Source organism: Cupressus sempervirens, chromosome 8, assembly GCF_028749045.1.
Source record: "Cupressus sempervirens isolate cs-2001-9-10 chromosome 8, ASM2874904v1, whole genome shotgun sequence".
In the NCBI taxonomy this organism is placed as follows: Eukaryota; Viridiplantae; Streptophyta; class Pinopsida; order Cupressales; family Cupressaceae; genus Cupressus; species Cupressus sempervirens.
This window is the reverse complement of record NC_143125.1, coordinates 826453215-826525303: the sequence shown is the minus strand read 5'-3', so window position 1 is coordinate 826525303 and position 72089 is coordinate 826453215. Positions and strand designations below refer to the sequence as shown.

Here is a 72089-nt window from a genome sequence, read left to right as displayed (position 1 = left end):
TCAAATGAAAATGCAACTAACATAAAGCACAATGACTCTCACTAGTCACTAAGAGGGAGTATATGTTTAACGACACCTTGCATCCAAGGACCGCTAAGCACACAACTAAACTTCACATGCAATTTATCTTGATAATCACACATTTGTAAATGGATAATTTAATATGCAATACTTTTGCAAACTAAATCCATGTTTTTCCTACTTATCATGCTTGGTTACTCAATACATCACATGAATCTAGAATAAGAAAAATAATTCTTGCACCACATGTGCATCACATGCTATTTGCACAATAAATGACATATTCTCATTGCTATCATAAGCCAAGTCTTGATTTGGTGGGCACTCATAGCCTAGTGCAAAAGTCAATCATCATTTGACTATCTCAATAGATAATATAAATTCACACCCTTCTTGCACCACACATGCAAAGAAATAAATACGTAAAGTATAATTCAACAATATGCATATTATACCATCAAGTACACAAATTACCAATCATTCCATAAACTTTCTATTTTGACAATCTTTAAAAGAAAGCAATGTCACCCCAAAATCTTGACATACATAAGAAGCATCTTATCTGTCTATGCCAAAGTAATCATAAATGGAAGACACACTATGCAACCCATGTCTTGAACTCATGCAAAATAAATTAAGCTAGTTGACTTACAGTTGTGTGTCTAGCATGGTGAAATCAAGGCCCAAGTGTGGAACTAAGAGCTCTGATGCCATATGTAAAGACTATCCCTGCAAAACCAATGCCACATCAACAATCTCCATAAAATGCAAAAAATTCAACAAGAGTCAAAGTCATTTGAATATTGACCAGTCGACATTAGTTGATTAAATATCATTAAATTTAATAAAAATGATACATATACATATATGCTCAAATCTAAAAGAAACCATAATTCAATTACCAAAATACCAAGATGTACTAATTATGTCGTCCATTTTGATAGAAGCTTGAGAACTTATCTAAGAACGCAAGGACAAGATTATTGTTAAGCTTCCCTAGAATCTTTCTTGACATGAAAGATACCCAACCCAGCAATGAGGATGACTAACCAAGTAAAACCAAGAGAAGCAATGGAATTATATTGTACATTATTTATGTCATATTCAAAACAATTCCACCCATCCTGAAAGGTAACATAATGCACTCATGCAACAAAAAATCAAATGAGCACATTCATAGTTTTTCAATATGCATTATCTACACATAGGCATTTGCATAAGTTATTCCAGTAGAATATCCATTCCTTGAGAGGAGTTATCATTATACAAAATTTGTAACATGTGATAATATTTGAGCTGTACAACAATTCCTAAGTATTATCTCACCATTAATCTCTGGCTTCTCATAAAATTCTTGCTAATTTATCAGATGGAAGCATACTTTCAATTCCTAAATCACTATGAGCTTTCATCCATTTGAAATATTATTATACCAAAGTAAAAACATAAGTGGCATTCAAGAATTAACCAAATAGTTAATCTTTAAATTATGTGATCAACACAATCAGATACAATACACCGAAGATTATTTCTAATGAACAAAGTGTGCTATTAGTAAGACACTCTGCACCATACCCACAATTGAAATAAATATGGAATTTATAAAAACTCTTAGTGAGCTACAATAATTTCAATGAAATGAGACAAAGTTCAAAAGTCTTAGATGCTAAAGGCAACATATGTAAATTTAAAAGCATGTTTCAATACAAAATCCAAAGATTTCATTGTTTCACTAACTTAGAGATAATTGTCGTCTTTAGATGTATTTGGTTATAAATAACATTCATGCAGTAATTTCATGTAGAATATCACATGTTTCATTTATAAAATGTTAAATATTGAGCATGATTCAACCCATCGATATACAGACAAATACGTCCCTATGAAGCATATAGAGTTTGTTGTATTATTAAATATTTACACTTAGTGCCATTTTCTCCCATTGATTTCTCAACTAAGTAACTCATTATCAAATTTTCCAAGTTATAAAATAATATATTTCTCCATTTTATAAAATAATTGTATTCCTTTTCTATTATAAGAGACATAAATGAATTAAAGAAGTGTCTAAAGACTACTTGTCTGGTAGGGAAAATAATTCACTAATTAGCATTGAGTCAATAACAACCGTATCATAGAAAGAACGCAACTTAGAAGATAGATACCTTGGTAAAATAAGTTGAAGACCTATCACCAACAATCATTCAATTCCACTGCATTTTGCAATTCTACTTGGGTGCCTTTGAACAGGTCTGCATCATTCTACATGATATTACTTTTGGTGATTACCAAAATATGAACTATAGCTTGGATTTCTAGTTTTTGTGCTGAAGAGTTATCCTGATGTCCACATGGTGTCATAGTTTTGCAAAGATAAAGTATCAATCTTCTCAAGAATACGGTATCAATTTCTTTCAATAAAATCTAATTGGGATGAAGAGAAATTCATTACTCTAATAAAAAAAATCCTTTCAAACTTAGAAAATGGATAAGTGTTTTTTGGTAAGGCAATTGTGCAAGAAGTAAGTTTAGTGGTGAGAGGTTATGCATTTCCTATACATGCTTCGACATTTCAATGGTTATTCTAGTTCTTTTCCTTTATCTAATTGTTTGTGGAGCATCATCTCTACTCCCATCCTAGCTTGTACTAGCACTCAGGTCATGGGCGAGGAAAAAAAATGACTCTTATTAGTTCATTTTAAATTCATTCCATGAAATGTTATGACTTATTAAAACAAACTATAATTGGTTACCCAGGTAGCCACTTAGGGCTCTGACCTCCATTGCAAGCCACTTCCCAATGTACACATAGATTACCTAACCTAGGTTCATAAAAGTACAAATCATAGAATCACAGTTTTCACCTCAACCCTTTACAAGCGATTGGAAAGCACCTATAGATAAAACATACTAATCACCTTAGTCCTTTACAAGCAACTTGAAAGGACCTAAAGATCAAATCTCAATATCACCTTAGTCTTATACAAGCAACTAGAAAGCACCAAAGGATAAAACATAATAATTACCTCAATCCTATACAAGCAACTAGAAAGCATCCAAAGATAACTAATTGAAGACTTAAAGGTAACACCATTCAGTAAGTTCTATACAAGCAACTAGAAAGCATTAACAAATAATAGATCAAACTCATCATAGAAGAAATGTGACTACATCATAATGGTCAGGTAGAAAATATCACATATATAACATCATCGCAAAACAAATCTCCAAGCCTCTGGTAAACATCCTGATTTGGTTAAATGACCAAGTCAAAACCTGAAACCCACATGAAGTACACCATAAATCTCATTAGAATTTAACAAATCTTTTCATAGTTCATTTGATTTTCAAAACACAAAGGTTTGATATACAATCAGGGTTTTCAGTTTTCATTTTCATTGTACCAAGATAACTAAAGTTTTTGAATTATAGAAATCATTATTCTCAATTAAAAAGAATTACCTTAAAAAAAATACTTGAAATCCATTTATCTATCTATTTATAAATATTTGTTTTGAAATAAAACAAGTAAATAATACCTTATAAAATAGTAACATGTATTTAAATATTATTATTATTCAATAATAATGTAATTATTTACTTTAATATTTATCAAATTATTAATAAATAAAAAATATATATATTATATTATTATTATTAATAAATATTAAATAAAATAAAATACTTAATACACTATTAAAATTAATATTAATTATATTAATTATTTAAAACTAATTAAAAACTTTAAAAAGTCGTCGCATGCGATATAATACATCGCAACCCCTAATTAAGGGGAGGCCACAAGGCTTGGCTGCTTTGGCAGCCCACTACCTTAGTAGCGTATGTTGCCTCAATAACACTTGCTACCTTGGCAGCAACTATTGCTTTGGCAACGTTCTGCCATTGCAACCAAGGGGGAGTTCACATCCCCCTTCTGAATTTTTTTATTATTATTTTAATTTATGTTTTATAAACAAAACAAAAAACACCACGCCCCCCCCCCCCCCCCCCGATAATATGTAGTTTCACGATTTTTGTTATGATATGTGATAAAAATTATCACAGTAAATTTATTTACAGTGGTAATTTTTATTAGCATTTTTAAAAATAAATTCATGTGAAAGATTTGATAGAACAATTACAAATAACCAATCGATTTTTACAACTCAAAGCTTGATTTCTTTTCCAAACCCTACCCGATTAAAATACAATTCTATAGAATTAACAAAACAAGGGTTTCTATATTTTCAATTCATATACAAATGATTTCGAAATGAAGAACAATGGAATTTGTAACAATCTAGTTTCAACCCAATTTAATTTTTAAAAGACCATTTCATTCAGACATGGAGAAGACGAATATTTTCAATGAAAAATTTGTTGTGTAAAACCCACAAGATCCTACCTAGATCTGATGCTAAACAACAGATGCTCAGAGCTCACAAGTGAATCTTATTTCTTTCGAAAACCCTTTTCTTAGAAATCGGTTCCTCCAAATCTTGGTGTTGAGAAATGAACTCTAATTTCCTAATAAAGAGTTTTCCCCAAACTAGGGCTTTGATTTTGCAATCACACTAAACCATTTTTTTCTTTTACTAATTTATTATATTTTAATTTTTGCGTGCAACATTTTTGCAATTTAGTTAAAATATATTTATTTAAACAATTTCTTTCCTCTTTCATTAAATCATAGGATGTTTTTAATAAAATATTTATTAATCTAAATAATAATAATATTTAGAGTTTATTATAAAAATGAAACTCCCAAATATATTATTACTAAATTAAATATATATGATTACGCCAAAATTAGAACTTTAACTATATCTATTAATTTAATTCTTTTATTTAATCAATTTCTTAATTAATTAAATATAATTAAATAATTATTATTCTTTATAAAAAAATAATTAAATCATTAAATTATCTTTTAATTTGATTTAATTATAACTAAAAATCACAACAGACCCACAAGACTAAATACTACAACTCAACTAAAGACAAATAACACAATCAAACTCCAAGGTCAAAATCATGAATTCAAGTCACTTGACGAATTCAAATGGGTAAATAACTCAAATACTTGTCCTACTTTTTGGGACAATTGGCTTAGGTTAGGGTTTGGACTCAAGAATTATCTCCTCACTTTGACCATTGAGATACTGTGATAGGGCACATTCATCCTGACAATTCAGGGAAGTTGATGCTCGGTACCTACAATTTGTATAAAATTCACACATGTACATACACATATAATCTAAAATAAATAGGCAATGGTGGGGAGTGGTGCATTGTGTAGATCCTGACTAGCAGGTGACTATGACTCCCTCCCTCAACCACATTAGAAATGTCAATCATAAAGTAAACCATATAAGTACACCATACACATGCAAGTGTGGGGTAAGTATCCATAGAACTACATATAAATCATTCATCTAACTAATCATCATGAGATAACTGAAATTACTAAATGAACATACATATGTCATCATCAAACTAATCATGAACATGTGAGATAACGAAGTTATTCATTAAATAATCAACTAAGTATGAAAAAACATCTAATCAATCAGACAATGAAGTACTGATAATCATAAAAATGGCCTAAAAGAATCTGGCAATATAATCTAAATAGTAAACTAGGGGTAGGAATTATGGAAGAAGACGTTAACAAGTCTTTAGAGGAGGGAATTGTAGTGATTGGAGCTTCATTTAGAAGGCTTCTTTGTATGTCTTCATTTTTCCTTATCAATGACTTCTTTCATTACATCTGAAGACTTGTCCCTTAGCTTGGCCTTTTTTTTTACTCTTAAATCAAGCACACATAGACTTTTGGATGTAAATTCTTTATTTGGGTTCAACTCTAGATTATTCTTGACAAATTCTTTAATGTCATATGAGAGTCTCATGGTGCCAATGTATAAATTAATTTTCACTAAAGATCTCTCCATACCTTGAGCATCTATGAAAGACTTGCAATTAAAGTAACTTTGACCAATGGAAAAAAATGATATCATTCTTCCTCTTATCTCTGCATTGTTTGTGAACAACTGCTAATTTCTTGCATACTTCAATGAGTATAGGTTTGTATTTAGGATTCATTGGTAACTTAAAAAGATATCCATAGAACCCACTAGCCTACAAATATGTGAACCTTTGGAATTGAATAAAATAGCCTCTAAATTATTTAATCAAGATAGTAGCCTTTGATAAAATTCTAATCTTATTGTTCCCTTGGAGTTTTGTCTTAGTAAACATAGTGATTGCATCATACACTCAATAAATGTTTGTAGCTCACTTCTAGTTGTAGCTAAGGGTAGAAGTTGTATATTTAAGTAGTATGAACAACTGAAGTGGTTATTCTAATCTAGAAAAGTCTAGACCACTCGCAAGTCCTTTCTAATTATGCAGAAGCCAGAAAGCACACTGAAACTACACTATGAACCCAGAACCCTAGAGACTATAGGATCAATAGATGTGGTTGTTGTGATGAGCGAAAAGTAATCATGGTGGCCAACTACAGAGATTCTAGGGTCATTTTCTCCATCGCTAACAACTTTATTATTATGATAATAATGCTACCTATTTTGGAAATTGAGGACAACCTCATCCGAAACCAACAACTCTCTTAATATCCAATAGTATTTATTACAAGCCCCCATAAGCAATAAAAAAATGATAATAATAACACCAAACAATACACTTTCTCAAAAGAAGATCCTAATCCTGCTTCGCTATTTCTTCATCTTCTCCTTCTCCCTGCCTTTTTTATTATCAAAGGGACAGTTGTGCACTCTATGTCCAAAAATATTATTTCCTATCACACAATCACACTATGCTTATCTAGTATTGAAAGAAGAATATGTGCCAAAGCACCATCAATGACACCATAAGAACACTATAACCCATGTCACATTTGAGCAGCATGATCTTTCTCAGATGACTTCCTATTAGCACTAAGTATATTCTATTCAATATATTTAAAATATTTGGAAGAATATATAATTGTTTGATTCCTTCAATGAGAGATATGCAGGATTTTAAATGATTTCTCTGCACCAATAAGATTTCTAGAAAATCATAGAAGAGAAATGATAAAAATAATGTCAACCAGTCATAATAATGCATCAGAAAATCCAGATGAGGCCAATTATGGTCATCTCCCTAAAAATCTAAAGTTTAAATGTTTTGTTTCAAGCTCTCCTACCTCAATACATAATTAAGACAAGTAAAATCCTTTCCTATTAGTAGAAAACAATGGAGCACATGCAGTAATACATACCCAATTCACTTTAAAGCTCTACCATCTAAATAAAATGATCTATAGAAATCTATTTATTCAAAAGATGCATTGTGAAATTCAGCAATATAACACAATTAATATCTTCAACATGAAAAATGGACATGCAACTCAAAAAATACCTCAAACCATCCAATACTCTTTATCATTTGACATTTAGATAGTGTAAAGTGCTCTTAATAATAATAATTATGTAAACATTTTATGTAAACCTAATAAACTATAGAGGAAGCTTCTAAAACTTTGATAGAATAGATTGATAAACTTGATGAACAACCTTATGTTGCTAATTTTCCATTAAATAATAAGTTCTTCAAAAAAAGGCACTATAAGGTCCAAAGATATACCAAAGTTTGCATCTTCAACTTGAGAAAATGACACAGGACCCAAAATATATCTAAAACAAAATTTACATCAACGCCCATGTATCCTAATGCCTCACTAGTAGATGTATCTTCAAAACGTATGTAAAAATCTAATTTGGTCATTTCTAGGCACATATGTAGTCTTGTAACACCCCTCTTATCTTAACAAGTGTTAGTAGGTTTTGAAGATAGTATAAGTACATGTGGACTAGGTTGGGAGATAAAGTTACTTCTAGTACTCCTTGATTTCACAACTTTACAAATTCATGCATAGGTAAAACTATAAGATAACATCTCACATTATTGACACAAAAGAATGGTACCTATCTACTCGAAAATCAGTAATCAACTAGGTTCTTATGCTATAATATGTTTATACACATCACACACATCATTTCTTACTTATTATGTTAGATATTTCTTTGCATTAGACACTTGATCATTTTCTATATAATGTCTTTAGGAGATTGGGTATATGGTTGAATTGTATCATACTCTACATATTATTCTAAATTTATTATTTGTACTTTCAATACCTTGTTTATAATATTCTAATTATTAGTAGTTCTTAACCTGACCCATAATGCCTTATATATGTGTGTTTGTGTGTGTTTACTCTTCTTGGTGTATCTTATGGATGAGGGGAGGTAGTCACAATTGCTTCTTCGGGAAATCTACATGATGTTGCACTCCTCCTTCCTTTCTTGTGTGTGTGTCTGTGTGTGTGTGTTGGAACTTGTTGGTTGGTGGTGCAGGTATAAGGCATCACCCCACCTGGCTACACAAGTCTAAATGTGCCTCAAAATCCTCAAACCAATTGTTTTTCAAAAGGATATGGAACCATGATCCATATATGCATCCTTATATCCTTAGAAATCTAATAGGAAGTTAGTCACCTAGTCTGGGGGTTATAATTTTATCATTTGTTTTAATGGTTTGATTGGTAGATTCTAGTGATTCTAGTGTTTATAATTATGTGTTCATGATTTGGATAGTTGTATTTTCATATAAAATATCTATAATATTTGTTTGGTATATTTATATAAGCATATTGTGTGCACACATAGATACCTATATAAATATACATTATTACATAGTTAATGTATTTAAGTATTTGTATATATTATAAATTGTTTGTAATTGATTTAATTATACACTTAGATATAAAGAGAAATCTATTAGAATATTAAATTAAAGAAATTAAAAGGAATAAAATTAAATTTAAAAAACAACTATTTTGAAGAGGAGTTATAACATTCATTTAAGAGATAAAGGTAATATGTGTTACCCATCTGGAAGAATATGAGATCAAAACATAAATACAAAGGCAAGAATAAAAGATGTGTTATGAAGTATGAGAGAGGGTATTTTCATCATTTTTGGACCATCTATTCATTATATACCTCTAAAATAGCCTTAATTTACCCCTAATATGCCTAAAACACTTGAAAAATGGTAGTTAATTACATAAACTAAGGCAATTTTGAATTTTAGTGTAATGACCCGTACCAATAGGCCACTAAACCAAACCCTAAATTTAATACACTGCTGTAAGTATATTGCTAAATAAAAGAAATAATAGTGCCCATGTATTCATTCAATGAAAACCAAATGTTTTTACAAATGATATGGCAATTTTCAGCACCAAAACATTATGACATGGCACATTACAGACAACCCTAACTAGCTATATACAATTGAGAACTTATTACAACTACAAACTAAAATGAAGAACCTGGATTGATCAATTGGTGGAGACTAAATGCTGAAGATGATATGATGAAAGTGCAACTCCAACTGAAACTCCAAACCAGCAATTAAGCACAAGTGAAAGGACTGAAATATCCTTCCCATAGTTGCAATAATTCAAGTGATCTTTCACACTCTCAAAATTGCGTACCAATTGAGAGTTTTCATTCTCAATGGCCAAATGTGACTACTTGCAGAAACCCTAGGCTCCACAACGCACATAAACAAAAATCAATAATAAATCTTGATGATAGGCAATGAGCCCCCAATGCCTATTTATTCTTTTTTCCTCGATAGATCGGCCTCCTTTTTTATTTTTTTTCCACTTCTTCCAGCAACCTCTAGAAGATTTTTTTATTTAATATATAAAGCTACCTTGTAATATATATATTTTTTAATTGATAAATTTATAATTAACTCCTCCAAAAAGATGGGACATTACATTTAGAATTATTTTTATTTAAAAGGGTGGTGTCTTTTACCCTAAAGTGGTATGAAAGCTATTCAAGAACATATATATGTGGTGTAAAATCTAAATGTGAAGAGGGAGGATGGCTAAAAGGTAGAAGAGAGATTGGTTGCACTTTATAAATATTTTTATGGAGAAAAATTAATGTTATGTGAGGGAGAGTTTATGAGTATACTTCATTAAGGATTTGTAAGTTTATTTCATTTTAGAAAGAGAGTTATATGTCAAAGTTTGAAGGAATAGGAGAGGGGATTATTTTTGTCGAATTGATTACTCTTAAACCATAGAGGTTTGTGTAACGGGGGTGGGTTTGAATAATGCATCTCAAGTTGATTTATTTTACTCTATTTTTCTTCTTGCTCATGCTTCCGTTGAATCTCTATAGGACTTGAGGTATGGATCAAAATTATTAATTGTATTATTTATCTACTTAAATATAGATCTGATAAGGAGGATATATTTTCCATAGCAAGTCAAATTATGATATTGCTATAAGGATTTAATTGTGTAGTTTTTGACTCAAACTCATTGACCCATATTTCATGAGTAGTGATTCACATGAGTCCATCTCTTAGGAGAATAAATGGAACACTTAAGCACTCACTGGATCTAGGTGATGCTCACCTCTGTGAGAGATGGATTCTTGTGAATTGCTACTCATGAAATACGAGTCAATAAGTTTGACTCAAAAACCACACAGTTAAATCCTAATAGCAATATCCTAAATATAGATCTATTTATATGTTTAATTAATATACTATAATTGCATATTTAATTCATAGAGTTGTTTAGATGTTTTGAGTTTATATTTGTGAAACATGCTATGTATTTTCCTATGGTATTTAGCTACTAGTTTTTGAAGATGTATTATTTTATGTTAGAGGGTTGTTGGTAACTCAAGTCATGAAATGTTGTATTGTGATGCCTTTCATGTGTTATTATTCATGATTTATTGTGCATGCTACATATTTCTATTATATGATTTGGAATTATATATGCTTGATTTGTGAGGGTTTTAACTAGTTAACCTCCTACTTGATTTTTCATGCTCCCAATTGTTGTTTAAGGCACCAGAGGCATGTCAAATTATTTTGTGATGTATAATATTTATATTTAGCATTGAAAATCTCAGTAAAGATGTATTCTTATTGACATAGTGCAAGGTAGGAGTATCCCCAAAGGAGATATCCTAGCCCCCAAAAAATAACCACACAATGGAAACAATACAATAATGCAAGATCTAATACCAATCCACAATACTTCATTCATAAAACAATTGTTTACATGCAATGTGCCTAGCCGTAAGGCCTTCTGACTTATGGCCAAATACAATAGCAATTACAAAAATAGTTTTGAAAGATAGCTCAAGATCCAATCCAAACCCTAGCTAGTCCAGATTTGTAACACAACAATACTTTGAAAGAAACCTCGCACCGAGATCTAAACTTGTACTCACAAGCACACCAAGCAATCTCCATGTTTCTTTAATTGCAACCATTAGCTCTACTCAAACTCACAACTCTAGATTCCTTCCTTGAATATCTGCTCCTCCAGTTTAGTCTCACTAATTGAATAATCCAAGGTCTTAGTGAACTGCCTCACATTCAGTGATCTGTCCACACACCTAGGAAAACTCCCTCTTCTACATGCCAAATAACAATGATTCAAGAAACCACTAGACACCCCTACTTATACCCAATTAAGCCATAGGTTAGCCTTGTAAGTTACAAATTAAATAAAACCCTTGCATTAAATGTATATTTAAGCCACAAGACGATTTACAACAAAAATTAAATACGAATGGTTAACCCTCATCTTTGGCGCAGTTAACACATGATACAACCACACAAAAATAACCAAATACTTAGGAAAGCCCCAAGTTTACAACACTAATTAAATGCACATAAAAGAGATAACCAGGACCACACATAGGTCCTCACAAACCCCCAGATCAATCCCCATCACAATCAACCAAGAAAATCCTAAAGAAATCTAGTTGACACCATCACATTATTGAGTGTCATCAAACTCTCAAGCATTGCCAAGAAACCAACACATGTCGAGCAACACCACTGCCAAGTTCTTCAACAATCAAGCCCCTTTATTGATCAAGCTACTCAACCAAGCATAATCGAGCCATGTAGTATAAGTCAAGATCCCAGTGTATGTTGATTTCCCATAAGCATTGTCGAGTACCTTCAATGACCGAGTGTCACAAGCTATGTCAAGCACCTTTGATGACTGCGAACCACCAGGATCACCGAGTCCATTCAACTACCAAGTCTATTTGGTCAAGCCTCCAACCAAGAAACACCATAGAGATGGATGAGCATCTCCAGTGACTGAGTGCCTTTCGTGACTATGCTCCTTTAGCGATCGAGCTCTTCGATCAACACCACAACTAATGACAATCTAGCATCCATCATTCTTCCCCCAAGTAACACTCCAAGTACTTCCCAAAGTAACTATCGAGCACCCCTCCAAGAACTCCAAAGTAGTCACCAAGAAAACCCATTATGCTCCTACATCACTTATTGTCTTTGTGCCTTTTTTATTGTTTATGCATTGTGATGCTTATATAATGTGCTAAGGTTTTTTTTAAAACTAGGGGTATGGGACCCTAAGAATATTATGCCTTAAATTTTCTATAATTTTGGTTTTGGATTTTTAGTAGGGTACAATCCCTAGGTGAATGGCTCACCATAGGTGCTAGGACCCAAAAGTGGTCACTAGTGGGTCCTATGTAGTAGAGACCAGAGCCCTAAGTAGGGTGGCTCTAAATGTGAGTTTTTAACCAAGTGGATATAAATGGGTTATTAAGAGTTTGGGTTAACACATTAAGTAAGATAAGTGATATTGGGTCGTACTTTTCCTGTTGGAGTACTTACTAGGACTATATGTCATCCTGTATAAGGCCTTGATGTGACAAGGTGACAATAGTTCAGGAGGTTGATCCCAACATTTAAGGGAAAGTATGATAAGGTTGTATATGCCATGTTGGAGTGCTGTGACCATATGTCATTTTGTACAAGGCCTAGATACGATAAGATGATATTGGTTTAGGAGGTTGATCCCAAAATTTGAGGGCTATGCAATGACACTCACCTAGATGCAGTTGAACCCCTAACTCTTCTTTTGTCTCTAGTTGTCCATTTGCCTTGTGATTTCATTTTGGGTATTATGCTTTGTGTGACCTTATGATATCTTTGTACCTTGATTTTTGTGGTATAAGCCATGGATTACCTTAGAACCTATGTGGATCATGGTTTTATCTCCTAGCTTGAGGGAATGACCATTTATGGATCCATGTGGTTGGGAGGTAAAATATTTTTGAGATCGAGTTTAAATAGATGACTTTAAATGGATTCTTATTGAGAAAGTGTTGAAGATTGACTTGAATTCTATTTGTTGCATTCCCTTGGAAGAAACCTATTGAACATTGTAATGTAAAATATTTAAGAAAGAACAAGTCATATTTTTATGTATCATGAAATGAAAAAACATGTAATGAGGGTAAAACCTCTAAGAGAAATAAAGAGATATGTGAACATATTATATTATTTCAAAATATGAATGAAGTTATGACGATGACATAACATTTTATATTTTCTGTTGAGATAATGGGTGTTGCACACATTACATAATATTGTTATATTTTATTATTTTATTTTATCATGTAATGGTCCACCTAGATGGACGTGCAACATGTAAAGATTCCCATGGAATATTCTTGATGAGTTGTATTGTAACATTGTGATAATATTTCATGTAATTATTTAATATTAGGGAAAATAATTAAATGCTCAATATTAAATGTGGGGTCAGTGGGTTAGGTAGCACATAGTTTTAGCACATGGTTTATGTAATACCACTTAGTGGTTTTGTGGGACTTGCTACTATATAAGCAGCCACAAGGGTAGTTGTTGTAGAGTAAGAGTGAGAAAGGCAAGAGTCGAGCAGGACAAGGCTTGATAGGTTAGCCAAGGGAGTATTTGTGAAGGTTGAAAGCATGGCATGGGATGTGTGGATTCATACTTGTTGACATAGTTTGTTCGGTTGTGGCTATGGCCATGAAGGCTTTCATGGTTGTATTACAATGGTGTTTTTGTTGAATAATACATGGTGATGGATGCTTTTGGAGGTTGGGTTTTTTCCCTCAATGAGGGTTTCCCAGGGTATATCTTGTGTCACATTTTGTGGGTATGTTGTCTATTCTCTTGCATGTGGATTTTAATTCCATGTTTATTTCAGATCTATTATGGGTTATGTGGAAACGGTTATATTCCTTCTTGCCAAGTTTCCCTTACATTTTCTATTTAGATGAATGTACATGATAAAATAAAGAACCATGTACTCTTCATAATGTTATTAGTGGATATAAGGAAATTTGGTTTACATGTATGGTTGATTATTTAAATCTATTTCATGTGTCTTTCTTGCATGTTAAGTAAATACATTTGATTGTAAGGACAAGGACATTAGTTCCTAATTTTGAAAGGGATATTAGGATGGATAATGCACTAAGTCATAAGTAGATGTAACACTAAGAGATGAATTAACTTAAGAAGTAATGATGAGATTTTAGAAAGATAATTAAGTAGTATTGGTTAAGGTTGGCATTAGTGAACCCATTAGAACTTTACATCTATGGTTAAGTGAACTTGGCTAGCAAAAGATGTTAAAAAAATAAATTATTCACCAAACTTCATATCAATTTGTCTTATCCTTTCGATTTCTCTAAAGGGGAATTACAAGTCTCTTTTGACAATTACATTTTCATCTAATAATGCTTTCTTAGCCATTAGGCTAATCTACACACTACTAAAAAAACTCTGATGGGAACAAAAATTGAGCAATTTGCAGGTAATAACTTTTGAAAGATGTAATTGTTCATTATTGTCAAAGCAACACAAGAGAACATTTACTATGCTACAAATGGTGTTGCCTCTACTGTCTTTCAGAACCTTGTCATATGCATGAATGAAAAATGTTAATCCACAAAGGATACACATGACTCCTCCATCAATTGCCACACGTGATAGAAACATACACATTTTTTTAAACCATTTAATTTGTTGATTATTCCTTGAATTCCACAAAGTTGTTCATAACTTTTGCTTCCATTTTAATTAACATATACAAAGATATATTAATCGTATGTTATTTATATTTTTTATGTAAAGTTTTGTATAGAATATGCTATCCATATTTTTTCATATAGATTTTGGTACATAGATATGCTACTTTACTTTAGAAATTTAGACAATAAAAAATTGACTTAACAAATAACTAAAAAGTATTTGTTATTTAAGAATCAAATTCTTAAAAAGATCAAATAAAATGAACACACAAAATTAGTCACATATTATATTTATTGGTCAAAAATATTAAATTAAGAGTTATATTATTAAACTCAATTTCAAATATTACTTGGTGTCTTATTAATGAAATTTGAATCAAGGGCTTTTTAAAATCTAAATTATAAAATTTTAAGATATTGTTATTTGTTAAATGTTTATGGACAGTATAGACGAGAAATATTTTTAAATAAATGTGACAGTAACTTTGTTAATATTATTCCACATGTGATTTGTAATCAATAGACAATTTAGTTCTAGTTGACTCCAAAACTACACAGTTGAATCCTTATAGTAATATCACAATTTGACAAGCTTAATGAGCTTCTTAATGAATGGTTCATAAGGGACAACACTTGGTGAAGGTTTTGCAAATGTGGTTGCAAGAATAGTCGGTTTAACCATGGAGGAAACTTCATAGTTAAGCATGTTTGAGCCGGAGTAATACTTGGATGGGTGACCTCCTAGGAAGTCTCGTTACTTCACCTCTATGAGCATCACCTAGATCCAATGCATGTTAAGTATTCCATTCATTGTCAAGAGATATGGGTTTGTGTAAACTACTACTCATGAAATATGGGTCAATGAGTTTGACTCATAAATTACACAGTTTAATCCTAATAGCAATATCACAATTTGGCTTGTTGTGGAAAATATCTCCTACTTATTGATTGATGAGCTTAAGGGGCTTAATAATGAAGGGTTCATAAGGCACAAGACTTGATGGAGATTTTGCAAATAGGTTTTCAAGCAGAGTAGGTTTAACCATGGAGTAGCTAAGCATGCTTCAAATGGAATAGTATTGGGAAGGATGACCTCCTAGGAAGTCTCAATGTTTCACCTCTATGAGCATCACCTAGATCCAATGCATGTTAACTGTTTCATTCATTGTCATGAGAGATGGGTTTGTGTAAACCAATTCTCATGAAATATGAGTCAACAGGTTTGACTCAAAAACTACACAATTCAATCCTGATAGCAATATTACAATTTTACTTATTTAGGAAATATCTCCTACTAATTGATTGATGAGCTTAAGGGGATTTCTAATGAGTGGTTCATAAGGAAGGTTTGTAATAGGGTTGAAAGCTAAGTAGTTTTAACCATGGAGGAAATTTTTTAGTTAAGAGCACTCAAGATGCAGTAGTAGTGGGATGGGTGACCTCCTAGGAAGTGTCGGTGCTTCACCTCTATGAGCATCACTTGGATCTAATGCATGTTAAGTGTTCAATTCGCTGTCATGAGAGATGGGTCTATGTAAACCACTACTCATGAAATATGGGTCAATGACCTTGACTCAAAAACTACACAGTTGAATCCTAATAACAATATCACAATTTGACTAGCTGTGGAAAATATCTCCTACTTATTGATTGATGAACTTAATGGGCTTCCTAATAAATGTTTCATAAGGCACAACACTTCATGAAGGTTTTGCAAATGGGGTTGCAAACAAAGTGAGTTTAACCATGGAGGAAACTCTATAGTTAAGCATGCTCGAGCTCGAGTAGTACTCGGATGGGTGACCTAGAAATTCTCAATGCTTCATCTCTATGAGCATCACCTAGAATAATGCATGTTAAGTGTTCCATTCACTGTCGTGAGAGATGAGTTTGTGTAAACCACTACTCCTAATATGTGGGTCAATGAGTTTGACTCAAAAACTAAACAGTTGAATCTTGATAGCAATATCACAATTTGACTTGCTGTGAAAAATATCTCCTACTTATTGATTGATGAGCTTAAGGGACTTCCTAATTAATGATTAATAAGGAAAAACACTTGGTGAAGGTTTTGCAAATGGGGTTGCAAGTCGAGTGGGCTTAACCATGGAGGAAACTCCATAGTTAGTGCTCTCGAGCTAGAGTAGTACTAGGATGGGTGACCTCTCGTGAAGTCTTAATGCTTCATCTCTATAAGCATCACCTACATCCAATGCACATTAAGTGTTCCATTCATTGTCATGAGTGATGGGTTTATGACAACAACTACTCATGAAATATGGGTCAATGAGACTTACTGTGGAAAATATCTCCTACTTATTGATTGATGAACTCAAGGGTTTTTTAATGAATGACTCAAATGGAAAAACACTTAGTGAAGGTTTTGCAAATGGGGTTGCAAACAAAGTGGGCTTAACTAGGGATGAAACTTTGTAGTTAAGCATGCTTGTTTTGGAGTAGTACTGGGATGAGTGACCTCTCGGGAAGTCCCAGTGCTTCACCCCTAGGAGCATCACCTTGATCCAATGTGTGTTAAGTGTTCCATTCATTATCATGAGAGATGGGTTTGTATAAACCACTACTCATGAAATATGGGTCAACGGGTTTGGCTCAAAAGCTACATAGTTGATTTTTGATAGTATTATCATAATTTGATTTGTTGTGGAAAATATGTCCTACTTATCAATTGATGAGCTTAAGGGGTTTCTTAATAAATGATTCATAAGGCACAACACTTGGTGAAGGTTTTGCAAATGGGTTGCAAGTAGAGTGAGTTTAATCATGGAGGAAACTCATAGTTAAGTGCACTCGAACTAAACTATTACTAGGATGGGTGACCTCCTGGGAAGTCCCAATAGTAAACCACTACTCATGAAATATGGGTCAATGAGTTTGACTCAAAAACTACACAATTGAATCCTGATAGCAATATCATAATTTGACTTACTGTGGAAAATATCTCCTACTTATCAATTGATGAGTTTAAGAGGCTTAAGAGTGAATGGTTCATTAAGGTACAATACTTGGTGACGGTTTTGTAAATAGGATTGCAATCAGAGTGAGTTTAATTATGGAGGAATCTCCATAGGTAAGAACACTCGAGTTGGAGTAGTAGCGGGATGAGTGATCTAACCGAAAGTCCTGATACTTCACCTCTATGAACATCACCTAAATCCAATATGTTAAGTGTTCCATTTTGACTCAAAAACTATAAGTTAAACTATGATAACAATATCACAATTTCACTTGATTGTTTAATCTGTATAATTATTTTACTTTATTATCCAATAGGCTTTCCTTTGGAGTTGCCTCCAGCTGAAAATTGTCTCACACCACAAAATAGTTTAAAGAAAATAATTTATTGATATTGATTACAAATGGTGACGGCTCAAGATAAACTGACACCCATTTCAGAATTTAATTTGAATGATAATGCCGGCAGACCTTAGGAAGCGTATGGATGTCTTGCGGAGAGCTTCAAAAGTCGAGATTGTAGAAGATTATGTCGTCGGATAACCATTGCACCTGAATACTACCGCCAGAAAATGGTTTTAGACTATTGTTTCAGACTTTTGTTAAGTATTTTTTTGATCTCACTTTACCATCATGAGCAATAATCGTGCATCCCACTCAACTGTGTGGAGCACTAAGCCAAACACCAACCCACTCAGTCATCCGAAGAACTCAACCATATATAATATTCATTGTTGTAATTTGTATTAGTCTATAAAGAAGCCGCTATGTTCATGGTATGTAATGAGAAACAATGCCGAGGGGTTTGCATTCTGAGCAAGAAATATGAAATATCATAACAAGTAGCCATGGAATTTTGCAAAGCAGCATAAATGTCTGTTTTCCTAGGGCTAATATGTAACGCCCTTTTCAAAAGCTGGCATGCTTGGGCATCATCTTCGAGGCCATGCGAGCTCGACCTTTTTGGAAGAGGGCTTTCATATGGTCGGGTTTGATATGAAGACACTAGTTGGAGTCCAACAATGCCTGTTCCAATTCGTCTGTCTGGAGGTGCATTTCTGCTCGGTTGGAATAAGTGAGCAAAGTCATTTCTACTATAAGATTAAAATAGATTTGTTATTATTAGTTTCTGCCTATGGCATTAATACTAATGCATTCATACAGGTGCTTTTAGTTTCATTAATCTGACCAATAAGATCAGAATATTTTTGCACAAGCCTAATCTATTTTAATGTTCCTTTAAAAAAAACTATTTTCCAAATATATAAAATACTGTTTATTTGACATTCCATTGAATAATTTTTCCAAAAGAAAATAGGATGAAAACAAAAGGGCTGATAATTATTAATAATAGCTATGAACCAATAAATACCCTTGACATAGTATGTCTCTGCCAGTTAAATCTTTGCATTTGTCTTTAGTCGTTGGGAATTAATTAACATTCATTAATGCTTGGAGTCGGTTGGCATTTATCTATGTATGACATACTAAATTTAAAACATCATGGTTCTGAAATTCCTACCGTGCGTCATGAAATTCTTTTCTAGCCAAGAAATCTACTGAAAATCCTCCGAGAGCATGCCCAGATTCGATCCAGAGACCAATTTTTCATCAATCAAACAACAGAATGGACAATTAAAATGGTACTGCCTAGCAAATGCATCTGTTAGCATTCTGTTGTAGCATCCCTTCGATTATTTTCAAATAGCAAGCAGAAGTAGAAATAATGCTCGTCTGTCCGGAAACCAACTGTTTGTTACTGCCTTCGGCTGCCGTGGACAGAAATCTTCGTCATTCAACGGCAATGCGTCGGTGCGTTCTGCTTCTTCCATTTGCAGTCAAGAGCCGGTAGATATGAAGACGGTGAATACTATTGCCGGAGAAGGCATTGCAGGGATTTTGTATAAGTGGGTTAATTATGGCAAGGGATGGAGGACTCGGTGGTTCATGCTTCAGGACAGTGTTTTGTCATATTATAAAATACACGGACCGCATAAGATTGTCGTCAATTGACAGACTGAGAAGGGCATCAGAGTGACAGGTGATGAGTCGTTGAATTTCATGAAGAAGCCCAAGAACGTGCATGGAACCCGGATCGAAAATAGAGACTGCAGACAACCTTTTGGCAAAGTGCATCTCAAGGTATGCTTAAGATTGTGATGTTTTAATATGCAATTTTGAAGTTGGATTTAGGCCAGTTAAGTGATTTCCTGTGAGGTATTTCAATTTGATTTGCTCAATGAGTGATTGGTATTTGTTCTGTCCTTGTCGGTCCTGAGATCCAAACCCTAAGCTCTCGGCTTAGAAGATTGAAAATTGTAGCTGTGATTGTGGTTTGGAAGAATGTAATATTAATACTCGAAAATGTAAACTATAATTGTGCTTTGGGTTCATGAAAATCTGCATATTATTCTTTACATAAAAATAATTTTTGTCGAGGTTCATTAGAGTTAGGGTTTCCTCTCCCAAGTGGTTCGAAAATGTTTGCAGCCATAGTTCAGGGGGCATTGCAGCCGAAGTACGTAGCATGCCCCCTTATAGAGACCCAGAGCCAGATCTTTGTCATTCCCAGTAGCTATTGCAGCGGGAAGAGAGGTGGAGAAATAGGATGCCACAGTGGCAGAGCAGGAGTAGGAGTACCTTGCTACAGCCTGACTCTGATTGTTCTCGTTGTTCTCATTTTTATTCATCGCTAAACATGATTATTCAAAGATTTGTGTGCCTTATTTGAGTACAGTTTTTTTCTTATGATTAATATGCGTAGATATTGAGACCAAATGATGGGTCTTTATGGCCAACCATGATGCGGACTTAATGCTTTCAACTTGCAGATCATAGATTCAATGCTGTTTGATGGTCTCAGTATACGCTGAAAAATTGCTGTTTCTTTTTTCTCCTTTTTCTTGTTGTTTTCAAGGTTATATAATTACAATATAGAATAGATTAGATTTGTAGATTATGTCTCCTTTGTTAGAAATTCCCATCCCCTTTTGGAAGTATATCTGAAGTCTCTGTGCCGTGCAATAACTGGTTAAGGGCTCGGCCTCTAAATTATTATACTATAAAGCTTGTAGTTGGCTTTACTTATTGTCTTACTACTATTTCAATAGTGAATGTATGAATTGGTATTGTCCATTTAATTTTTAGTTTTCTCTTTGTAGGCAATCATCTCTGAATTTGTTGATCTCCATATTTTCCATAAACATTATTTTTGACAGAAAGAATATCTTTAAAATAAAAAGATATATGCCTCAAATTTATATAGATCTTTGCTAATTTTTCTTTGATATGCATGTTATTGGTCTGCTAATTTCAGGGGCCTGACTTCCAGTTTTTGTTATAATTGGAGCAAAGGCTAAAATAACTTGTTAAGGAATGTCTCTGCTAGCATCAAATCAAATTTGAGAGAGTGCTGAATACAAATCAGGGAGTTAAGAATTTCTTATGCTCTTGGAAAAAGTAGATGTATTGATTTATAACTGGAAACAACAAATCCATGTCCACACATGAGTGATTACCTCTAATATAAATCCCTTTAGTAAGGTGAAGAAATCCAACACCCCAACAAAACAAGTAAAAAGTTTGGACAATATCCAACTAATAAGTTAAACCTTAGGTACTAATCTACTTGCACATGGTTTATTGTAGGTGATTACAGTTCGTAAAAGGATTAGAAATTTGTGTTATATAACAAGGCATTACACCTAATTAATACGTCGAGCAATAGTACAACAGCACAATTCTAACAAAATTATAGGATCAAATCAATTCTTTAAATCAAATCATCTAGAGAGTGCAGAATTCCCTCCTAATTTTAGTGAATAAATTTACAAGAGAATGTTCTAAAAAAATTGCCCTTGGCATATAAGAACATAATCTTCTATTTGTTACACTTGCAATGACAACACACATCATTTTCACAATTTTATTACTACAGTTTCTACATCATCAAGTCCTTACTGCTTATAACCAAGTCTTCATTCTTCAGAAAATTAATATTGAAACTAAAGAACCTAACGAGTCTATTTGATGAGAGATTTCCAGGGTTCCGTTGTTGCTATTTCTGTGGAATTTGTTTCATTTGCTTTGGAATTTTAGTATTCTAGATGCAATTTTTAAGGTAGTAGTCTTCCACCATAATTTTTTTAGGTAGGCAACTAGGATTCAAATTTGTATTTCAACATTAGATTTTATCTTCTTGTAACAACAATTAACTTCCACTATTTTGCATGATATATTTTTCCTCATGAAGTTGTTTTCATTACTATTCCTCATTAGCTAGTTCATTGGCTTTATAACTCCCACTTAAATGTTGACTTGTCATGTTGGATTCCTTCATCATTTTTTTGTTGGTTATAGTTATACTTTTCAGTTATCTATATTTGTTTTGTATTGAGTTCTGTTCGTATCATAACATAACTGATAGGTTGGACATTTGTAAATTTAAACATAAAATGTAAATCATTGGTTGTAATGTAATGGCTAAGAAAGAAAGAATACTACTTGATGTAATGAGAAAATGCAATTTCTGTAGTAGTTGGTATGAAGCTGCATTTAATTTAAAAACATTTGGTTATTTAGAAAAGAAAATCTGATATTAACAAATTTAGAAACTAGCTAGAGGCATACAAGCTTAGAGGGCTTAATGGTCTCTCTTTGTCTCTTTCTTTCTTTCTCAGTCTAGGGTGAATGATTGTTGTTAAAGCTGATCAAAAGTGTTAGATGAAATCACTTAAAAGATTGATAGTAATTTTTTGATACTTAAATTACTAGAGCATCAATGTTAATGTTGACAGTAATTATAGCATGCTATTATTCTAATTGAACTTAGTATTGTCTTTGTCATAATGGTAACATGGTAAATGATAATAATATTTTCTTTGTGACCTTATTTTGTTTCGAAGCATATGCATCATTTTCAACACAACCTGCATATAATGATTGGTATATGTCATGTCCCCAATTTTCTGGTGATAGTTCGATTTAATTAATTTAATTAATCTGGTTGTCCAAGGACGACTAATTAATTATTTTAATTAAATACATAATATTAAAAGATAACCTTGTATTTAATAAAGTGACTTGGAAAATATTTAATAAAGTCACTTGAGGGATAAGATCGAAAGGGTTCTAGAAGTCTCTAGAGAAGGTGGAGAAAAAAAGAATAAATAGGCACCCCGGGGCTCCATTCGAATCAGGCAGTTGATTATCTCTCTTTGATTTTCAGATTGTGATTCAATCACCGGTGCATTGTGGAACCTAGGGTTTCTACGATTGTCACAGTTGGCCATTGAGAACGATAACTCTCAATTGGTACGCAATTTTGAGGGTGTGAAATATCATCCGAATTATTGCAATCCTGGAAATGGTACCACAGCCATTTCATTGAAGCAAAGTTGTGGCCTAAGGCCAGATTTCCGCAGAAGTTTTTAACAGAGGGAAAGAATTAATCAGAGATAGAGTGAGGGTTTCCTGACGGCCAACCACGCTCGCAAAGACCAGTTTATTTTGAGCCAACATTGTCATCCGATTGCGTGGGTCTTGATTCGTCACATTCCGCAGTAGGATCGCACAGGCGTCAGTTCTAAGGAGTGCATATCACATGCATTTGTTCAAGATCGCTGAAGGTGGATAGTCAGCGCGACCGGCAGAAGCATCAGCGCCAATTCATTGGGAGTTAGAAAACAATCTCGAACTCACCACCGCAGGAGTTAGAAAACAATCTCGAACTCATTCCGCCAACAGCAGCAGTCAAAGAACAGATTAATTGTGAATCTGTTTGGGTCACGCGATCGCATTGGGCGGAGGTGCATTTGGTCCTTCACACCAATCCGCGGGTTTGGCATTCCCCTTGGGCATTACTGCAAAACACGACTTAGGAGAAATAATCTCAAACCGAACTAGCTTGGAAATTCCCCACTTTCAAATCGCTATCGAATCACTAGGAGTATCGAGGACGCGGAATGTTAACCTGACAGTCGTTCAAGTGATTGTGATCAGTGATTAATCTTGCAAAGGGCCGACAAAAGGATTTAATGGACAAATCGTAATTGGTGCACTTGTTTTCCTATCGGCTTCACCTCACCTTGCAACCGACGGTCCCATCTTCCGACAGTGTGGGCAAGAAGCGATTTAATGATCATGGTCAGGTTACAAGCACAATACAAGAAATAAGGTAGCCGCGGCAGAGGAAGAAATGGTCCATTAACTAGCGGGACATGACCTCGTATTCTGATCTTTCTTTGGAAGATTATATAGAGGAGAGACGGCACCACATCATGTCCATTGGGTGATGACTCTAAATCAAATCCTATTATCCGATTACCAGGTTCTTCATTGCTCAGTTGTAATTCTTTTCAGACTTTGTTATTCTTCAATTTGTTTGTAATAAAAAAAACAAGGGTGCTATATCTCTTGCAATTTCGTCATTGCATAAGGATTAGCCTTGTCTCATGTATTTGATGAGTAACTACTCTCTAGTATTGTTACTTTAGTGTCTTATTTAGTGAGGTTCACTCAATGGTATCTAAGTTTGACTGCAAACTGCTTGACAAAATGTCGGAATCCTGAAGTAATAAGTTTATTGGGTGTTGAAAAAGAAATAATAGCCTGTTGGGGTTATCTCAGTGGTATCAGAGCCGAAGTATTAAGAGTTTTTTTGGTGCTGGAAAAAGCAATAACCTGTCAGGGTTATCTCAGTGGTATCAGAGCGGTTTTCTTGCCATCCTGTGGGGTGAGAACCGAATTACATGGGTGATCAGCGCTTTACTTCAAACAAGATGGACAGGTACAGCACAAAGTCTCCGAGGACACAATCTCGGACAAGTAATAGACAGAGTATTCAGAGTCGGAATTGTGGAAAGGAGGACTATTCAGGTATTCAGGATGAGCTCAGAAAGATCAAACATAACATGTCTGAACTGTTGGTTAAACACCACTATATGCTTGACAGGCTGTCCGTCCCAGCTAAGGTGAATAAATCAACTGGATTTCGTTTTGACAAATCTTCTCACAAAGCGTTGACTGATACAATGAGAGATGCTACTAGGAACCTTAATGAGGAGTTCGAGAAACAAGTGTGCAACCGGTCAGAGGCTTCAGTTCGGTCACAGGAAGAAGTGGTGAAGAATATTACGCTGATAGATAATAATTGTCAACTTGACACTCAAGTTGAGACAGTTGTATACAGGTTTCCCAAGGGTGATGTCTCATGTACTCAGGGTAGTTTGGTTCCGACAAGCAATGATTACAGTGAAGTGAGTTCAGATGATGATGAAGATGTCATTGTGCCTGGTGATGAGATACTTGGTGAAAATGAGCAGACATCGAGCATTTATGATTTTGCTGACAGAGAGTACCAGGCTCAGTTAGATGCTTCGTCACATGAGGATGAGAATGGCAGTACTTCACATGATTTGTCCAGCCAGCTGAAGGTAAGCAAAGATAGTATTGTGGCTTCTTTATCTCATCATGACAGGATGCGGGAGATGTTAGAAGAACACATCCAGATGATTCAGTTACAAGGAAGACATAAGGGAGTTCAGGCGAATTCTCCTTGTTGTGACTTACATGCAATTGGTGAAGGAATGGGAACGACGAAGTTGAGTTATTTACATCTTCTATCAGATCGTGACCATCTTCTAAGCCTTGCCAAAGACTATTAAGATGCCTTGAGGAGGAAGGAGGAGGAAGTTGTCAAGCTTTCTTGCGAGCTTGAGGACACTCGAGCAACTTTGGCATTACAGGACTGGGAGAGACATGGGAATGAGCACGACATGGAGCTGAGCTTAAGTTCATCTTGCACTCAGCTTTCTACATTTGACAGATCATATATGGTAGCTGATAATGCTACGAGTTCATCTTGCATTCACATCCAGGATACAAGGACAATGGCAGACAGGTATGTGACGTTAGTTGGTATTGGTCACATTACTCAGGTAAGGAGTTTGCTTGAGTTACCAGCTGTTCCTTGTTCACGGATATGGACTCAAGAATGTTTCAGGGGCATTTGGGGTTCAGTTAACTGGAGATCTTTAACACTTAATAGTAGCAATGTTTGTTTGAATGCTATCATGAATTTGATTAGCAGAATATACGGTGTTGTCTTCCCTTGTGCCAGCAGAACATCCGATGTTGGTATTAGTTTTTATGCACCGTTGTTGGGTTTGGTTCATATTTCCATTCGACCATCCTTGCTGAAAGGTGTTGAAGGTTTTTCATATTTGGAAGCATGTACAGATGAGTCCCAGGATCGTTTTGACCTTGATGACATTCGGGAGAATGAAGTGAACAGTTTTGAAGATTCAGCTTCCTTGACAGTTTCTTTAGGTACAGAAGAGCTTGATAGCAGGACTACAGATTTTGACACTCTGGATGTTGATATGAGTTTTAAAGTTGATTCAAAAAATATGGATGATAATAATCCAGAGACCAGTATTTTTGAAGACATTCCTCCAGTCAATGTGTCAGAGGGAGTTTATAGAAGACAGTCTAGCCAGAGCCCTCATGTGGTTAGCCAGTTGAAAGTTAGTGAGCGAGACATTGCTATCGCGTGTGAGCATTTTGATACTGCTCGACAGTTGTTGGCTGTTACTGGTTGGGGTTCTTCTATGACAGATGAGTCCAGTGGTGGTTACTTTTCTTTGGCAGAGATTCATGCCTTGCGTGAAGCTGTTCGGATTTTAAAGCAGGATTATTTACGATTGGTAGCCGACCGTGATCACTTGGTTGAGTGGGGGAGTACAGCCTATGAGGCACTCTTGGATCGTGAAGAGGAGGTGAGTGAGCTTTCCCAAGAGCTCATAGCGACTACTGAGGCATTAGAGGACACACAGCGAGATCTACAGAAGTCGCAGTTTCAGTTGAAGGAGGTGACCGTGGAGTTGGAGCATTTGCGGTCAAAACCAGCCCCAGACCCAGTTCATTTGACTACTGAGGTGGATGATGGTAAGAACACTTCCGCAGTTACTACTAAGGAGCATATTGTTAAGACTGACACACATGTTCAGGGTTTGGAGGAAGTTGGTTCTAATGAATTTGGGATACCAGTTGAGTCAAGTCTCCAGATTGATTCTACTCAGATAGTTGATAGTGTGGTACAGTTGAGTACGCCATCCTTACAGGAGGACCCGATGTGGTGTAAAGGGGAGTGTGTAAATGTTTCCTCATATAATTTTTACTGCACTGAATCATTTATGGAGTATTTGCTGGACAGTGCATGTGTTCATTTGGACTCGCATTAGTTGACAGAAGGTGTTCTCATCCAAGATACTAGTGTTATTCGCGGATTGGTTGAGAAGATTATAGGGGTCCTTTCTACTATGCTACCTCACAGGGATCTCGAGGAAGGGTTTGTTGAGCAGAATGCACGGGATCCTATCCAGCCTACAGTCACTTGGAGTCAGAAAATGGAGCCATCTGTTGATTTGCAGTTCAGTGATGATGAGCCAGCAGCAGAGTTTGGAGGTTCTTACCGGCATTATATGGTAGGGTACGCTCATCATTTTTCTTTTGACACAGAGATAGAAAATTTTATTTCATGCAGATGTAGATTGGCTCCAGTTTCTTACCATCCATTAGGGGATAGATTGGCACCATATTTTGAAAATAAAATTGGCAGTTGCAAGTTACTCAGCCTGCAGCATCGACACGCCCGGAGCAGTTTTTCAGAGATTGGATTTGATGGCAGTGTTTCAGGTACCTATGGCTGTTGTCATATCTACAGTGCAGTTGGGTGCAGGTGTCTTTTTGACAGGGGTTTGAGTTTTGATAGAGTTGATGTTTCAGTTGGCTTGAGTTCCGCAGAATGTTTTCTTCTATTGACATCTACAGTTGGTTTTCAGATAATTTCATCAGAAGTGTCAGTTGTTTGGATGTTGAGTACAGTTTCTCAGCTACTGGTATTGATGATTTATCCACGGGAGTATGATGCGGATTGGGATGATACACAAATTTACATTTGGGATCCAGGAAGACTGATTGGGTCATGGTTCAGCCATTGCTTGGGGACAAGCAATTTCAGGAAGGGCGGATTGTCATGTCCCCAATTTTTTGGTGACAGTTCGATTTAATTAATTTAATTAATCTGGTTGTCCAAGGATGACTAATTAATTATTTTAATTAAATACATAATATTAAAAGATAACCTTGTATTTAATAAAGTGACTTGGAAAATATTTAATAAAGTCACTTGAGGGATAAGATCGAAAGGGTTCTAGAAGTCTCTGGAGAAGGTGGAGAAAAAAAGAATAAATAGGCACCCCGGGGCTCCATTCGAATCAGGCAGTTGATTATCTCTCTTTGATTTTCAGATTGTGATTCAATCACCGGTGCATTGTGGAACCTAGGGTTTCTACGATTGTCACAGTTGGCCATTGAGAACGATAACTCTCAATTGGTACGCAATTTTGAGGGTGTGAAATATCATCCGAATTATTGCAATCCTGGAAATGGTACCACAGGCATTTCATTGAAGCAAAGTTGTGGCCTAAGGCCAGATTTTCGCAAAAGTTTTTAACAGAGGGAAAGAATTAATCAGAGATAGAGGGTTTCCTGACGGCCAACCACGCCCGCAAAGACCAGTTTATTTTGAGCCAACATTGTCATCCGATTGCGTGGGTCTTGATTCGTCACATTCCGCAGTAGGATCGCACAGGCGTCAGTTCTGAGGAGTGCATATCACATGCATTTGTTCAAGATCGCTGAAGGTGGATAGTCAGCGCGACCGGCAGAAGCATCAGCGCCAATTCATTGGGAGTTAGAAAACAATCTTGAACTCACCACCGCAGGAGTTAGAAAACAATCTCGAACTCATTCCGCCAACAGCAGCAGTCAAAGAACAGATTAATTGTGAATCTGTTTGGGTCACGCGATCGCATTGGGCGGAGGTGCATTTGGTCCTTCACACCAATCCGCGGGTTTGGCATTCCCCTTGGGCATTACTGCAAAACACGACTTAGGAGAAATAATCTCAAACCGAACTAGCTTGGAAATTCCCCACTTTCAAATCGCTGTCGAATCACTAGGAGTATCGAGGACGCGGAATGTTAACCTGACAGTCGTTCAAGTGATTGTGATCAGCGATTAATCTTGCAAAGGGCCGACAGAAGGATTTAATGGACAAATCGTAATTGGTGCACTTGTTTTCCTATCGGCTTCACCTCACCTTGCAACCGACGGTCCCATCTTCCGACAGTGTGGGCAAGAAGCGATTTAATGATCATGGTCAGGTTACAAGCACAATACAAGAAATAAGGTAGCCGCGGCAGAGGAAGAAATGGTCCATTAACTAGCAGGACATGACCTCGTATTCTGATCTTTCTTTGGCAGATTATATAGAGGAGAGACGGCAACACATCCTGTCCATTGGGTGACGACTCTAAATCAAATCCTATTTTCCGATTACTAGGTTCTTCATTGCTCAGTTGTAATTCTTTTCAGACTTTGTTATTCTTCAATTTGTTTGTAATAAAAAAAACAAGGGTGCTATATCTCTTGCAATTTCGTCATTGCATAAGGATTAGCCTTGTCTCATGTATTTGATGAGTAACTACTCTCTAGTATTGTTACTTTAGTGTCTTATTTAGTGAGGTTCACTCAATGGTATCTAAGTTTGACTGCAAACTGCTTGACAAAATGTCGGAATCCTGAAGTAATAAGTTTATTGGGTGTTGAAAAAGAAATAATAGCCTGTTGGGGTTATCTCAGTGGTATCAGAGCCGAAGTATTAAGAGTTTTTTTGGTGCTGGAAAAAGCAATAACCTGTCAGGGTTATCTCAGTATATGTCACTATTCAATATCTGCACGTATTTGCCTAAAGGCATGAACAAGAAGAATTACTTAATTTCAGTTTTCCATGTTGTTTTGAACTTTTATTGCTTTTATTATTGTCATTGCCTTTGTTGCTATTCACATGCATTTATACTTATTTTTTAAAGCATAGATTGTACAGATTTTCTATTCTAATCCATGCTTGCTTCTATGAATGCAATTCCCACTTCAGAAAATGGAAAAGCAATGCAGATTTTGCATTACGAAAATGCACAAAAATATGAACATCATTTTAATTTTCCCACGATAAACTCAATCAAGTCGTGGGTCGTCATAGAATTACTAGAATGCCGATGTATTTATCTATTGCCAAATTCTATTGCACATAAATTTGACAGTCTTCTATATACATACTTCTTACAACTTCAAAATTTGATAGCCACTAAATATTGTCCATTGAATATTGTTCTACAATGCTCTTTAAGTTTATTTGCTAATTTTTTTGTTAGTTACTTTCATAATTTTATGGCATATTCCAAGGTAACATAAATTCTCATCGAACTAATAAAACTCTATTCCAAACTTCTTTATAGCATATGGCAAGAACTGTGACGCATCACGTCCCTTGTTTATAACTGTAATCTAGACTTAGAAATTCACACAAGTTGGCCAAAACTCCATATAAATCCCAATCCAGATATGCAGACTCATTACTCTTGTGAACCCACCTTCATATGTTCTGCACTCATGTTTTTAGAAGCTAACATATTTGCAAGATGAAGGAGGTTTTATTTATTGCGATCTTGGTTACCATCACCACATTTCCAGTCGCTCTTGCCATAGAAGTACTTCTATGACATATTGCCCCCTTGGCCATCATGGATACCAGGTAAAATTAAGGAGCAAAAATCTGTCGTTTGATGAAAGCCATGGAGTGAATTTGAGGGGCACAAATTTGTCATTAGACGGAGAAGAGGCAGAGCAAATGGATGTATTGTGGGAAGACTATTATGATGTTTCAACTCTATTAAATTCTACTCTTTGCAATGGTTGTACGAAGTAGCTTCTTAGTAGTAAGCATGAGGTACGAAATTAGTATGCCCCATGCCTTCCATGAATCATATTGTTTACTTTGATCTCAGTCATGGTAGACGGCAAGTGCACATAAAGGAAAAACACTCTCGGTGTCTTTAATTTTTAAAAGTGTACCTTAATTTTTTTATTTCAAACTCTTTTTATAGTTAAGTTCTTTTTATACTTAGTTCTTATCTTAGTGATATTGTATAATAAAATACATATAATAAAACAAATTCTTAATAATATGCCTCCAATGCCTTAAATTTTAATTAAAAAAATTAATATAAGAAATATATTTTATTTTTCATTCATTAATAAAATTAATTAATTTTCCTACTTGTAATTGTTAACTTTTATTTATTTATTTAAAAAATCATAATTAATTTCCAAACTTAATAATTTAAGAATGTTAATTTTCATTCAACCTTATATTTACATATTTTGAGAAAAATCAGAAATTATAATAATGTTAATTTATTAATTTTTTAGAAAGAATTTTATGCCTTCTAATAAAAAATAAATTATTAAAAGATAAAAGATGTCATGATTCAAATATTTATAAATATTTCATAAATCAAATATTGTTCAAACTTTAGTGAAATCATAAAAAGGTAAGTATAAAAAGGATAAAAATAAAATTATTAAAAATATTAAAATAATTCAATATTTTAATCAGAAAAATATTAGCTCTGATGGTGAACTATTCAAAAAATGCGAATAAAGTAGGCAAATTGATTGGAAGCAAAAGCAAACCTCTTGCAAAAAACCCTAGATTGCATCCATGGATGGTCAGTAACCTTAAGGTTAACTCGAAGTCCCAGAATAGAGTGTTGTGTCTCCCTTTCCAAAAAGAGACTGCTAGATTAGATTATGTGATCGATATTGTGAACAAATTCTCCATTTTAGATGGAATAAAAGACCAAGGACTCCATGGGTAGCAGTCATGCATTCTTGGATCCAATATCCCGCAATAGGAGAAAAGAGAGGAGAAGGAGGATAGTTTGTTGTAGTATAAACCAATCCAAGCACGAGTATCTATTCTGGTCTTCAGTTTCGTCAGGGCTTCTGAGACCTCAACCAACTATTTTCTCCACAAGAAGTATGGACAACCAAATTAGGGTTTTTAATCTCACTAAATATGCTCAATCAAACAATAATGAATTGTACTACAAACAGATAGGGTTTCTTCTAGACGTGTTTGTAGATCTCCCCCTCCAACCTCAAGCTCACCTTAGTAGGTTAGAGTATCCCAGTCCCCCATCTACAGACACTTATCTAAAGTCATATATTCCCCCTCATCAGAGGTCCTTAAGTGTCAATTCTCTTGGTCTGGCATAGCCCTCTAGGTCTTCCATTGTTCCTGTTCCTCTAATTTCTTGTGGCAATATCATCATTACCAGCAATCGAGAAAGTGAAGATAGATGGCAAGAGTGCTAAAAGGTTAGAGTATTCACATTTTGGAATGGTCCCAAGAGTGAATTGCTTAGCCTCAATAACTACTTACAAGAATATTGTGAGGATTAGGTAAGTATATCCCATTATTCAGATAGATTAATTTATTTGCATTGCTCTGATGAATATGTCAAAAAGGACTTTTTTTTTGCTTATGAATTCTTTTTCAAAGGATATGTTGTTAAAATTCTTGAATGTACCCTAGATTGTAAGGAAGGAATGCTAGATATCATGTTGCCAACATGGTTTACCATTCAATCTCTTCCTCCAAAATTATTATAAATAGAGATACTTAGGAAATTAGGATCATCCATGGGTGAACTAATAGGTATAGACTCCTCTTTTTGTTTTTGTAACAATGTGAAATTTCTTATCAAAAGTAAGATTAACAACCCAGTTTCAATGCAAAAGAAAATGATTACTAACAGAGCTATATATAATCTAAAATTTTATAGTTAGGAAGGAATTTTTTTAGAAATAATAAGATTAGATGACAATAGAAAAATCATATTTAAGACACTGCAACATACTTCGGATCTCAACAGTAAGTTTCCTATGATGAGAATTAGGAAACACAAACTTCATTTGGTCTCTGCCAATAAATCTCCCATAGATTCTCATGTGGACATTGAGATTCACCTAGAACCAATCTGCACAGAATAGGTAGATAAAAGCTAGAAGATGGATTTGTCATCAGAAGATATAGTTTCTCCCACTATAGACACAAAGATTGTTCAAAGTAAAAGTCCAAGAATTAAACAAGCAAACAAGTTAATTGATATTTAGGGGAATGCAAAAAGAAATGAAGAGTACCTAGTAGCAGCAAAGGAAAGTTTGAGTTAATAGATAAAGAAAAGGGCATAGAAATCAATGTGGATACAAAATTGCAGCTTTATGATGAAAAGCAAAAATCCAAAGATATGGAAAAGCATACATCAGGCATCTTTGATACATAGTTATAAGGTTTAAATAAGATTAACAGTGAAGACGCTAGGTTTAAAAATTCAAGCCCTATATGTGCAAAAGTTAAAGCTCTAGACACCACAGGAAAGCAACATACTAAGATGCTATTTGGTAATGAAGAGGATAGTTTAGAAGATATAGAGAATTCTCTTTTATTTGAATGGGAAGCAACACGTAAAGGGGAAGTTAAAACTCTAGACAAGGATACTAGATCTCCTCTACATCTTCCAAAAGATTTAGAGGAAACAACTTATACTCCCAACAAAGAGATAGCCATCAGACTGTCCAAATTTTAGTAGACTCCGTCATCAATTATTGGTTCACCCTTTTCCCCAGTCAACAATCAAAAGGATAAGAGTAGTGAATTGAACAGAGTAGGAAAACCTTTGACACAAGAGTTTCATGAGTTTTTACATAGGAATTCGATAGGGGAAGAAGAATTGGAGAGCATGAGCATGACCAAGACGGAAGAAGACAATCTAGATTTATTAACCAAGGAATTAATCCAAATTTATAGCTTCGAAAATATAGATAACAACACTAATGCTCAGAAAGAAAACCTAATTCAAAGAGTACTTAAATTAGGAGGAGACAACTACACATGTGAAGACTTAAAAAGAGATATGATGAACATTGAAAATGAGGATAAAGACAAGAAAGGCTCGCAAATAACTAAAAATAGAACACATATAGAGAAAAGTGAGGATTATTTGGGGAAGGACAATAGGAAATTTTTAGTTTCAGAAGGGAACACTTAAAAAAATTAGTCAAGCATAATAAATCAAATTTTAAGAGAGTTGAAAAGCAAAGATATGGAGGGGAAAGTTGATAGCAAGTTGGATGTCTCTCAAAATGCACAAAAGAACATGGAGTAGCTTGGGATTCATATGAATCAAGAAGGTATAAACTCACCTAAGTGTGGAAAATTGAAAGCTAAAAGAGGAAGAAAATCTCTTAAAGAACTCAGAGAAGCTGATGGTCAGAAGAGAGAACAACAAAAGATTGATCAAATATTTAACAATAGGAACAGGAAGTGCCTTCCCAAAGAAACATGAAGATTACAACATGGAACGCGAGGGGTTTAAACGCCCCTAGTAGAAAAATATTACTAAAACAAAACCTAAAACTATTTGAATTTGAAATTATTTTATTACAGGAAATGAAACTAAGTAAGATACAAGACGTTAGGTAACTGGAGTATGACTTTGTAAGAATCTATAGGTTCATCAGGAGGTTTAGGATTCATTTGGAACCCTAGGAAAATCTTAGATATTTTAAACATAAATAATAATTGGATCAGCAGTATAGTCAAAAGCTTGAAATCCAATCTCAAGTTTATTTTAGTTAACATTTATGGTCCAACAAGCAATCTATAGAAAAAATTAGTTTGGGAAGAAACCAACATATTTATGAATGATCATAAGAATAGTCTAATCTTATTAGGTGGAGATTTCAATACTATTCTAAACTTGAATGAAAAATAGGGGAATTCAACAAATCTCTCAATCTTCTAAAGAACTTAAAAAATGGTGTGACTTTCATAATCTGATTGATATCCCACTTAATAATGGGAACTTTACATGAAATAACAAACCAAAGGATTTTGCTTATATAGTTGAAAAATTATATAGGTTTTTCATTAAAGGAGATCTAGATGTAAATAATTTGAATATCCAATCATCTATTTTGCCAAGTGCTGGTTCTCATCATTTCCTAGTTAGAATAGAATTTTCTGAGCCACATAAACCTACAAGGAACCCATTTAAATGTGAAAAAATGTAGTTTTTAGATCCTAGTTTCCTAGAAAATATTAAAGAGTGGTGGTCTCAAGGTAATTTTGAAGGATCTAGGATGTTTATTTTTGTTTAAAGAATGAAGATGCTCAAAGAAAAGATTCTTAGATGGAATAAAGAACACTTTAATATCATTTTCAAAGAAAAACTAGAAATCGAAGAAAGGTTAAAGGAATTAAATCTAGAAGTAATTAAGAAAGGTATGAAAATGATAACTTTCTTTTAGAAAAAGTATTATTCGCTAAACAAGAGGATATATTATCCAAAGAATAATTTTTTTGGAGGCAAAAGTCACGAGAGAGGTGGCTAGATGAGGGAGATCGGAACACAAAATTCTTCCACAACTCTACCCTTTATAACAGAGCTAAGAGTAAAACATCTAGTATTAAACATTATCTGGGTATTCCAATTAAAAAATTGAGCAAAATTTTAGAGATTTTTGTGGATCATTTCTAGAAAATATTAAATAATTATGAGGGGTCAAATAGAGAAGCTCAATCCAATTTTCTCGAAGTGATCCCCAAAGTTGTCACAACTGAAGATAATAAAGCACTAAATAAACCTATTACTTTGGAAGAAGTTTGATCGGTGGTATTTAAGATGAACTCTGATAAATCACTAGGTCTAGATGGATTTCAGGCTTTTTTTATCAGAAATGTTGGGACATTATTGGTCTAGATCTCTGGAAAGCCATTGAAGCATCAAGGAATGGTGGATCACTATTATCCGAAATCAACTTATTCCTTTCTCACTCTGATTCCTAAAAAGGGGGAGCTTGAGAGCCCAAGAGACTTTAGATTCATCGTGCTATGTAATACTATTTATAAAATTTTATCTAAGATATTAGCAAACAGATTAAAAATCATTCTTCCAAGATTATATTTGAGGAACAAACAAGCTTCATACTAGGTAGATCCATTCTTGATGGCATTCTTACTATCCAAGAAACTATTCACTCTGCCTACAAGAACAAAGAGGTGTGCATGTTCATGAAGCTTGACATCTAAAAGGCCTATGATATGGTTGATTGGTAGTTCCTTTGCAAAACTCTAGAAGATTTTAGTTTTTCTCATTAATGGATCAACCTTATTTTTAATTGCATCTCCTCTACAAAAATTTCAATTCTTATTAATGAGACCCCCAAAGGATTTTTCAAAATGTCTAGAGACATTAGACAAGGAGATCCCCTATCCTCGTCTCTTTATATAATTATGGTTGAAGCCTTTGGGAGATCTCTCACTAAGGCTTATAAAAATTAAGAGATTAAAGGTATTACTGTTACAAGGAATATTCCTATATTACTCATCAACAATATGCAAATGATACGATTCTGCCAAGCAAAAGCATAGTGAAAGAGGTGCTAGTTATAAAATCCATCATAGAGCAATACATGAATGCATCTGGACAGAAAGTAAATGATTTGAAATCTAAGATTTATTTTATTAATATAGAACCAAAGGTGGAAAAAAAAATTTGCCATATCATGGAATACAAAAAAGGTTTGTTACCATGTAAGTACCTTGGTATTGAGTTAGAGAAAAGTGTGGAGTCTAGTAAGGTATGGGATAGTATTGTGGAGAAATTGGAGGCTAGGATTGGTAGCTAGAAAGACAAATGACTCTCAAAAGCTAGAAAGAGCATCAAGATAAGCTTTGTTTTATTGACCATCCCGACTTACCTACTTTCTTGTCTCCCATTACCCGAGCATCTTCTGCATAAGTTTGAGGCAAAATTCATAAATTTCCTTTGGAATGATTAAGAGAAATCCAAAAAATTGTCTCTCATAAAATAGGAAAATATATGCAAACCTAAGGATATTGGAGGGTTAGAAATTAAGAATCTACACTGGAAGAATGAAGCATTAGGGGCTAAATTAATATGGTGCCTCTTTGTGGAAAGAGAACATAAATGGGCTAAGATTATGTATAATAAGTACCTTAATGTAGATGACCTTTTATCAATTTTTAGAATGAAGACCCTTCCTAAAGGGTCAGAGAGTTGGAACTTTATGGTTAAGTGTCGCCTAACTTGGGATGTTGGTAAGGGCGATGAAGCCCTATTTTGGGAGGACTTTTGGGATGGGCACCCACCGATAGAGAGTATTCAAATCCCTGAGGATCTCAAAGAATAATTAGTCAATCTTTGGGGTAGTAAAGTTAGTAACTACAAAATAAAAGATCACTACGGAAGGAATCTCTAGATGGATATGAAAACCTCTAGAAGGCATAGAAATGGATCCAACTACAATAAAGGGTTACGAAAAGATCACACAAGATAGGAAAGTTAAGCAACTCGAGAGGAATGACAAGCTCATTTGGGCGGCATCAAATGATGGTAAATATAGTGTGAAAAATGGATACAAAGCGTTGATACACTCACAAAGATGGGACAAAGTGGAAATTCCACTTAAACTCTACTGGAACCTCGCTTATTTGCCGAAGGTAGGATTTTTCTTATGGCTAGCATTTCAAAATAGGATTATGATAGTAGACAAATTCTATAAATTACGTTTTGAAGGTCGTTCAAGGTGTGTGTTATGTAAGCAAAATAGTGAGGATTCTGATCATTTATTATACAACTACCCTTACTCTCAAGTATGTTGGGATTGGCTCAGACATATGTTAGATTGGTCTTCTCTGTTGCCTAAATCATTAACTAATCTGCTCAAAGGTTGGCCCACCAACCTGTGTAGGGGCATCTACAGTAAATTGTAAAACATCTACCCTTCCATCCTTGTGTGGGAAGTTTGGAAAGAAAGGAATAGAAGAATTTTCTATGATATAGAATTGAAGCCAGTAGAATTAGTCAAAATAATAGAAGCTAGCATAGTCAAAACAACTAATTCCCAGCTCAGGAATTCTAGAAAAGAAGAAGGCTCCTTCTCTATTTGGGATGGTCACATTAAAAAGAAATGGCCTAAATTGATTAATCCTCCTCTTGTCTATTTTAAGAAGAGCAAGGAGGCTCGGGAAAGGTGTAAATGGTCTCCTCCTCCAAAGGGCTAGGCAAAACTTGACTTTGATGGAGCTGCTAGAGGCAACCTAGGGACAACAAGTATTGGCTGTATCATTAATGATGATATAGTTAAATAGATTGCTAAAAAAGTCATGTCTATTAATACTACTTCCAATAACCTGGTAGAGCTCAAAGCACCGGAAGAAGGTCTGCAACTATGTCAAAATTTAGGCTTATCAAAAATCATCATTGAAGGTGACTTGTAAATTGTCTTAAATGTGATAAGAAAAAGAGAAACTCCCAACTGGGTCCTTAATTCTAAGCTAGAAGAAGTCCTTGGGCTTCTGGATCGGTTTGCAAAAACTTGAATATGTCACATTTTTTGAGAAGGTAATAAGAAGGTAGACCATTTGGCAAATAAGGGAGCTGATAATGAAAACTCCTTTGTTTACAAAGATATGTTATAAATATTTCTAGCCATAGTTTTTTATTTTAAATTTTAAAGAACTTCTATATAAGGTATGGTCCTTCTAAATATGTTGTAGTCTTTATAGGTTAGTGAGTGGGTAAAGTTACTATCTAAGAATAATTGTAGTAAAGGGGAATGAGCAACTTATAATATTTAGTATATTATAAGTTCCCATTGGTGGTATAACAGTTAGGCCAGTGGGTAGAGGTTTAAGGTTTTTTTTCCTTAGATACATTTATAGTTAACATATATTATGGAACTCTTTAATTTCATTTCTATTTCGAAGAGCATGTTATGATGATAAGCTTATTAGATAGGCCCACTCCATCACCAAAAGTATAGTTAGGACGCCTTCATTATTCCTTTTATTTTGTTTGCTTGTCCCTTTTTTGGGGTTTGTCCACATCATGATAACTTTTAGGTGATGTTAAGATTTCAAGAATGAAGGAAGAGTCGAGGTGTTTCTAGAGCCTTCATTGGGTTTTTTTTGTTCCTTTTTGTTGAAGTCTCGCCCTGTCTTTGTCATTCTACAGTAATCTTTGAGAGATGGATATGTTCATCTGTATTTTTCATACCTCAAAGGCTCGCACTATGGTCTTTTGAGGCAATATTAAACTAGAAAGGTGGAATAGGGTGTTGAGGCCAGTCGATTGGATGATGTGTATCGCAGTTAGCAAGGTTATATAGGCGAGGGCTTCTTCAATTACGACTACACCTGGAGGACAAACAGTAATATCATTGGTACCTTCATTGGGTGTATGGCTAGAGCCAAGATAAAAAAATGGGACATGGTGAGACTTTGTTTGAACATATTTGATCCCATTTGGTGTCAAGGCTTGGTAGAAGCTATCATGAGCTTGGATGAAAAGTTAAGAGTGCCCCTTCTTGAAATGTACATGGATCATCCACTAGGGAGCCTCAATGTGGCAATTATACCTAGGCGACCCACATGGGTAATTAGGGACCTGACAACCTTCAATAAGGTATGACCTAAAATGGAATCCAGTTTTCAATTCCTCCTCAGATGGAGAAGAATTACAATGGGTAATGGACATGAATGGCTCAACAACTATCTTGGTTTGTTTAATGCATATATCCATTTGGGGGTCGAATTTGGGGATCGGATTTGGGGATCTGGATGCACTAGACTTTTGTACACCCCATATTGAGAAGTCTAGTAGGGAAAAGTTCTCCTTTGAATTCCCTCCCCGTTTTCAGTTGGAGAACCCTAATGATATTGTAGAAATCATTATGGTTTTTTGGAAGAAATAAGATGTGCTGGGTTTAATGTAAGACATCTCTGGTTTTGTTAGGTATCTCTGTCTACCATGGTCTGAGATGCTGGTTGGGTCATGGTTTGTTATCTCCTTTTGTGGTAGGGAATTTTGGTTGATTCATGTTTTGTTCATAAGCACTACAGTGCCAATAGCTTATTAGTAGTAAAGTTAATAGTACCTATAGTTCCAATTAGCTATCTGCCAACCTTTAATAGGGATTTTGTTTCTGTGGTAATGTTTTATAGTGCTTATTTCATAATGTATCCAGAAGAGGGTCAAAGTAGTCGTCTTATGTTATGAAGAAGCCTTTGCATACATGTATTTAACTCCAATCTTAATATATAAGTCGTTATTAATGGAAGTTTGTGATTCTCTCAATTTATCTGCTATGTTATATGGTTTTCACAAATCTTTATAGATAGTTTATTATGGTTTCCATTAGGTTTTTTGTTTCTCTTTGAGCACAGTATTGGAAGATACTTATCTGTGATTGATTGGAGTTGAAATGATAAACTAAGTAGTAGCATTTTGAATCTTAGAAGAGCAGATTAATTATTTGTTTCTAAGATTCTAAACAATCAATGTTAACTTCAACTAGGTTAAATCTTTGTTATTAGAAGCGTATCTGACAAATCCTTATCCAAATGGTCTGTTATGTTGCATTCATTCTTTGTTTCATTTTTACTACTTGTTGAGTTTTCATCTCAAGCTTAGATTATTAAGTCTATTAAATCTCATGAGATTGCAATCTGGGTAATCAATTTAAATATATTGCTTTGGATTTCCATTTGACTAATACTTATCTTGGCATGCTCTGTTTCGCTGTATGGAACAAGTTTTCATAGGCTATGGTTTAAGGCTTAAATATTGTTTGTTTGGTAGCTTTGTAGGAAGAAATCAACATAATGTGCTCTTCAAGAGTATAGTTGGGAGTTTTCTTCTTTCTTTGGACAACAGTAGATCTCAGTGCATTATGAGGATAATTTAGGAACATCTCAGTATACTATGAAGGGATTAAACAAGTTTTGAATTAAATAATAGCTGCAAAGTATTGAATTAGTCAAACAAGGAGTTAATTCTCCTTAATTGGACGACATTACTGATTAATATTTGACAATATGCTTTTATGGACTCATTAAATGTGGCATGGTAAATTTTTTAACACTGAATGAGGGGGATGGCTTTGAGTATTTATGGATGGATGAAGTAACTAATTTGTTTAATAGAACCGGTCCAGTTTTTTATCCCTCCCAGGTTAAATTATTTTTTATATCTGACTAGGAAGCTAATTAATATATTATTACTAACCACTCTGATTGTCAAGTTAGTAAGGCATTGATGATTTTAGCTTTTAGTGATGGATGGGAGCATAAAGTATTGATTGGTATGTTCCTCCAGCAACAGGTTTATCCTTGGCATAAGAGGCAATAGATCAAGTGAATTTGTGGAACTATGATTCACTATAATGTATCAATAACACATTTGTAATAATTCTACCGAGGTATGCCCCTTTTAAGCTGGACTGGAGATTTTCTTCTCTGTTCTTTCCTACTAGTGCTTGTTTGAACGGAGGTACGCTAATGTTTGTTATTTATTTTCAATTAATATAATCAAGGCTCCAGCCATTCACCAATCAATTTTTTAAAATTTTTTTTAATTAAAATATTTCATACATCAATTATTGTTCAAACTTTAGTAAATCATAAAAAGGTAAGTATAAAAAGGATAAAAATTAAATTATTTAAATATTTCATAAGTCAACTATTGTTCAAACTTTGGTGAATCATAAAAACTTAAGTATCAAAATGATACAAATTAAATTATTAAAATATTTCATAAATCAAATATTATTCAAACTTTAGCAAATCATAAAAAGGTAAGTATAAAAGGATAAAATTTAAAAATTTAAAATATTTCATAAATTAAATATTGTTCAAACTTTAGCGAATCATAAAAAGGATAAGTATTGGAAAAAGTTTAGAATAAAAAAACCTTTTAAATATTCTTTTAATACTTAATAACAATGTTGTGCACACATGTGGTGTTACATAGAAGGCATGAGGCATACATCCATGATAAATTTTGTGGCTGGATAATTGCTATCGGGAACTTGGGTGTAGGATTCAAATAAAAATTGTGATCAGTGGTCGTGTCCACATTGGCGGTGCAGATGTTCTAAACAAGGTTTTTGGGCTAGACAAGGTTTCCAAAAAAAACACCATTTTTCTCTAAACAAAAGCTCCCAACAATCTCTTGACATATGCATAGGCTCTCTTGGGCTGTCTTCTCCAAAACTAACAGGTATGGGAAAGGGAAATAACAACCTTAGTCAAGATCGGCCCCATTCAGTCATTGCCCATAAGAACTCCAACTTCTCATATAAGGATTCCAATCTACCCTGAGATCCCATGGCTCTTATTAGGAATAATGTCATTCATGTGATATCCATTGTAGATCACATGTTGAAGCTCCAAGTTGACGATTTGCAGACAAGAGCACTAATAGGTAATATTACTAATTTTTTCTCTCATCAAGAGTCTATTTCAAAATGGATTAGTCTAAATTGGGAGGGGGTGGTTGATTCTTTTATTTTAGATGGCAGAGAGGGCAATTTTTTTCCCTTTTTGAGGACAAAGCATCAGGGGACAAGGTTCACGAAAAGAAAGATTGGTTTGTGTTTGGGAGGGGGTTGGTTATGTTGAGATAATGGGTGTTGCACACATTGCATAATATTGTTATTTTATTATTTTATTTTATTATGTAATGTTCCACTTAGATGGACGTGCAACATGTAAAGATTCCCATGAAATATTCTTGATGAGTTGTATTGTAATATTGTGAAAATATTTTATGTAATTATTTAATATTGGGGAAAAGAATTAAATGCCCAATATTAAATGTGGGGTCAGTGGGTTAGGTAGCACATGGTATTAGCACATGGTTTATGTAATACTACTTGGTGGTTTTGTGAGACTTGCTACTATATAAGCAACCACAAGGGTAGTTGTTGTAGAGAGACAAGGAGAAGACAAAAGGCAAGAGTCGAGCGGGACAAGGCTTGATAGGTTAGCTAAAGGAGCATTTGTGAAGGTTGAAAGCATGTCATGGGATGTGTGGATTTATGCTTGTTCACATAGTTTGCTCGGTTGTGGCTATGACCATAAAGGCTTCCATGGTTGTATGGCAATGGTATTTTTGCTGAATAATACATGGTGATGGATGCTTTTGGAGGCTGGGTTTTTCCCTCAATGAGGGTTTCCCAGGGTATATCTTGTGTCACATTTTGTGGGTATGTTGTCTATTCTCTTGCATGTGGATTTTAATTCCGTATTTATTTCAGATCTATTATGGGTTATGTGGAAACGGTTATATTCTTTGTTGCCAAGTTTCCTCACAAGTGGTATCAGAGCTATGATTTTATTATTGTAACTCTAGATTGAATCCATGGGAATGCATGAGAGAATAAAAGGAAAGGGCAAGATATATGAATGTTTTATTGCAGATCTGAGGGTTTTGGAGATGTTGTTATGATGGGATGTTAAAAGATTTGGGCATGTGAAATTTTTTGGATAAAAGGATTTTTTCGGATGTTTCATTTAAATGAGGGTTTTTGGGGGGTAGCTTGCAAAAATGACCTCCTGGGTAAAAATAGACCTCACCATTGGATCCGGGTCGACATTTTCATAAATTTTGATATATAATATGCCTTAGTTTGGCCATGTTCAGAGGAAATGAAAGAGTTTTTTGGTTTCAGCCTATGATGGCCGTCAAATTTAATCCCGTCAGAATTTTCGTCACACGAAAAAAAGAAAAAAAAGAAAAATCGTACTGAAAATGGTAAAAAGACTGTCTTAGTAAAACGACCATAACTTTCTCTCAGAATATTGGATTTCAGAGTTCTTACAGGCATTGGAAAGCTAATTCAGAACACTACAACTTGGTATAGGTTTGGTTATGTGATTTTGACATTTTGTCAGGTTTTAAGAGCCCTAAAGGCAGATGTTGTTTATTTTGAGCATGGATTAGGGCATAACTTGGGCATACCGAGTCGAATTTTGGACTTCGAGTAGTCAATGGAAAGCTCTTGGAGAGATCTACACATTGGTTTAGATTTGGTGCAAGTTTGGCATGATTTATTTGTTGATATATTTATCTGAACAGTTTATGGTATATTTTGACTATGGTAACATTGTGAGTTTATGACATTGGAGATTTAAGATTTGATGTCATTGTATACTCAGTTCATATTTTAGATTGATCTTATGATGATATGGTTATTAGTGTTTGGTTTGGATATGTATGATGACTTGTTGGATCTACAAGTTCTACAGTGTTGTAAGCAGTCTATACTTACAGGTTGCATTTATAGCTTGGTTATGGGTTGTCTTTGCCCATTGATCTTTCATTATTGATGCATATTCAGATTGGTGGCTTGGATTTGGGTTGTCTATGTCTTAAGTCATATGATTTTATAATTTTATCTTCATGTAGAAGGGATGAGATGATGTTACCAGGTATAGTCATGGTGGAAGATTGTGGTTGACTATTTTATGCTGACAGGTTGGACACTTTGAGAGACAGATGCTCGGTTCATGGATGTGATCATGGTGTCATAGATTTTGGCATGACATGATTGGATATACAGGTACATCTTTGATGTTCATTAGCTTGGATTTCGGATTTGGTTATGGTGGTATATCTTCTTGGTTGAGGATCATGGTTATTTGGTTTCTTTTAAAGAGCTCATGATGTGTACTTTGAGTTTTTTGATAGTTTGATGCCTTGGTTGATTCTTATGGTTAGAGGATGGTTTTTCATCATGATGTCATGGATAGCTTGGATAGATGGTTTAGTGGGAGCTTGTGACAGTGATGAGGTGACAGTGTAGGATTATTTCCTGGTTTGGTTTGGATCTTCATATAAGAGATGGATTTTATGATGCCATAGGTGACTTGGTACCATGGTTGAGTGGGAGTTGTTGGCATTGATATATTTATTGAGTGTTTGCAGATGTTGGAGGTTTGTTTTAGATCCTGTTTCTGCAGAAGTGTCTTTGACATTTGCATGGTGCACTTGGTTATCTTCATAGTGTGTGGAGATGGTTCTTCCTGGTATGTGGAGATGGTTTTCTTCATGGTGTATGGAGATGGTTGCATCTTGAGGACTCACAGGGTTCTTGGCAAAGGTGTGGTTTATGCTTTTATTTGACATGTTATCCTTGGTATGAGGATGGTTTCATTATTATGTCATGGTATACTCTTGATACGCGTTTAGAGTTGTGACATGTTATAGTATGTTCATATGGAGCATGTTATCTCTTTGGATGAGATGGTTAGATCATGTTGTCATGTTTATGTTCCTGAGGCCATGGTTGGAACTTTGACATTGATCTTGGTTTAGTTTTTCTTGGTATTGAGTACACTGATCATAAGCTAGATACTTCATGATATTGCTATGTTGCATTTGGAGTTGGCATGTATTGATTGGTTACAGGTGCTCATGGATACTTAGAGACGGTGGTGATGTTGATTTCTCTTGGATTAGAGAAGTATTTGTTGGGACGTTTGATGGTTTCAACAGGAAGTCCGAGGGGCAGTCACCTGATATGGACTTGAGAGGAGATTGTTCTTAGATGAGTCTTGGTTGGAGACTTGGGTATCTTGATGAGCATTCTCATTCCCCACTCTTGGTGTACTCGGTGGTTTGCTACTTGAGAGGTATAGTCCATTGTTTCTCTCAGTTGCATTATATTTATGCTTGTCTTTCATGGATATGGATCTTGAGCTATGGTACATGAGTTAGTTCTAAAGGGTTCATTTGGGAGATGGTTTTATATTGGGCATATTCCTTGGTTTAGGAATGGTTTATGAGTTTGATCTTCTTGTGAGAGGCTTACATCTATGATTAGTTATATGGTATGGTTTGGGTGTTGTTGATGCTTCTTGTTGGGGTTTTATAGAGGAGATCATACTTGCACAATTTACATCTAGAGGTGTGTGTAGAAGGACATGATATAGGTTATGATTTGCATGGTTTCTCTGGTCTTGGTTATCTTCCTAGATGTTTAGTTTTGCTTACATTGGATTTGAGATTGGTTGGAGATTGTGATCACTAGTTTGTGCTCATGCATGTCATGTGAGAGATGACATGGTTATTTCTTTCTTTTTCCTCAGTTGGTTGTGGAGAATTTGGGAGACTGTTGGAGATTTGTTATAAGAGTTATTTTTGCAGGATATTGGATTATGTATTGTGGATGTCCTTGATACTACATGGATTCACTTCTTTGAGATGTTGTAAGTGGATTGGTTATAGATTTGACATTATCTTTTGTAGTGGGAGCTTCTTGGTATATATGTGGCAGGTATTGCTCTTGAGGCTTGTGATTGTAGGTTATAGATTAGATATGTCAGTGATATGAGATTCATTTGTTATACCTTTGAGGTATGGATAGTTGGATGGGTTTGACACTTCCTATGGGTGCTATTTCAGCTATGGATATTTTGACAACTACGAATACATGTGATTACCTTTGGATCAGGTTTTTGTGCTTGGAATTTCAATTGGTACAGGATTTTATGATCTTTTAATGTGACAGGTTGGGTGGCTTTCTCTTTGGATGGCTTCTATGTATGTCCAGTGGTAGTGGCATAATAGGAGGTGAGATCATTCATGTTCGAGATGCTGGATACTTTGATTTTGTTGCAGGTACCAAGATGGAGCACTTGTTGTATTTTGATCCATGATGATGGATGTGCTGGGAGGGATTGTTCCCTTGTTCATTTATGTGGCTACGGATTGACCCTATGCAATGTATACAACAAGTGGGAGATTGTTGAGATAATGAGTGTTGCACACATTGCATAATATTGTTATTTTATTATTTTATTTTATTATGTAATGTTCCACCTAGATGGACGTGCAACATGTAAAGATTCCCATGAAATATTCTTGATGAGTTGTATTGTAACATTGTGAAAATATTTTATGTAATTATTTAATATTGGGAAAAAGAATTAAATGCCCAATATTAAATGTGGGGTCAGTGAGTTAGGTAGCACATGGTATTAGCACATGGTTTATGTAATACCACTTGGTGGTTTTGTGAGACTTGCTACTATATAAGCAACCACAAGGGTAGTTGTTGTAGAGAGACAAGGAGAAGACAAAAGGCAAGAGTCGAGCGGGACAAGGCTTGATAGGTTAGCCAAGGGAGCATTTGTGAAGGTTGAAAGCATGGCATGGGATGTGTGGATTCATGCTTGTTCACATAGTTTGCTCGGTTGTGGCTATGGCCATAAAGGCTTCCATGGTTGTATGGCAATGGTATTTTTGCTGAATAATATATGGTGATGGATGCTTTTGGAGGCTGGGTTTTTCCCTCAATGAGAGTTTCCCAGGGTATATTTTGTGTCACATTTTGTGGGTATGTTGTCTATTCTCTTGCATGTGGATTTTAATTCCGTATTTATTTTAGATCTATTATGGGTTATGTGGAAACGGTTATATTCTTTGTTGCCAAGTTTTCTCACAGGTTACCCTAATATGGTTTCCAAATTTTATTAACTTTCAATAGATGTTTTCGTTTATCCGAACCTGGATTTCCCTTCCTTTGTTACCATTAAAATACCAGAATTTGGATATTCTCCAAGCTACAAGTAACTCTCTTGACATTTTCATGAGGATTGATTTATGCTCTTTTAAAAATAGACACCTTCTAGTGAGAATATGTATCCTTAAAGACCTCAAAAAAAAACTTTACTTTAAAGATCATTCTCAGATCCAAGTTTGGATTTCTGGCACAAAAATTACAAATTGACTCTCTAGACATAGTGAGTGATAAACAAACCAAGCTTGGTCACCTTTCCTTAGAATGTAGGGCACAGTTAGATGATTCAAATAGAGTTTGTTTAGACTTGTCCTCTCTGGCTTGTAAATGCTCATTGTTCAAGAAGGGGAACAAATCAAAACATATGTTCCCTCTCCAACTATGCCAGATATGGATTTAGATATAATTTATGCAATGATATTTCTTTGTTGAATGAATTTTAAGCCACTACTAGGAAACACCATCCTTTCATGCTCTCCACACCCTTTCCACTTTCTGTTATGTAGAAAAGTGAAATAATTAGTCATGTCATAGTGCTAGTCAGGGCAATAAGGATTCATAGGCTATGGTTGATATGGGACTAGGTTTGGATCAGACATTGCCCTCTCATCAAGATTATGTGGCAGTGATTTCTAAGAATTTGGGAACCTTTGAGTTCAGTTCACCTGAAACTAGATAGTTTGGTGAGGAAAAGCCTGACCACGTTAAAACATCGCCTCATGGGGCCCTCCCCTTCACCAAGCCTTTCAACTTTGGCTATAGTACATAAAGAGGCTCAAGCCCTTGAAAATGAGCAGTTTCTAGATATCACAACCTGGACGAATCAAGTCATAAAGATGTTCCTTCCACATTCTCCAGCAACAATTACAAGTGTTAGTGATTGGGTGATAGGAACAATTAGTAATCTTATTAATGGAAATGTGCCCCATCCCACACTTCAGTATTGAGAATCTATGATAAGTTGGCTAGATATAGGACCTCTGACAACTCCTGTACAAGGCCTCATTGTTTCTTATAATGTGATTTTGTCAAGCCTCCCACATAAGCATAGCAAAAATCTCAACACTTAGGCTTTTTAGAGATAGACTTGGACAATTTTATAGACAATTGTATTTTTTGAAGTTGTTGATGAGAAAATTAATGAGATTGCTACATAGGTGTTCTCAGAATGTAATGAGTTTACAAATTACAATTCATATTTATTACTGCTAGAGGGAAAGGACAAGACAACTACTACTTTGGTTCCTCTATCTATCTCTTAGTCAGATGCAGATGCCTTATGAGTTTTGATAACTATTTTAAAAGTTTCATAGTTTTTCATTGTATTCAAACTAAATTTAAATTGACAATTTATTATGACAAGCTATTGATTTTGAGTTAGAAAGTTAATTTAATGTTCATGTGATTATAGTTTTTTGCTAGTTACTTAGGAAGTTGAGCTAAAAATATATACTAATAGTTTTGTTTATAAACTAGTAGTTTTCACATGAAGTTTTTTGAGAATCAATTTGATTTTCAAAGAAATTAAACTATTTAAAGTGTGTTTGTTCTAGATTAGATTTCAATTTTTGCAACTAATTTTTTCAATGAAAGAAAACAATTACATTTACACTTATGTTTGCTTGTTAATTCAAACCTACACTTCAATTGCATTGCGTTGTTGTACATTAAATAAAATATTAAAATTGTATAAGTTTTGAATCTTTAAAGAAGTTAGTCATATTTATATGACTCAATTTTATATAACAACCAAATTGTATACTACCAATTTTAAATCCTTTTATTTTTATATGACTCAATTTTATATAACAACCAAATTGTATACTACCAATTTTAAATCCTTTTATTTTTACATCTCCTCTATTTTGATTTTAGAAAAAACTAACTGACATACCCTTGCACCTCTTTCTGGTGCAAATGGTAGTTACCCCAAAAAACATCACACCAAAACTAAAAACTTCGAGGCTTGCATCACTTGTCTTTAAACGTCAAATTCCAGGCCTGCTTGCCACAAGCTCTTGAATTGAACATGGATTAAAAACACCTTTCGAGCATAGATTAAAGCAGCGGTTGGAGAGAGACTGGTTATGACTTGTTGCAGACTTCGCGGTATTTTTCTCATCGTTATTTTTAATAGCACAAGATAGTTTGTGCGGCATCTTCAGGTAAGAACTTTCCCTGTTTCAAGTGGTTTCTGTTTGGAATTTGAACGCGATGCCATTTTTGGTGTGCTCTATTTCAGTCTAAAATAAATGCGTTTCTGGCCTTATACCACCCCTTCGAATGCTACTGCGTAACTCCTATGCCAGCGAGTTTTCTCGCAACCTAAAAGACTCGGGAGGTCGCTAGTATTATTCATTCTTGTGTTGCTAGGAATGTATGGATACCTGCTAAGTATAATTTTATATGCGTACATGTCGTTATACATACCATAATCCATTTCATCGGACAGTTAAAATATGGATTTCTCGGTGTCTTGGACATCGTTAAATCTTTCATCCATATTTCATTCCCCATTTTCCCTTTCAGTTGTGTTTTGCTGTGCATCAATGTGATGCATTTTAGTTTTTATTGTGCGGGTACGCTCCAAAGACACACCTTCTATTACATTTCCATTACTTCTTTCGTAAAACCCTACTTCACTAACCGAAATTTCATCATATTTTTCGTGTCGCTCGTTGTCTATAAAGCTGCTTATACTTGGGCAACTGTTAAGTAAATTGAAGATAAAAATAAAACAGGGGCAACGGAAGGTGTCTCCCAGCATGCGTTTCGATCTAGAATGGGGAATCCTAGTTCATCACAGCATACTCGTTTTGTCCCACATCCAATGATAGCTGATGCGTGGCAGAGAACCTAAGGAAATTTGTCGTTTATTTTCGTGGGAAGCCTCCGGGTGCTATAGGTATCCTGGATTTTACAGAAGATGCCTTAGACTATAATCAGGTGTGCTAAAAAGACCATTTTTTTTATTTGTTTAAGAATCACTGAATATGAACCGATAAAAAAAAGAATCGTTGAGCATGAAAGTTCTGCACAGTTCTAGTCACTTGGGCTTCTAGATATGCGGGAGACTTTTTATTGGAAGAGGACCATATTGCCATAACATAGAGCAAGATCTTCTGTGTGAGGTTGATTGTTATACGAATATCAATCTCTTTTGATTAGCATTGTTGTCAGATGTGGCTTCCCAGATGATATTCCCTTTTGGAAATTGCATTGTCACCTGGGAAATCCTCTCTTCTTGGTCAGACAGGCGAATATACCTCTACTTAGCGCTTGTGCAAAACCCTCATAGCATACTCTGCTGGTAAAATATAAGCAAACAACTAAACATTCCAATCAAAACAAACTATAGAAAAGAAACTAAGGTTTCTATCTGCTAAGTACAGAAGAAGACTATGCTGGAACAATAGAAACACAGGAAGAGAAGTCTTTGATATTCAAAAAACCAAATTCTCTAGCACTTACAGCCAAGAAACCTCTTTTCAGCCTTCGTATTTTTCTTTTAAAAAACAAAGCTCTCCTCATAAAGGAGAAAGCAACCCCAAAAAAGGACTGTCATATCTGACAGTTACCACCAAAAACAAAACTTACAAACAGCTTGAAAAAGGAAAAACAGAAGAAAATTGGGGGCCCCACAACTAGATCGCTGTTACAAAAATTTTCCTGCGTAGAAAAGATTTGGCAGTTACATGATGGCTTGCAAAGGTTGGATTCTTCTATTTATTGGAAAATAACATTGCCTTTGGATGAAATTTTTTCTACATTAACGGTTGCCAATATTGTGCTCTTTTACCTTGTGGAAGGCTAAATTATTTCTCGGGGACTCTTCCCCATTTGGGTTGGTTGAATTGTTGCCTGGGATATCATCCCTCTTTCTGTTGGACAAGCATGAGAGTTGTCGCCCAATGGTCAAAAGAATTCTTTGATGATAGTGGCTTCCAAGATTGTGTTGTTTAACGCTTTGGAAATTGCTTGCAATAAATTACCACAGTTTGATGATGGTAGCTGTCAAGGTTATGTTCATCATTGTTTGGAAATTGCATTGCTAGAGGACAAGATTATTTGTGGGCAATGGCTACCACAGTATTTTTGGTCCTTGAGATTTTTTTTTTTTTTTTTCGTTGTAAGATGAGACTGATGGATGACAATGGCTATTTTGGATAGACACCAACTGCATGATGATTTCTACTTGGTCGACTAAGGAGAGACAAACATGGTAGTAGGAGTACAATGGTTATACTCCTTTTGGGAAGTTCTGTATGAATATCATTGTGTATATATGAAATTGGCATTCGAGGGCAAGCAAGTAGGACTTCGTGGTATTGAAACTGTCACTCCAAGAGTTGTCTAGGTTAAATTATGAAAAGTTCAATCTGGAAAGGACAGTTAGCTTGGGCAGCACAATGTTTGGTGACAACCATTTAACCTCTTAGAGGTTGGAAATCTTATAATGTTGATGATATTCAATCTATTTTGGATAAATGCAATATAGTTTTTAGCAATATGCTTTAGGATTACCATCAGATAGAGGATTTTAACGTATAATAGAGCTTGAGACAAGGTCCAAGCTTGTCATCTATACTCTTTGTTGCCATGCTTGAACACACAAGGAAGACATGGAAAATCCAACTAAAGAACTCTTATACATGGAGCACACTGGCTGAAGCTTTAGTTAAATTTTAGGATCTCTGCAAATGTAATAACATTGCCATTGTTATTGATGTGTTCCAATTGCAGATTTGCTTCTCATATAAATATGACGAGGAGGAGACATGTCTCATCAAGAGACATGTCTCTATAGTTAATCATCATTGGTTAGTATATTTAATATAACTAACTAACTAACTAACTAAATATATAAAATATAATATGTAATATATATATTATATATATAATAATATGTATGTATAAATAATATATTGCTAATGATGATTTACCATTTATAATGAATCTCATGATTATATCAATCTAATTGAACTACAATTTAACATAATGTGCTATCGGCAATTTGATTACATACAAACTGATTACATTACGTAGATTCTTAATATAATCTTAAGTGTATATATATATATAAAATTAATTAATGAATCAGTTATGTAAAATTATCTTGAGGATAGACATAAACAATATAGATTCAATTTTACACAAGCTAACTTCTTAACACTCCCTCTTTAGCAAGGGAAATTGAAACAAGTTTAACTTACACAATAAGGTGTAATCATCATTATGTTTTAAACTAAGAGAGAGAAAAAAAAAAAAAACATAATGGATTTTCATGGTGTCCAGCTATCACCCAAAAGACCCATGAAGGTTATCAATGTGTCCGGCAAAATCCGGCCCAAAGAACAAAGATAACCCAAACATTCAAAACAATGGGTTTTCATGGTGTCTGACTATCGCCTAAAAGACCCATGAAGGTTATCAATGTGTTCGGCAAAATCTAGCCCAAAGAACAAAGATAACACCAAATTCAACCATTGTTTGAAGACAGATCAACTAAAATAAAGTCGTCACTTTATAATAGGATCAAAACACACGAAAGGTTGTCACCTTTCTCAAGAAAAGTCATCACTTTTCACAAAACAAGCTTGCAAGCAAATTATATATATATATTCATGAATATGATGCAACAAAATGATGCAAGTGCACCGACTAAATGATGCAAGTGTACCTCCATATCAACTAAATGATATAACTCATCCTTGTGCTAAGTGCACCACTATCATCCTTAGAGTACATATCACAAGGTCACATGACATTAAGTTGTGGAGCATTTTCTACAAGAGTAGTTTTATCACTGTATGCATATAATCATCAACCATATGATGTTAGCCAATACATGCATAAGAAACAACAATCATTAATCATGTCAAGTTTACCTTTGAAGTGATATGATCTACTCCCTCTGAATAAAAATTTGACAGAATCATGTTCTTACTTGCTTCCTCTTAATCTAAAGCAATGTCAGATATCCTCTTCATAATCTTAATCATAAAAGATGTTCACTTCCAAAGCCTGCACAATAATCTTGGTAGCAAACGTACCAATTTTCCTTTTTTGCAAGAACATCTTTAGATATAAAGGAAAAGATCAATGCAATTTAACTCTTATAGTACGTATAAGTTTATAACCAAGAAAGAGAGAGACTATAGTAAGTAGATAACTGTAATACTCAAGAGTAAGAATTGCTTATCTTTCTATGACAATCTATAAATGTCAAATCATTAAATCTCCTCTCTAAAGATGGTTTCAAGTGGGAATTTGAACATTGTTTATTAAATTTACCCCCCACAATGTGAAATTCCAACTTTTATATCATCGAACAATTTTACGTACTCGGTACCGAGTGTATGATCATGCAAGTTATTTAAGGATCTTTTCCTTTTCTTTTGATGTTCACAAGTTGTGGCCCATTAAAATCATTTTGTTACTCATAAAAACTTTTGAACTTCCTTTGAATATCTTAATCTTTTCAACCTTCAGGTGATAAGTCAATACTTTCTCATTATGTAAATGGAGGTAGGCCCATCAAAATCACGAAGTCACACCCATGTATTTCTAGAGTTCCTCTAATTTTAAATAATCTGAGCTCCAACATTGCATTATTCAACTTGATCATCATAAGACTAATGCATTCTAGATCACAATTTCTTTGGAGCTACTTCATAAGATTTAGTCTACACAATATGCCTAATTTACCATTCTTCTTTTTCTGCAAGAACATCCTCAGACATAAAGGAAAAGATCAAGGCAATTAACTCTTATAGTATGTTTAAATAAGAGAGATTTTGCAATAAGCAAGTAAATATAATACTCAAAGATAATAAATACTTATTTGCACATTAATGTTCTTGATACAAGTTGCTCCAATGAAGATTCATATCCATCAAGTCAGAAAATATCTCTATATAATCATTTGTCAAATAATGGGAATGAGACATTGGTTCATATTTCCCCCACAATGTAAAATTCCCACTCTCATATTGTTTGAACCACTTTTTTTTAATTTTTTTTTCTTTATATTCCGTAGAATATGGAAAACTTATTTTTATTCATTCTCTATTAAAGAACTATCAAAGGTTCACATCTTTCTTGTGGTGTTGTCAAAAACTCCTATTGCATACGTCCAATCTAGTGTTTGTGTATCACAGTCTTCACAATGTCTATAAAGGTATATTGATTTCATCTATTATTTTACAAGATTATGATCACTACTGGTAACTTATCGTTTGAATATCATTAATCAATTTTCTTTTAACATTGTTTCTTTCCATACAAGTCCTTTTCATGATAATGTACCATAACTATTGCAGGCATTTGGATGATTATGCCAATGAAATACTTAACTCCATCAATCTCCCACCATCATTTCTAGTATGTAGAACTTTGACTGAAAATTAGACTATCTCAGTTACGTCTCCTGGATAATGATTGCATCTCTATTAATATTGTGCTATTAACTACAAATATATCTAATCTACTGCAAGTTGTGGGCTGCTCGAGGCAATGACCATAATGGAAGCTGAAATAACTATAATTTAAGACATGATATAACTTCATTCTACTCAAGGATCTATTTGGTCAATACGGTTAACTAGTAATGCAAGACAAGAAGGATTACTCATACAACAATTTTGTAGTCAATGTATTTATAAGAACCTTCCTCATCAACCAAGTGTGGCTTTATGGGCAGCAATGATTGTAGGATATTCCACTAGGTTAATGCAGTTGATGAGTTTTTTGGAACTGTTTATTTTGTTGGAATAACTTCATATTTGACTTGCTATATATCTGACGCGAATATATATGAAACAATTTCATTCATGCCTTCTTATTCTCATTTGTATCATTATGAACAATAATTATGGTGGTTCTTCTTTCACTTCTCCTTGAACATTGTGCTACAGTATATATATGATCTGACTCTCTTCGATATCAATGATAATATCATTATCATTTCCAGTAGCTTGCTCAATATGAATGTCCATTTTCTTGTATTTTGTTGTGTTCATAAGTCTGCAACATATAGATGTCTAGTAGAGGAACTGTCTCCAGCTTGTATTGGAATATTTTCGCTGATTTAGACTGCTATGCAGTTTGAGTACCCGTGACAGTGGAATTAATTCCTCTTGAAAGCAGAATGTTTACAATTTGACTTTCTTATAACACTTATTATCAGAGGTAATTTCTATTCTTTTACGGCTAGTGTTGACCCTCAGTTGCCAGCAGTGTAAAGAGTTAACGATATCTACCCTTTTGTATTAGGAATGATCAAAAGGAAGCCCATAATGTCTGTATCATATCCAAAAGTCATTTTTTTATTTTTTATGATTCTTCTGTTCATTCATTTTCTTTCCATGCATTGGTGTGATGTTCAACTGTCTTATCCCACAGTTGCTGCGTTATGAATAATTTCTCCATCACTTATACTTTTTCCAGCGCACCTCTACCAATATGTTCTATCTCTGTCTGAGCATGTCTTTCTTCTAATCACTCTATTCAAAGTTCAAACATATTCCTCCTCTAGTAATGGTTGTCCATTCTCCAGATGCACTAAATAAACCGCAATGCTTGATAATTATCCAGTTGAGAAGAACTCAGAGTTTGCATAGTCCATCCTGATTGGTATGAATAAATCTCTACAACCTTAGCCGCCGAACCTATCTCCCCTGAGCCTCCCAATTAGTCACCTCCTTATCCCTTTAATTTACTGATTGCTCTTATTTAATTTTGTCTGTAATATCAGTGCTAATACTAGGAACTTTTCTCAGTGTTTGGATAGAGGGGAAGCATTCGTCTCCATCAATATATGATGTTCGTAATTTCTTGCGCTGTTTATAATACCGGCTGGTAAACTACTAAATAGTAATATGTTTCCTTGTTGGCGGCTTTCAACTTTATTTTACATTGGCAGTCTGGCTTTTATATCATGTTAAATTTTAGGATCTCTGCAAATGTAATAACATTGCCATTGTTATTGATGTGTTCCAATTGCAGATTTGCTTCTCATATAAATATGAAGAGGAGGAGACATGTCTCATAAAGAGATATGTCTCTATAGTTAATCATCATTTGTTAGTATATCTAATATAACTAACCATATATATATATATTATTATATATATAATATAATATGTAATATATATATTATATATATAATAATATGTATGTATAAATAATATATAGCTAATGATGATTTACCATTTATAATGAAGCTCATGATTATATCAATCTGATTGAACTACAATTTAACATAATGTGCTATTGGCAATTTGATTACATACAAACTGATTACATTACGTAGATTCTTAATATAATCTTAAGTGTATATATATATTATATATATATAAAATATTATATGTATATATATATATATACAATTAATGAATCAGTTATGTAAAATTAACTTGAGGATAGACATAAACAATATATTTCACACAAGCTAACTTCTTAACATTAGTCTCATTGCATTGTTAGTGGTTTTTGTTAAGAAGAAGGATGACACAATGAGGCCATGCATTGACTACAGGGATCTCAACATGAAGAGAATCAATAATAGGTATCTCATTTCTAGGATCAAGGAATTGATAGATGAGCTATATTGGTCAGCTTAATTGTTCAAGATTGATCTTTGTTTAGGGTATCATCAAATCAAGGTAAGAGAGAAGGACATGCACAAGATTTTGCAGATGTTACTATGTACAATATGAGCTTTGGTCATGCCTTTTAACTTGACAAATGCACTGGCCACCATCCAATCTTGTATGAACCAAGTATTTGTTGATTGATTGAGAAAATTTGTGCTAGTATTCTGTGATGACATTCTTAAAAATAGCAAAATGTTGGAGGTTCACTTGAGGCACCTTGATGGATACTTGACATAATAGAGCAGCAATTTTTCTTTGTGAAGGAATCCGAAAGTGACTTCAAATCGACATAAATCCTGTACTTGGAGCATACAATTATTGTTATGAATGGTCAAGTGGATCAACAAAAATATGTGCAATTTTAGATTGGCCTCTTTTGAAGACATTGACAGAGTTAAAAGCTAAGTTACCCTGGTTCGCCCCTAGACCCTGCCAGACCAGCCTGGGTACGAACTGGTACCTGGTCCTGGTCCAGAGCACCTGCTGGTCCAAGCAGGGTTCAAAATCCAGAGACCCAGTTTGAACTGGCAGTCTGGAAAAGAGAATCTGGTCGAACCATGCCCAAACAGATCGAACCTGGGCGAACTTGGCATGGATTTCGACGATTTGGGCCCTGTGGACATCAATAAAATGACATTTTTTGGCAAATTTTATAACGCTAAAAGGTGGAAGGCTTCTAATTTTCATTTTAACCCTTTAGTTTAACATGAAACAGTGATACTGGAACTTGCTGTTATGATTTAATTTTAATGTTTTAAATCTTTGAAGTTGAACTTGAAATAAATGATAGCATGATCATGATTCACGATGCTATGATTACAAGGTTTAAAGTTTATGGTGTTTTTCTTGTTTAAATTATATAATTTTATGATACTATGTGACATCTGATACTTAGCTCAAGCTTTGAGGCTTTATAATTATGTATTTATATATAATTCTTACATGGTTTTGTACGAACGAACCCAAATGAATCCAAATCCCTTTCTAAAATATTGCCATATCTGCAAACCTGTTCTTTGAACCCAAACTTGGAACCAAACTTGAACTGGTAATTTAGGTTAAAAGGATTTTCTGGCTGTTGCAGCTACTACAAGAAGTTTGTTAAGGGCTTTTCAGGTTTAGTGGTACCATTGGTAGATTTAATAAAGAAGGGAGCCTTCTAATTATCAGATTGGGTATAGCAAGCCTTTGATAAGTGCAAGGAGGCGATGTGCTTACGCCCACTTGATTTCTCACTTCATTTTGTTTTAGAGTAATGATTTAGGAGAAGAGATCGAGCAATTTTGATGAAAAATGGGCATCACCTAGCATTCAAGAATTTGATCTTCAGAATGATCCCTCTGAGCATATCTAGCAAGTGGCCTTGGTGTTTGTTCAGATTCTTTCTTCTTCTTTTCACCCTCCATTACCTTTTTGAGCTTTCCTTTTTTGCATGGGAATAACAAGAACCTTTTCTAACTGAATTCAGGTTCGGGAGTACACTAATTCCATTCTTCATCTACTTGGATATTTGCACTTTCCACAACTTTCTTCAACCATTTAAAGCATTGGTATACCTTGCCTGCAGTAGAGTATCCCAAGAAGATACCTTCATCAAATCTTGCATCAAACTTTCCAAGGTTGCCTTTATCTATTCTGATATAGCATTTGCTTCCAAAGATTCTGAAATATTTGATTGTAGGCAGCTTTCCAAACCATAGCTCATGAGGAGTCTTTGTATGATTAACTTTAATTTGTACTCTGTTAGAAGATAGACAACAGTGTGCGCAACATCTCTTCAGTATACATTAGGTAGATTAGCATCTTCTAGCATTGCTCTAGCCATCTTAACAACTGTTCTATTTTTCCTTTGAACAACTCCATTCTGCCATGGAGTCCTAGAAGCATATAAATGTCCTCTAATTCCATACTTCTCACAGAAGCTGTGAAACTTATATAATGTAAAATCTACTCTATCAAATCTCAAGTATTTTATTTAAGCATCCATTTGAAATTTTTGAATCCAATTAGAATTCAAATTTTTCTCTTAAGAATGTCAGCCATGTCATTCTCGAATAGTCATCAATAAGTAATATGAAGTACTTTTCGCCTTCGAGTCCTCTTGTTCTTGTAGGTCCACATAGATTGGTATGTATCAACTCCAAAGGCCTTGTGGTTGAATATTCTTTATTCTTAAATTTATTCCTAGTTTGCTTTTCCATTTGACATTCCTTGCATATAGTGTTAGCAGGCTAATACTTGGCATGTCTCTTACCACGTTAGAGGAACCAATCTTAATCATATTGTCAAAATTAATTTGTCCCATTCTTTTGTGCCGTAGCCAACATTCATTTGTCAGTGACAAAGAGTAAGTTTCTCCATCGTTTTCTTTAGATAGTAGATATTACCATTTCTCATACCTTTTGCAACAAGTTTCCTGGAATCTTTTCTGATTTCACATCTACCTCCAGGAAAACTAGCCTCAAATTCTTTACTGCATAACTGACTCACTTAAAAGACTCCGCCTTAGACCCTTAACATATAGACATCACTAGCATTATGCTTCTGTCAATACAAATAGCTCCCTTACTACATATAACTGTAGAGCTTTGCTAGAAAATGTGACTGATTCTCTGTCATGTAACACTCTTTTGTCATCTGTTATATGATTTGAACTAGCGGATTCAATAATCCAAGATTTGGATTCTTCTTTTGTGTGTAGAGCAGTGGTTATAGTTTCTTCTGCAAAATATTGACTTCGTATTTGTTATCGTCATTCTCCTTGATAACCAAAAAAAATATTTCAGCATTTGAAACATTTCTACCTTGATCCTCTGATGAATGAGTCTTGATGGAGTAGGAACTTTTCATACTCTTATCATTGCTATTTAATATCAACCCTTGCATTTCTGTCATATCTGTTATAACTATCTTTCCTTTTATCATCACTAGGTTTCTTAATGTCTTAACTAAAAGGACTTCTAATAGCATATTGCCCTGTTCTTCTACAGGTGAAACAGTTGAAGGGTAACTTATCTTTATATTTGTTGGATCCTTTCTTCAATCTTCGGACCCAATTCGTTTCTTCATTTGGATCAGATTCATCATCAGCCTTCTTAATTGCCTTGAAAGCAACATCTTTCTCTCTTATTGGTTTTCTTCAAGTTTAGGCAGCTCAAAAGCAGTGACAACATTATAAATCTCCTCCAAACTGTTTTTCTCCATATCACGACTCTGTTGAATGGCAATCAACAAGGTTTTGTGGGTCTAACTCATAGTTGTCATCACTTCTATTAGCACTTCATTGTCCTCTAAGATTCTACCGGAGCCTCTGATTGAATTGACAATTTCATTTATCCAATGCAAATAGTCTTCAATTTTCTCATCCTTAGACATTTTCAAATTCTCAAATTTGTGCTTTAGATTCTACAACTTAATTTGCTTAATCTTTTTGTTTCCACATATGCTGCCAGGCTTCTTCTAGACATCAAATGCAGTTTTTCAACCCATGACTTTTAGCAATTCTGAGTCACCTAGATCGCTGATAATAGCATTCTTTGCATTTGCATTGTTCTCATGTGCATTGACTTCATCTGGTGCGAGAGTACCTGATGGTGGAGGTACATAACATTTTCTGATAGCATAAAAAATTCCATATGACATAGAGTCCAAATGTGATTCTATCCTTTCCTTGTAGAAAGTATAATTTGTTCTATCAGACTTAGGTACTTTGTTGCCATGCTCATCCGCCGTTTCAAATTTGCCTCTAGCAGTTAGGCTTCTTTTAGAAGAACCTTGCTCTGATGCCAAATGTTGAACACTTATGGATGCTAAGACGGGGGGGGTGAATAAACTTAAACAAATGCTTAACAATTCTGCCACAATTCTTTTGTTCTGTTGATTGGTAAAATATTCTGCCACAATTCTTAGTTACTTATTGATCCAATAAATAATCAGTAAAAGATATAGTAATGAAAACAAACACACACAAACACCAAATTTACGTGGAAAACCCAACATGGGTAAGAAAAATGGTGAGAATTGCACTCACTATATGAAATAATTGATTGCAAAGTTTTAGGCAAGAAGACAAAGAACTCACTGTCCCTAAGAGAACCTGCACATAAATAGATCTGAATAAAGTTGATAAGAGAGCGCACAACCCCCTGGCAGGTGTAGAAAAAATATGAAATTAAAAGATATAGGACCTTCTGATCAGCTTCTAATAACATTTTTATTTGATTCAGTAATTCACACTTTGGTCTTCTTTATTTGCATCACTTCATCTTCACATTTGATCCACACACTCAACAATTTTCTCACACACTCTTTCATTGCTCATCTATTTGCACACATTTATATATGGTGGTTTGTTCTTTGAAAAAATTGGATAAAGGGGACCCAAATGCATCTCAATAAGTTTTCCTTAAATGATATGATTGATCATGGCACGCACGTCAGAATATTGACCAAAGCCGGTCCAAAATGTAATGTAGAAAGACTTCAAAAACATTTTTCCAGTCGACTTAATAACATTTCAAAAAGACTATATCTGAACCAATAAGACTCAAATCATTTCAAAAAGACTATATCTGAACCAATAAGACTCAAATCATTTCAAAAAGTTGAGTTGACCAAAAGCTAACATATCGCACTTCAGACAACATATCTTCACTTGCAGAGCAGTCTGACAAAGTATTTGAACCGAAACACTGCACAAAGTATCTGACCAAGTCCACCAAATAGCATAATCTAATATACCAATAGGGTGCATTCTGTAGGCCTGTCTGATCCATTCCTAATTGCTAGCTTGATTGTCAGCTAACAATGCATCATAACTTTTTCAAAAGAACAACTGGAGACCTGAAAATATGATAGTGCAATATTCATAGTACATAGTCACTGTAACCAGAACTGCAAGCTGCCATCATATTATGTTGAGGAATGCAGAGCATTCTCCCAAGACTCGAGAGGTTTTCAAATAAACTTTATTGAATATTCCGACTTGTCATACTTCCATCTTTCCGGATATATCTTATATTGACTTATTATTATAATCAGAACATCAGAATATAATCTAAATACAAAGTGTCAACCATCTGTTATCAAACATTAAGTACTATTTCCTGCATATCAAACATTAGATCCTCATTTCTGCAATGTTGATGTGAGTATTATGACCACTCCGACTTGCAGAATAAAATACCAAGTATTTATCCTCTCTTGAACAAGGAACCATCAAATGGTATACAATTTGACAATGTCAGATCAAATGAAGCAACCCCAAGGTTTGCAGTGCGTACAAGCAATTTTGTGTTTGATATAACTTAGCGAGTTGCGCGAGCTAATGATTAGCTGCACCTGATAATTATAAAGGAGAATGATCTCCCCTTTCCTTCGGCCAACGTGGAAAAAGAATGAGTAAACTGAATGGAGTTACGATTTGCATGAAAGAAAAGGGTGGCGAAGACATGCAGATATATTTTACAATCTTAACCGATGGAAAATGCAATATTGGAAGAAATATGAAAGGCCTTAATAATAAAAGATTTATAGGAGGCTGATGGACTTTTCTTGAGTTAAAATTAAATTCAATGTGGGAATTAAAACTTCACCCATACTATTATATAAATAATGTGTATACTATTCATGTATACTTCTACACATTATTTTGTGTGTGTGTGTGTGTGTGTATACATTATATGACAAAGTAAGTGTACTATGGGTATTACTTATATAATATAATACATTTGACACCAAATAATGCAGAACATCCAAATTTCAATTTAAAAGTAGTAATTATATTTCATTTATTATCTATGTTACCTCAAGTTTTCGGTACGGGGATGGCAAGGGATGGCAGATGGGTTTTCGGGACGATAATTCTTTTGGTGATTTTGGGGATTGGGGGGGGGACGAAAAACAGGGATGACTATATATATATAGGGAAATTTTAAAATATACATTGAAATTTATAAATATACATGTCATTCATATGAAACTAAACACAAAGCATGTCATTCAAACATTATAGAACCATAACATACAACATTTGAATGCCATGTAGGAAATAATATCTGATTTCATTACCCAATTGTCAAAATACATGTCAATATTAGTGAACATTAACAATATCATGTCATAATGGTAAACATTGTAAATCTGAAAATCAAGATCTAAATATGCCCAAAGCTATAGGCCCAAAGGCTAGAGGGCTGCCGTAAAGTAATAAGTATCAATGTATCATAATTATGTTCATGTTCAACATAAAAAAACATAAAAAAATGAAGTAGATTGTTGCTCTTATTCTCCTTCTACCGCTATGGCTTCAAAATCAGAGTCCTCACTATCATTCTCTATGGGAAGCATAGTCTCATCTAATGGAACCCCAACTAGTCATGGTGCTATGTCATCCTCATCTATCTAGGCGACATCCTTAGGCTCAACATCCCATCGTAAAGTTGGTGTCTACCTATACTTTGGATTCTGACGATCTACAAGTCGAAGAGCATGATACACTATCACTAGCTTCTCCGCTCTTTTAGAGGTAAGTCTGTTCCTCTTGATAGAGTGGATATATGAATATGTGGACCAATTCCTCTTTGTAGTTGAGGAGCTAGCAACTTGTGCAAGGAGGCGTTTGACAAGTATTTTTAACTCAGGTCTATCCAACCTTGCTTGTGGCTTACCCAAGTTTGGGCCACGAATGTTGGTGAAGTCAATGAACTGTGCACAAAGAGTAGAGGCATCTTGAGCTGAATACATCTTATCAATTGCTCTTGTAAAGCCATCCAATACCTCAGGATCACTACATGGGAGGCCCCTTCTACCCAATTGTGCATACCATTTGGGATTTAGAGCAAAGGGTGCCATATGAAGCAGGGTATTCATCATGTTCCACCTACGCGTCACAATAGGCCTAATATGCTCCTCGTAAAACCCCAATGTAGGATCTTTTGTTGCAACAACTCTCTTCATCTTCCCAACATGCTGTCAATAGTCTCATAGATCTCTCCCAAACTAGGAGCCTCAGTATTATCATATCTAATGACATCTACACAGGGTGCTATGATAGAGCAAATATATCTGCAAGATCAAAAATTAAAATCAAAATTAGAATTTTGAAGAATTTTAAGACTGTTAGTAGGAAAATCAGCAAGCAAAAGACTAATATTAAAATTAAAAATCAGCAACTTACCTCATTGTGGACCACCATCTCTCATCAAGGATCCTTTACTTCACTGCTTTTCCTTCAGAGGACTTAGAATTAGACCATCGTCCCCACTCTGGAGTCACCACCATCAATTGAAGGGCCTCATACACTTCAATCATCCTCTCCATCAAGATGAAATATGTGCAATACCTATAGCAACAATTATAATTTATGACTAAAAGCATCATGTGTAAGTTTGTAACACTTATAAATAATTTTTAAAAATAACTTAAAGCTAAAACAACTAAAAGCAAACTATAATTAAAATTGACATACCTTGTCTTGGCTGGTTTGAGGAACTTCTTCTTAGAGAAGGACCTGAATAGAGCAAGTGAAGTGTGGTGGTTGCAAATAAACATTTGCACTTCTCTAGCTTCTATCATCGGCTATTTCACCCATTCAATCTTCCCTATATCCTTCAATACATTGTTTAAAGAATGAACAAAACAAATGATCCAAAAGATGTGCCCATAAGCACCCTCTATCATCATTCTAGTTGATTTGCACACAGGTGTAGAATTTGTGATAACTTGTACAATGCTAGACGACCAAATCTCCTCTATGACACCTCTCAAAATGGTGAACTAGAATTCTGCATCCTTCTTTCTTGAACAATCTATGGCTTTCAAAAACTAAGAACCAACAGGAGATGTGACAGTGATATTAATGATTGGTCGATCTCTAACATCGGTCCACACATCCATCACAATAGAGCAACCCGTCCTAACCCAAGTGCATTTCATATCCTCAAATAACAAAGAAACTTTTGAGTACTCTTCATCTAGGATGGTGGTTTGTAGCTTATGCTCACTAGTGGGTACAAATGTGGAATTCATGCTCAATATATCTTTCACCATTTGTTTATAATAAGTGGAATGGGTTGCATGATATGGGATACCATTAGCAACAAAGAATCTACCAATGGATGCCTCACTTTTCTTTTGCTTAAGAATCAAACATACTTTCCACCGAGTCCTTCTCACCACTACTCATCTTTCTCTTCCCCCTAAACTCAGTAGGGTTGCCACTATTACCAATGGCGGATGACATATGCCTAGATGATTGTGAGAGAATTGATAATGATGTCACTGTCAAATTGTGCCCCTCCACTTCAACTTCTAAGTGCAATCTTTGGCATTCTAATTTTTGTTCATTAGTCAATTTAGGACAAGCTTTGACTCCTTGGCATGAAAAACCTAAAAAGTGTGACTTCACGCTTGTATAGTTGCCCATAAAATCATCAAAGACAAACATGGCAATCGCACACCGTAGTCCCTCTTGAATTCTTTTTATCTTTTACCCTAGGTGTGACATATTGAAAAAGAGGTTTTTTCGTATTGAAAGGACCCTTAGCAAAATTCTTGATAATGGTGAAAGGGCATTTAAACAAATCAGATTTAGGATCGGCTCTTTTCTTAGTCTCACTACTAGCAACATCAACCCCAACCACATTTTATTCCTCATCACTACTACTACTAGTACTCCCACTACTACTCATTGTGCTTTGTTTTGAGGTTTAAATATGCAATAGATATATGAGATGAAACAATGAAAAAACAAGAAGAAAACAGACTCTGCAAGTTGCAAATCTATTTAAAAAATGATAGATGGAAGCATAAAGAGTTCCATACATGTTGCACAAAATGGAAGGTCAAACCCTTGGTCAAGCTCTTGGAAGCAAAAATATCACCTCCTATTTTTGCAAAATGAAAACTCTAGCTAGCTGCAATAGAAAATGAAAACCAAACAAATGAAGAAACAATTAAAATGTGGTGAGTTTAAACCTTTTAGGGCTTTTGAAGGGGTGGGGCCAACCTGGGTGACTTAGTTGGGAGGCTTAAAAATGTTTTTTAATGTTCACTTTTTTAACTTTTTGCATACAAAAAAAGGGGGACGGCCGGCCGTACTTGGTACGGCTGGGGCTTGTCTAGATGTCCCCTTTTTGTACTGGGTATGGCCGACTGTCCCCCTTTTTTTTCTCCTAGGCATCCCCAAGTTTTAGAGAGGTCCCCTGCAAATTTACCTTTTTTGGGAACGGCTGGGGGATGTCCCATACTTGTCCCTAGGACGTCCTTCTCGAAAACTCCTAAATTTTGGCCGGGTACGTGTCCCCAGGGAACATAGTTTTTTTTTTTTATGTAAACATAAATAATTTTTAAAAAATTTGATGACATAGTCAGCTTAGAGTGGAAGCTTGGTATTATTTGTCCTACACTAGTCTGCTTTTCCGTGGCCAAAGTGGTTTGGAGGAATCCCTGACAAAATTGGTGGCAGCTTGGTGTTTGTACCCTTATCCCTCTTTGTTAATGCTTTCCCCCTTTGTTGTCCACCTGTAAAAGAACAATAACATAGTGAAAGTACAGTCCGAATAAATTCCAATGCCAATAATATAATCTTAACAAATATCCAGCTTAACCAACCATTTCCACTTCACATGAAATCATAATAAATAACCAATTTAACCAACCATTTGCACTTCACATGAAATCTCAATGGCTATAGTATATTTTCAAAACATTTTTAAATTAAAATAAAATATGGGATGTAACAAACTTGGATACATCGACTTGAAATTGTTCGATATTTTGAAGATGAGTGGATACCACCTCAATATGCATATCTGTATCTTTGATTTAACACCCACTTCTTGATCATCGTAAAGAAGTCTCCACATCCTGAGCAATCTCTTGATACTTGACATTTTGAAGCCTTCAATTAATTGTGATGGTGTTGGTTCATATTCCCAGATCGCTTCATCTTTGTGAATGTTGTTCATCCTCGCCATTTTTGTATCTTTTCTTTGAACTGTCCTTGATATTGTGCTTATATAAATATCTTGCCTTGTTCCTTTTTCATGTCTTGAACTTGTCGATGTTCATGTTGTTGGAACCTTCTAATTGATCTTGGATTTCCAAAGGAAATGCAAGAGATAATGATAATCTTCTTCATTTGTGGAACTTGTTGTTTTCCTTGCTCTTTGAATTCTTCTTAATGCGATCTTGTCTTCAAATTCCCTTCTTGTCATTGAACTCAAACTTGCCTTCGTGTCTTTCCTTCATGACAACTTGATTTTGAAATTGCAATCCCAATTCCTTCTCTTATTATTGCCTCCTTGAAGTTGCGAATTCCTTTCTTCTTCATGTGACTTTTGATGTTGCAATGGTTCTTCACACTTGATCCTTGAATTTACCTTCATGCATTTGCTTGAGCATCAACATCGTTTGAACTTTCCTTGCACTATATTCAGTCTTTGATCCCAACATGTTCACTGTTCCTGTATGAAGCTCAAAATCAGTAAACTTTGATGACAATTGAAATGCTCTAATAAGTAAATTGTCCATCCCAAATTTGTTCAAGTTCTGATTTATACTAATGAGTTTCAAAACTAAGTAATAAAATCAGAACATCTGGACAGCGTACTGAGACTGGAGCACATCCACATCTAGTGTGGAGCCTGCTGGTGTGCATCTGGTCCGGTATCTTGGTATTTGGTACAAGAATGTAAGATTGTAGCATAGATTTGCTGCCATTGGTAAGGTTACTAAGTCACTACTGTTAGAGTTGGAAAGAGGTTTCTTGGTCAATTAAGACTGTGTTAAGATGTAATAAGAATGATAGTAGAAAACAAATTTAGTGGTAATCAAGGAAGGTTATTATGTTTTGCCACTGGTAAGGTTATGAAGCCAATACTTCTAAATTGGGAAGAAATTGCTTGGTCAATTAAGACTGTTAAGATCTAATAAAAATGACAGAAAAAAACAAATCTACTGGTAACTAAGGGTGGTTATTACAGAATATGAAGTTTTGATAGTTGAAGCAGAATATGAATCATTGTGGTTCCTACCTGACATCTTGTTTTCCTCCCTCTTTGCATATTAATATACATAGCTGGTCTTGGTAGGATGTGTGCTCTCATAGATGTTGCACAAATCTAGGACAATACAGTTTTATTATTCAGTTCTAATCTGTTTGTCGAATATCTTCTCTGCTTTTCATTTTAATGTTGCACTCTGCATATTTGAAATGCTATCTTAAACATAAATTGTTTAGGCACATAACCTAACTGAAATTCTTCCGTTGCATTATCTACTGGGTTCTATCCTGGCCCTCAGATGGTTAGTTTTCTCTCACATAGATGATTTGTGTATATTTGGATTGTTTCTTTCCTTACTCAAAGATGCAATTTAAGTTCCGATTGCAAGCACATGAAATATATTTCTAAATGAGCAAAATTGTAAGTTTTATAGTAAATATGTAAACAGTAATATTTACTTGGATGACACAGTTTTACAAACTTTTTTTGTCCAAAATTATTATGCTTTTATCTTTTTAAGAACAGGCAAAGGCATGCTTTTAATAGCTTGGTTGATCTTTATGAATATTTATACTTGTGAAATCATTTCAATCCTAATTACACTATTTGTAACATATTATTTATTTTTTGATGTTATAAATTAATCTATCACATTCTCAGGTCTTAATGGTCCAGACTTTCAGATCTTATGCAGAGTCATTTTTGAAATGTTAATTTACCTTCAGATTATATTTTCAAAATAGGAGGAAGCAGATACTTATAAAGCAGAAATGCTTCCCATGCCACCTGAAAATAAGACTACATTTGGGCGTCGGATAAAAGAAGGTGATTTAGTCATTGTCTATGAGAGACATGACCATATGAGAGCTGTCACTGTAAACAGCGGGGCACAGTTTCAGAACAAATTTGGTGTGTTTGAACACTCGGATTGGAAAGCCTTTTGGAAGCAAGGTCGTCAATAAAAAGGGTGGTTTTGTCCATATATTGGCCCCAACACCTGAGCTTTGGACACTTGTGCTAAGTCACAGGACACAGATACTATACATAGCAGATATCAGCTTTGTTATCTTATTTTTAGAAATCTATCCTGGTTGTGTGGTAATGGAATCTGGTACTGGAAGTGGGTCACTCACCACTTCACTTGCACGGGCTGTTGCACCTTCGGGTCAGGTTCATACCTTTGATTCCCATGAACTCCGGGCAAATTCTGCAAGGTATAGCTGGTTTCAAACCTTCTAAACTTATCTAACCTTTAGTAGATTAAACAGTAACGCATACGAGGTTGGTAGTAACTTACTGTTTTATTTCCTTCGCATTCTCAGGGAGGACTTTGAAAAGAATGGCTTGAGCAGTCTTATAACATTAGAAGTTCGTGACATTCAAGGCACTGGATTCCCAAATAATTTTTGTGGCGAGGTTGATGCTTTGTTTCTAGATCTTCCTCAACCATGGTTGGCTCTTGCCTCAGCAGCAGAGGTATTAAAACCTGATGGAGTTTTATGTTCATTTTCTCCTTGCATTGAACAGGTACAGCATACATGTGAAGTTTTGACCAGTAAGGCTTTTACAGGTTAGTCTTTTTCTGCAAGCGGACTGTCAAATTTAATTCCCGTAAGAAAATTGAAATAAGATGGACCATTTCTGATCATTGATTTAATTATATCTCAAGTTCACAATATAATCTATGTATTGAGTCTAGAATTTTAACAAACTTCTGCTCCTTTCAGGGCTAGATATTAGTTATTTTCTACCATTATCTTTTTCTCACTGAGAAATTGTGCTTTTCAAATTTGATAATTGACCATAACGTCTTAATGTAGATGTCCGGACCTTTGAGATCCTCCTCCGCACATACGAGGTTCGTGAACATTCATTTACAAAAATGACAGAAGAGCAATCATCTGATGCACATGGTTCCTTCAGTTCATTGCCTTGTAAGAGGCTCTGTTCTGAAATGTCAAAAGATAACAGCTCGAGTACAACGAGTGAGAGAGGAGCGACACTGAAAAATGAGAAGGTCCGTATGGTTGTGGCTAAACCAAATCCAGAGACAAAAGTTCACACTGGGTATTTAACCTTTGCTCGGCGTGTTGTTTAGACCTACTTGTAGCGCAGTCTTGAAGGATGCATTCAAATATGTTTAAATTTTGATGAAAGAATTTTTTAAATGATGTATTGAATATGAATGTATCAAAATTTTGATGTCAAAGCCTCACTTAGAATCTGAGTCTGATATTTATGCTTACACGGTTGCCATCATGATTGGTGCAAGTAATCATGAAGGTACCACATGATAGACCACATAGTATCGGAGAATTTGATTTAGTTCGATAATTATGTTGGCTGACAGCTTACCTATGATTTCCATATTCTGGGTTTGTATGATCTGTGCAATGTGTTTTACTTACTCTTAAAAGATACTCATCTTTTAATGTTGGTTACATAGCAAGTGATAGGAATCCTATATATCAAAATTACTGCTATGTTTCATGCCTCTTTCACAAACCGTTTTTTGGTATTTTGCAAATGTTCCACAAGGGAAAGGTGACACAAATCACTGTATCGAATTTTATATGTTGAATCTCCTTGTTGACTTATAATTTCTTTCGTTGAATGATGTATCTGTGATTACCTGGCCAAAAAAAATCTAAAACAGATGTTAATTTAGATCTTGCAAAATGCTTATTGGGTTTTGAGGATGTTGGAGTACATATGGCATCATACCTCTGGGATTTCGGCACAAGGCTCTGTAATATCGCACACACACACGCACGCGCGCACACATTCATTCGTTATACAAGAATAGACACTGCTTGATTGTCTAAACCTTGAGCTTCAAATTATGCTAACTAAATAGTGATTAGGTATGTTTATATCTCTAGCATTTTTATCCAAAAATCAAAGATCTCCCTCTCGTACAAGCACATGTAGCATATGAAGGAAACCGCCCAAATAGTAGACCAATAAGAGTGAATGATATAACTATATATAGTAGCAGTTGCATGTTTTTGTACGCACAACAATAAGTCAATAGGAGTGATATATTTGATAGGGATGAAAAGATGACATAAATATTAGTGAGGTTTTGATCAAAGGAATAGAGTTCAACACGACATAAAATATAATAATTTGAATTTAATAAAATTAAAATGAACAAGAATAAAACTTTGAGAATACATGATTGAAAGTGAAATCTTAAATTAATAGCATGGAACAGCAACATTAGCCCAACATGCATGTTTAGATCTCATGTATTATTTCTAAAGACATTTGTAACAAATTTATTATAGATTGACTCAAAAATGTTTGAAAATTTGAGAGAAACTTATTATTGCAAAATAACATATTATTGATGAGCTAAAATTTGCATATCCATGCAAATTCATATGTATACATATGCAAATGATGTTGAGTTTGACTCATTTATGTAGCCTTTGTCTCTTTCTACACACATTAATTTGATATTTTAAGCCTCAACTTATCGACATAAGTATTGTAAATAGTTGGATATTATTCAATTAACTATATGAATATGTATACATCAACCCTAAGATTATCTTTGTGGCCATGAACTCTATTATATTTTTTCCTTGAGTTGATTAAGTACACAATTTTAAAAATGTGATGATATGTGTGAGTATTTATGAAATTTAGTTCACTTTTATCATCCAAAGATCTTATCTTCGATATTGTATTCACATAATTTTGCATTAAATCACTTTAATTAATATTAAGCTTTCAATACGATTGTAAATACTTTTACCTTTAAATATTAAAAAAGATCTAAGTTGAATAGGTTCAAATATAGATATAAAGAACAAATCAAAAATCTAAACTTAGACTTGAAAATTTGATATCAAATAAAGTATAAATTCAATTAAGTAATGTGAGTTAGATGTACTTTCCATAAATTACTAGTCACGAGTTTAGGTTGATGTATATAATTAGGGTTAGACTATAGGTTTACACAATTCTTGGTATGATGGTTAAGGATAGGAAGATTTGTATCAAGGTTAGTATTTAAGATTATAGTTTAGCAATTAGGAATAGGGCTGACAATTAATAGTTGGGGTTAGGGTTTAACATCTACTATTCAGCAATATGGTTAG

General features: G+C 34.6%; 1 pseudogene across 1 annotated transcript; it reads left to right on the top strand.

The window, feature by feature from the left end:
- Window positions 1-19877: 19877 nt before the first annotated feature.
- LOC149544953 (uncharacterized) lies at window positions 19878-70474 on the top strand (annotated as a pseudogene). Its single transcript, XR_016355087.1, has 4 exons — window positions 19878-20099; window positions 68724-69194; window positions 69303-69550; window positions 69801-70474. The product of XR_016355087.1 is annotated as an uncharacterized LOC149544953 (transcript).
- Window positions 70475-72089: the final 1615 nt, after the last annotated feature.